Raw genomic sequence first — 72,089 nt, 5'->3', positions numbered from 1 at the left:
GACAAGCTGTTCGGTTCGTCACTGGATCCAATCCTGGTGGAGGACAAGAACAAGAGGAAGGTCTTCCCATCCACGACCAGGAGGTCAGAACACCGACCGGCCCCGTATCCCAGGAGAGCATCCTACCGCCTGCCTGACATGGACCCCCAGAATCAGAGGTACCTGGTTTCCAGGTTCCACAGGCAGGGGGACAGACAGTTCTCTAGGGACAGATTCAGAGGTCAGCAGCAGGGCAAGCGGCCCTTTCGAGGAGGGGGCGGCCGTCCTTTCCGCAGGTCCAAGTGATCCTTGCGGGGATCACCCCATTGGCGGTCGCCTCTCCTTATTTGCGGATGCCTGGGATCGCATCACCTCGGACGAGTGGGTCCTCCAGACGGTCAGGCTCGGGCTCCAACTGGAGTTCTGCTCGCAACCCCCGAATAGATTCCGCATCTTCGCCTCCTCCAGAGATTCGGCCAAGCGGGCCCTGATGGCCAAGGCCATAAAGCACCTGTTAGACATTAGGGCTATAGAGAGAGTACCAAAGGGGGAGAAGGGCTCTGGATTCTATTCGAACCTGTTCTTGGTTCCCAAGAGCTCAGGGGGATGGAGGGCCATCTTGGACCTTAAACTGCTCAACTCCAGAGTGGTCTACCGTAGGTTCAAGATGGCCTCGCTGAAGTCCATCCTAGAGGGCATCAGGCAGGGCGATTACCTGGCTTCCATCGACCTCACGGAGGCTTATTTACATATCAGAATCGCCCCTGAACATCGTAGATTCCTCAGATTCTCCCACGAGGGCAGCCACTTCCAGTATAGAGCCCTCCCCTTCGGGCTAGCCTCTGCCCCCAGGACCTTTACCAAGGTGCTGGCCATGGCCACGGGTCACCTTCGTTCCTTCCCAGTCCATCTCCATCCTCGTCCTAGCCAGGTCGCCAGCCGCGGCAAGGCAGGACCTGGGTCTCACCATCAACACGCTAAGGTCCCTGGGGTTCTCGATCAACCTCGAGAAGAGTCACCTAGCCCCTACTACCAGACTCCAACACCTAGGGTCCATCACAGATTCAGTGTCTGGAGAGGTCTTCCTCTCCCGGGAGCGTAGGGACAGCATCGTCCAGCTGGTTCAGGAGATTTGCAAGTTACGCTCTGTCCCTGTAGTTCTTCTTTCCAGGCTCCTTGGGAAATTCATTTCTTGCATAGGGATCGTGCCTTGGGCTCGTCTCCACGCCAGGGAGCTCCAGTGGTTCCTGCTCCCACACCAGAGAGCCGGGACGAGCGATGCCAGCTTCAAGGTCCGGGTGTCACCCCAAGTTCTCCTATCGCTCCGTTGGTGGTTGACCCCAGCCCTAGACAAAAGGTCACTCTTCAGAGAACCAGCAAGGAAGGTACTCACGATGGACGCGAGTCTGTTCGGCTGGGGAGCTCACCTGGAGGCCCAGATAGCCCAGGGCCGCTGGACTCCAACCGACCTACACAACAACATCAACTGGTTGGAGCTGAGGGCCATCCATCTGGCCCTACGCCACTTCAGGGCTACGGTGACCGACCACCATGTCCTGGTCCTGACAGACAACGTGGCAGCCAAGGCCCACGTGAACAGACAGGGAGGCACCCACTCCAAAGCTCTACGCGACGAGGCCCTCCGATTGGGGAACTGGTCAGAGAGGAACCTCCGATCCATCAGAGCAGAACACATCTCGGGGACAGAGAATCAGCAGGTGGACTGGCTCAGCAGGGAGACAGTCAACAACGGAGAGTGGCAGCTCCACCCCGACACCTTCCTGCAGATCTGTGAGAGGTTCGGACGCCCGATGGTGGATCTCTTTGCAACTCCAGCGAATGCCCAGCTACCGACCTTCGTGTCGAGGTTCCCGTCCAGAGGCGCCATGGACACGGATGCTCTTCGTTGCAGATGGCCGTCCGGCCTCCTCTACGCTTTCCCTCCCCTTCCCCTCATTCCCGGGGTCCTGAGGAAGTTAGTGACAGAGAGAGCAGAAATGGTTCTAGTGGCCCCCTTCTGGCCACGCCGCCCCTGGCTAGCAGACCTGGTGGAGCTATCTTCAGCCCCCCACTGGAGGCTCCCACTAGGGGAGGTGTCCCTTCACCAGGGGTCCCTGGAACATCCAGACCCGGAGTGGCTCCAGCTGACCGCCTGGCGATTGAGCGGGAACAACTGAGAGGGGCACACTTCTCCGCGGAGGTCATTAAGACCGTCGAGGCGTCCAGGAGGCAGTCCACCACTCGCATTTACAACGCCTCCTGGGCCGCCTTTGCGGACTGGTGCCAAGCAAGGGGTCTTGTCCCGACTTCGGCCTCTGTGCCCCAGGTGTTGGACTTCCTACAGGAAGGCCTAGAGAAAGGTCTGGCACCCAGCACCCTCAGGAGGCAGGTCTCTGCCCTCTCCACCATCCTGGGGGGGGTGGACTCCCCGCCTTTGTCCCAACATCCGGTCCTTAGGCATTTCCTTAAGGGAGCGGCGAATCTGAAGCCCCCCGTAGTCCATCGCCTCCCTACCTGGGACCTTCCCACAGTCCTCCAGGCTTTAACGGAGGCACCCTTCGAACCCTTGAGGGAGGTCTCCCTCCAATTCCTGACCCTTAAGGTCGTCTTCCTGGTTGCCATCACCTCAGCCAGGAGAGTTTCTGAGCTCAACGCTCTATCCAGCAGGGCAGACCTCTGTTCCTTCCTGGAGAACCGGGTCGTCCTCAGACTGGACCCCACGTTCATGCCCAAGATCAACTCCCCATTCCACAGAGGACTAGAGATAGTCCTGCCGGATTTCTGTCCTCAGCCGTCCAGGGATAGAGAAAGATCCTGGCACCGGCTGGATGTTAGACGAGCCCTGCGCATCTACCTGAAGCGCACGGCACCCTTCAGGCGTTCAGAGGCCCTCTTCGTCTCCTTTCAGCATTCCACCCGAAGAGCCAAGGTCTCTCCGGCCACCATTAGCAGGTGGATCAGAGCAGCCATTTCCAAAGCCTACGAGGCACGAGGTCTTCAGGTTCCAGAGGGCATCACCGCACACTCCACCAGGAGTGCGGCCACCTCAGCGGCCTGGGCCACTCAGGCTCCCCTCGAGGAGATCTGCAGGGCTGCCACTTGGTCTTCTCCATTGCCTTTCATCAGGCATTACTGGCTAGACGCGTATGCCTCTGTGGATGTGGCCTTCGGGAGGAGGGTTCTGCAGGGAGTCTTAGACTCTCGTGGGGCTCAGTCCCAGTGATCCCTCCCAAGGACATCTAGCTTTGGTATGTCCCATATGTGACTCCTCCCACGCCTCACTTCAGAGACTGTCAGTTGGTCTTACCTGCACTGCATGTCTCGAAGGTGGCATGGGAGCAGTCACTTCTCCCCCGTTAGGGCGCCCCGCGCCAAGGGCCTGAGTTAGCTCAGCAGTCAGTCAGGGACCAGGCAGGAAGGATGTGTTTGTGTTTTACCTGTCCCTTCCTCGTTCAGGTTCTTTGCTACGACCATTGGTTAATCTGGGAGGTCAGAGGAGGTACGGAGGTGTGGCCTCAAGATTTACCTCAGCCTCCAGGGCAAAAGGGCTGTGTTAATACCCATATGTGACTGCTCCCACGCCACCTTCGAGACATGCAGTTCAGGTAAGACCAACTGACAATTTATGGAGAAATACTAGTAAGTCTAAAGATAAATTCCTCAAACTGTTTGATAAAGGAGTTACTTGTAGATATGTTGAAATAGGAGAGAAAATAAACCTTATGGAAGATTAAAGCCTGGCTCTAAATGTTAAGAAAACAAAAGGAACAAGTAAAAGATTGGGCAGTAGGAGGCTGTAAATCAAGCCCTAATGAAATAAGATAGATGCTAAGGACTAATATGAAGGCTCTAATATATGGACTTTGGCCAGGAGCATTTGAAATCAAGGATCTAGACCAGTGATGGTTAACCTTTTTGGCACTGAGTCCCAAAACTGGTGTGTGTGCTGGAGCACAGGAACCCAGAAGAGAGCAGCTGTCTGTTGTGCATGTCTGTAATGGAACCCAGAAGAGCAACTGGCAATGGTGTGTGTGCATAGGTTCGCCATCACGGATCTAGACTGTCAGATCTGATAGAAGGTCTGTCTCATATTTGGACAGGTGATCTAGTTGCATCAGAAACCAAAGGTAAGGCAGTTTCCTTGTCCCTGAAGTAATGAAGGAAATTCTCATATTGTTTGGAGAATTGTGATTATAAGTAGAATCAGTGACACACACATATAAGAACTTCTGGCCAGGCTCAAAGAAAAAAGTTTTCCATAGAGGCAGGGTGGTTTGTTGAAGGCCATAGTGCCATTCTCTGAGGTTACTTGTATCACTTTATCTTGAGTACCAAATTAAAAATATAGTAGTTCTTTGGAAAGATGATATATTTTAAGTAGTTAATATGATAATGATCCTCTGCAACCATTTCAGAGCTCAAATAGTAAAAATGAGCTCCCGGGGCTTTCATTAGGACATTTCTGTAACAGTCTTCATGGGAGGTTAATAGAAGGTACAGTATATCTTCAACAAAGCTTTTTTTTAAAAAAATTCTGCCTAATGAAGGTAGTCTTGTACTATAATTGGGGATATAATGACATAGTCTGGTCCTAGCCCACAGGCCAGATGCATCACATGCTGGCCATGCCTGGTTTAGTGAAGGGGAAAAAAATGTCCCGATATGTCACGTGACAACACCATGACATGAGTTTGACATTCCTGATCTATTTCATATAGGATCAAAACTAGCATTGAAAAAATGTTTCGGGTTATCATTTAGCTATGGCTAAGAATTGTGACTATGATAGCTGCCATGTGGCTAAGAAGCTGATCTATCATGCGGGTGCCAGAGTTCCAAGTAACACCCCCCAATAATAGAAGACTCCGAGGCTTGAAGTTCCTCAAAGTTCCATTTTATTAGAGATGTCATATTGGCACATCTGGGAAAACCCGAATGTGAGAGTTCCGGGTTTTCCCCACCCAAAAGAAAGACAAAGATCCATCCCCTGCATCCACAAGTCCATCACATGGTCCAATCAATTCACTGTCCCAACTGGAGACAACCTGCCATCCAGGTGCAAGCCGAATGCCCTTGACTCCCAGAGAAAGGAATAATGCTATGGCTAATCTGCCACTGACTCTTTATAATCCCCCCTCCCATTTTCCCAGGCACCAAATTTATATTTATGTTAAGATTACTATTCATTGGTCATGCCAACCAGAAAAAATACTTTTGTACATTCACCATAGTCCCCCACAAATATCTCAAGTTGTCTATCAGTCTGACAAGTCTTCCCCTTGGTCCACCAGGACAGAAGAATTCTAAGTTCTATACCTTGCCAACAGATGAGCTAGGAAATTCTGGGAGTTGAAATCCGGACATCTTCAAGTTGCCAAGGTTGAGAAATACTGCTCTACAGTCTATAAAATTAACGAAAACTGAAGGAATTACTGATTACCGCAAAGTAGAGAAACATTGTATATCAGGATTACATTGTCAAGTGAAAATAAATCCTTAAAGTCTGTAAACAGAAGTTAAGTTCCCTAATGGTGTTTTCAAATATGCACAGAGTACAATATACTGGAGTTCAGGGCAGAACAAACTTGCAAGTAGTGGACTTACAGGATGTTGATTTCCATCAGGCGTCTTGAACTCCACAGGTGCACTCAGTACTTACCAAAGGAAAATAGATTGCTTTGACAGCAGGAGGAGGAGGGGGAGGAGGAGGAGGAGGAGGAGGAGGAGGAGGAGGAGGAAGAGGAGGAGGAGGAGGGGGAGGAGGAAACAATAACTACCTATTTGACGACATTGTTCCTCTCTGAGCAGTTCCTCTCAATATTTCTTAAAATTGATATACCAGAACGTGATGCAATACCGGTGAATACAGAATATCTTCTGTATACCAAGTAATACAGAATTATTACTTCCTGTGATTTTGAAACTATATTTCTATTGTTGGAGCACATTTACCTTTTTACATCATTCTCTTATTTACAATACAATACCATACAATAGCAGAGTTGGAAGGGACCTTGGAGGTCTTCTAGTCCAACCCCCTGCCTAGGCAGGAAACCCTATACCACTTCAGACAAATGGCTATCCAACATCTTCTTAAAGACTTCAAGTGTTGGGGCATTCTCAATTTCTGGAGGCAAGCTGTTCCACTGATTAATTGTTCTAACTGTCAGGAAATTTCTCCTCAGTTTTAAGTTGCTTCTTTCCTTAATTAGTTTCCACACATTGCTTCTTGTACTTCCTTCAGGTGCAATGGAGATTAGGTTGACTCCATCTTCTTTGGAGTAACCACTTAGTTATTGGAACACTGCTAGCATGTCACCCCCCCTCCTTCTTTTCATTAAACTAGACATACCCAGTTCCTACAGCTGTTCTTCATATGTTTTAGTCTCCAGTCCCCTAATCATCTTTGTTGCTCTTCTCTGCACTCTTTCTAGAGTCTCCACATCTTTTTTAGTTTGCAATGAACTTCTGTTTCACAGTAATTGCAAACTGGTTTTCATTGAAACTGTCACCAAGCCAAACATCTCTCATCCTATAATTAGCAACCCATTTCTCTAAACTACCATGATTGCTTTGAAGTTTATTTCTGACTTCTTAAGGTATTAATTATCCTACCTGCATTTTTGATGAGCATTTCCTCGACCTTCTTATCCAATAATAAAAATGCTGAAAGCTTCTGATCTAGGGATGCATGTTTTGGTATTGAGGTTTTTAGATTGGGTAATGGGTAGGCACACACAGGCTTAACGGTAACAACAGCTCTTTATTAAGTACAAGTGAGAACAATCCAGCGAAGGTTGAGTCTGACAGCAGCCCTTTTATAGGAAGCTGTCAGACCCTTCCACCAATAGGATTAAACCTCTGTTCCCGCCGGAACAGAGGACCTTGGTGGAAACCACTGTAGTTAGAGCAAGTATCTAACAGAGGTCATTGCTGTACTTCCACTTTAGTTTAATTAGAGCCACTCATACGAGATGTTTGAGTTTAGCTTTCCAGTCAATCCATATAGCTGCTTAATTATTGTATAATCTAGACTATGCATCACAGTAGGAATTTAAGATCAAATGCATTTTAATAATAATAATCTCTAGATGTTCACATATAACTTCTGAAACTTCTATTGATAGTTTTATATTTATATTTCCATTACATTGATGAAATTACAAATGCACATTCTGCTTTAAGTTCTACTGGAACAAAAAGACTGACTTGCCCTAGCCAAATTGAATGAATCACTTTCAGAAGCAGATGTAAACCCTAAAATGTGCATTCAAGGATGAGATCAAATACCAAAATTCAAATTCTTATTGAATAAACTGGAGATCCTGGCTCAGTCTTATTATTGTGACTAAAACAGAATTGTTTCACCTAGTATTTAACTTGAGAATTATCAGCCTTCCCAGGTAAACCAGACAAAAATACAACCAGACACAACCTTTATTGTAAAACTACATTAATAGCATCTTTCAAATCTGAAAATATAAATCTTCCACTGTGGCTTTAACTGCCTGGCCCATTATGATTGGTCTTTCCTTTCTGACCATTATGAAATGGTGAGCACCCTCCTCTCTAACCTGATTTTTTCCCAGACAACATCGCTTCCCCTCTCCTGAAGGTCATTTTCATAAAACATTACAATAGTTTAGCTGTTTTGACACTAATACACTTTTGAGGTTCTGCTTTTGCCAAAGGAAGTGACATAATTTGTTAGATATTAACATATATCGGAGGAAGTCTCCTCTCTGGTCCGCTGCTACAGCGGGAAACAGGTATCGCTCTGATTGGTCGAGAGGCGTACCCGAGTACTATAAAAGGGGAACCCTCCGGCCACAGAGCAAGCTGGATCACTACTACTACTAATAAAGAGCTGTTAAGTCACTTCGTGTCCGCAGTCTGTTCTCTCGTTGCCCAGATCTAACATTGGCGACGAGGATGGGATCGAGAGACAGATAGGACGAAGAACGCTACCTCCAGAATCTCCGGATTTGATCCAGCCTAGGAATTCGGCAGAAATTCCGGCAGCCATCTCAGGTCACCACAGCGTGGCAAATTCAAGCGAGAGAAGATGGCGATGCACACTCCCCCCGCTCCATTCGACCCAGAGAACGACGAATGGGAAGCATTCATGATTCGTTTCGAGTGTTTTCTCGAAGCGAACGAATACACGGGGATCACCGACGCCCGGAAGAAAAACATCTTCCTCGACTACTGCGGGAAAGAAGTCTTCAACACGGCCAGAGACCTCACCGCGCCTACTCCGATACAGGCAGTATCATGGACGGCGTTGCAACAGACGCTACAGACTCATTACACGCCAAAACCTTCCCGCCATGTGTGCCGTAAGGAATTCAACACGCGGAACCAGAAAGCGGGAGAATCAATAAATCAATATGTTGCAGCCCTGCGTAAAGCAGCAACTCACTGCAAGTTCAGGGATCTGGACGAGCATATCTTAGCGCAGCTAATCTGTGGTTTAAGAGACATTTCACTACAAAAGAAGCTGTTGGCAAACCCGAATTTAACCCTGCAGATAGCTCTAAACGAAGCAAGAGCGTCAGAATCAGCGGAGAAGTCATCGGTAACCATACAACGCGGTTTCAGCGAAAACCAGCCAGTACCAAGGCAAACCAGAGTTCACTACGAGGACGCAAGCCCCGACTACGAGGATCCCGAGTTTGAGGACAGTCACCTGATGCGGAGCAGTCACTTGAGGCCTGGGGGGAGATCCGGATTCCGTTTGCCGCCCTGCGCAAGCTGCGGAGGGAATCACCCCAGGTCTACCTGTAGGTTCAGGAACGTTGTTTGTTCGCACTGCAACAAACTTGGGCACATCGCACGAGTGTGCCGGAGCGAAGTCCCTGCCTCACGGCAGCCACCAATGTACCGCCAACAGAAGCCCAACCCAGGGGCTTGGCGAAATAAAAAAGGGCGCCCAGAGAGAAATCCACAAGTGTTTACCCAGAGAGAAAATTCCCAAAGAGCTGAGCGAGCGTATCCCCAGAGAGATTACACACCACGAGCTGAGAAAGCGTTCTATCAAGACGCTCAACGAGAGTATTTTCAGGATACAGATGCTGAGATAGAGTTGACCCAGAGAGAGCAATTGCGAACGTATCTCACAACAATAAGCCAGGTCCGCACCAAGCGGCCTAAAAAGCTGAAAGTCACAGTCCTCTTGGAGGGTTCACCTTGCGAGCTGGAAGTCGACACAGGATCATCCCTGACGATCATTTCATGGGCATCCATGAAACAGGCTATCCCTAGCCTCAAAAAGAGCCAACTACGCGTTCCAGACATCCTGCTACGAGACTACCAGGGGAACCGAGTCCCCATCGTAGGCCAAGGCACGTTCCAGATCCGTTTCAAGGACATCGTAGCCCAGCTGTCCGTGACCATCACCAGCGCACCATTACAAAACCTCCTAGGACTGGATTGGTTTGAATCCTTGGGGCTAGAAGTCACCGGAATCAACGCCGTGGAAAACAGCAGCGCTGAGCAGATTTTTAAGGAGTTCGAGGATGTGTTCAGCCCCGGTCTTGGTAAGTATGTGGGTAAACCGATTTCATTCAATTTAGACCCCAAAGTGGCGCCAATCCGACTTAAACCAAGACGAGTGCCTTTTGCACTCCGCCCAAAAATAGATAAGGAAATAGATAAGTTAGTGGAGCAAGAAATCCTTGAGCCGGTGGATCACGCGCGCTGGGAAACGCCCATCGTGACCCCAGTCAAACCAGATGGATCAGTCCGCATCTGCGCGGACTATAAATGCACAATTAATGTCACGCTACAACAAAGCGCATATCCTGTGCCTGTAGTACAGCACTTATTGCACTCGCTGGGACCAGGAAAGGTATTTGCAAAATTAGACATGGCACAAGCTTACCAGCAGCTGCCCGTTGATAGCGCCACAGCGGAGGCCCAAACTATAGTGACGCATAGAGGAGCATTCAAATGCAACCGGCTACAATTCGGTGTGAGTATTGCTCCAGGATTGTTCCAGAGCGTCATGGAACGACTTTTGCAAGGGATACCGGGAGTCGTCCCCTATTTTGACGACATCTTGGTGTCCGCTGCAAACGAGGAGCAATTAAATAAAAGAGTCAGAACTGTTTTGGCCAGAATCAGAGAAAAGGGTCTCAGCCTCAAAAAGGAAAAATGCCAAATTAACGTGCCTAGCGTAGAATTCCTGGGTTATAGAATCGATGGTCAGGGAATACACCCCACTTCAAAGAAAATTAAGGCGATCCAGGACGCCCCCACACCACGAAATCAGACCGAGTTGCAGGCCTTCCTCGGACTACTTAACTTCTACAGCATTTTTCTGAGACAAAAGGCGACCGTTGCTGAGCCACTACACTGTCTACTCCAGAGGAACACACCATGGAAATGGGGACGATCCGAAGCAGCAGCTTTTGCCGGAGTAAAGCGCCTGCTCACCACTGACTCACTGTTAGTACAATACAGCCAGACACTACCGCTGGTATTGACCTGCGACGCATCACCTTTTGGAGTCGGCGCAGTCCTCAGCCACCGGATGCCCGACGGAAAAGAAGCACCCATCGCCTTCTACTCCAGGACTCTTTCATCGGCCGAGAGGAATTACAGCCAGATGGACAGGGAAGCGCTAGCTGCTGTAGCTGGAGTAAAACGTTTCCACGAATACCTCTACGGCCGCGATTTTGAACTGATTACAGATCACAAACCGCTGTTGGGACTTTTGGCGGGAAACCGCCCCACTCCAGTCTCCCTTTCTCCACGCATGACCAGGTGGACTGTTTTCCTGGCTGCGTACTCATACAAATTAATTCATCGACCGGGTTCCACTCTAGGACACGCAGACGCACTCAGCCGTTGCCCACTACCGGACCTTTTGCCAGACCCCACTCCCGAAGTACCGGTGCTGCTCATTGATTGTTTGGACTCAGGACCGGTTTCTTCCTACGATGTTGCAAGGTCTTCTTCTAAAGACATGTTAATAAAGCAAGTCCAAACTTGGGTTTGGAGGGGGTGGCCGAAGGGAAACGTGGGCCCGGAATTCAAAGTGTTTTGGTCAAAATGAGATGAACTCTCGGTGTTACAAGGTTGCTTATTGTGGGGGGATCGAGTTGTTATTCTGTATGCTTTACGTAGGAATGTGTTAGATGCTTTACATGTGGGTCATCCGGGGATTGTTAGGATGAAGGCGTTAGCAAGAAGTTACGTTTGGTGGCCAAACATGGACAAAGAAATAGAGGAATGGGTGGCCACTTGCGACCCATGCCAGGAATCGAGACCAGCACCCCCGGAAGCGCCCGCCACAGAATGGGAGAAGCCTAAAGCACCCTGGTCGCGAATACACATCGACTTCGCAGGGCCATTCCAAGGTCAGAATTTCCTTATAGTTGTGGATGCATACTCGAAATGGCTAGAAGTAGTCCTAATGACTTCAACCACGGCAGAGGCAGTCATTAAGGTTCTACGGCGACTTTTCGCCACTCATGGCCTGCCCGACCTCCTGGTCTCGATAACGGGCCCCAGTTCACGGCCATGCAATTTGAGACATATCTAGCAGGTCAGGGAATTCGGCACACCCTCGTCGCGCCATTCCATCCGGCGTCAAATGGACAGGCGGAGAGGATGGTGCGATTCGCAAAAGAGGCCCTCGCTAGGATGGGTCCAGGTGATTGGCAAAAACGCATTGACCATTACCTCCTAATTCAGCATATTACCCCAAGCGCAACGACGGGTAGGAGCCCCGCTGAACTACTCATGGGCCGCCGTCTACGGTCTCACCTGGACCGTCTTCACCCAAATTACTCTGCCACAGCTCCCCCAGACTCCACAAGCAAAATTCGGACCTTTAGCATAGGGGATTCAGTATACGCCCACAACTATGCAGGGGGAACATTGTGGATGCCGGCAAAGGTCATTGGCATCACGGGTCCATGATCGTATCTGTTGGAACTGGAAGATGGGCGGAACTGGAAAAGGCACATCGATCAACTTCGAGGTCGCCTAGCACACTCAGACCTTCGAACCGAGGATGAGAGCTACCTACCAACGCAAAGTCAGCCACTCAAGAGCCCCAACACAGAGAACTACGACACCTGCGAGCCCAGGTCTGAACAAGAGATCGAGCACGAAGCAGAGCAACCCCCAAGCAACGTAACCGAGCAGACTCCGGAACGCCCTAGCAACGAAGGCACGAAACCCCCCGAACGAGAAACAGAAAAAGCATCCGATCCTGCAACCACTTCTAACCAACCCGAACTGCGACGCTCCTCCCGAGTAAGGCAAACTCCAACATACCTAAAAGACTATGTTACTAACCGCAACGTTCCGTCTAGGAGGGGAGGGGTGTTAGATATTAACATATATCGGAGGAAGTCTCCTCTCTGGTCCGCTGCTACAGCGGGAAACAGGTATCGCTCTGATTGGTCGAGAGGCGTACCCGAGTACTATAAAAGGGGAACCCTCCGGCCACAGAGCAAGCTGGATCACTACTACTACTAATAAAGAGCTGTTAAGTCACTTCGTGTCCGCAGTCTGTTCTCTCGTTGCCCAGATCTAACATAATTACTTATAACTACTTGAGTTTCAGTTCTTTAATTGTCAACAATTATTTCACCCAACAACAATCTTCAAACATATTAGTGCCACCCAGCAAGTCAGTACATTATGTAAGAAAGAGGAAGACAAATTCATTCTCTTCATGTTCTTGTTTCTTAACTATGCTTCTTTGTTCTCTATGTTCTGGGATTGGTAATTTTACAAAACATATGCCTTTGCCATTGGATTTGTTCCTCCTTTGAGCAATTTGTCAATTGTTTCATACTAGCAAGATGAATGAAAACATTGACATTCTACTTCTACTCTCTCCGTTTCTCTCTGTGTGTTCCTGCCATCTGTTTTTTCTCTTGACTGATAATCCTTATTTCCCCAGAGCTTGTGGAACAGGTGTTCAACTTGCTTCAAACTGTCTTTACTTAGAAGTTTTTAGAAAAAACATGGAAATTGAACATGGGTACACAGGTAAGTGTATTCTTTTTTAAAATTCTTATTTGTCAAGTATTTTATTTACATATTATGTTTAAGGTAGTCCTTATTATGTGTCCAGTTCCTTTAACACAATTTTTGGCTCTCTATCTCCCACTCTCACCTCTTCTGCTATATGTGATTAACAAAACATTCACTGTAACTAGACAGTGAATAAAATATTTGCATTTGCTTTACAAAAGAAATGAATATACAAATGTTCAAAACAAAAAACTAAATAGACATGTAAAAGTTCAGTTTCTTGGAAGAAACAAAAGATTTTAGAATAAAACCCTGTTTTAAAATTTAAAGATGATTATGTGTAAGGCTCTACTTTTAATATTATATGCACATATTAGATACCCTATTTCAGTAATATATGTGTATATATGTGTGTGCAGACGCATACATAAAAAGTAGGTGCACCAAAAAAATCACTTTAGCAGCAATGGGACTCAGCCTGTTTTAACATGTTGCACATTAATGTAGTTTCAGTCTTATGATCATGGCTACCATCTCGAGTTTTTTGACCTCCCTCTGTGCCTGCAAAAAAATATACTTGTACTCCAATCTGTTAGCATTAAAAATGCTTGGAATGGCAATTGTCATGTTTGGTTCACTTTACCTACTAGCAAAGGCAAAAGCAGTAATTATTAAATAAGCAAGTGCCTGAATCCAGTCTAAGACTATGAATAATATTCTCTTGAGTTATGCAGTACATTTAAATTCGGCTTCATTTGAAACTTACTGGTATATCCCAAATTCCTAGGTCTGTCTTTGATTGATTAAAGGAGAAATGTCCTGCAATATTCTCTTTAACTCCCAGATCTTCAGGGTGCTGAATTCAGCATTTAGTCGTTCATTTTCTGATTTCATGACTGATTTTTGAATGGAACCTAGTTACCACAAAAGAATAAATAGCCTATTGTATCCTGACGTAGTGTTTGTTGTTTGGACTACGACTTGCTTCTGCTTCAGAAGTAGAAGTAGCAGTTCACTAACTCCTGGATTCTGTTTAATACCACAGGTTTTCCAGTAAAGTGGACCAGTTATGATTTTTGCATAGCAAAACAGGCACTTTCCCCAGATCTGGTAAAGTAGATATGCAGAAAAAGGTGGCAAATAGTCCCAATTATAGGAATAACTATATGCTCTCAAATATTCTGACCCACTTCTAGATATTACTAGTAGCCTAAAATTGATTTTATGAGTAAATGAGGTAGTTCTCGTTTAGCAACCACAATTGCTTATCATAAAATGATCACTAAATGACATGATTGCTATGTTCATGCAAGAGAAAGAGAGGAAGAGAGAGAAAGAGAGACAACCTATAAACCAGTGTTGGTTGCTGCTGTCTTATATAGACAAAATTCTCATTCTAGTATGCATTGTATCAGGCATAGAAATATGAGCATAAATGCATGCATGGACTAGAATTTTTTTTTTACTGTGATTTACTACTGTTTATTACTGTCATATTTGCAAATATTTGTTAAGGAGTCAGTTGTAAAATTAAAAGCGCCTAGTTGCTAAATGCTTTTTTCTTTAGCTATTTGTGATTGGCCAAAACTGCATTAGAAAGTTCTCAGAAGGAAAATAAAAGAACCACAATTTAAATCTCCCGATATTTACAGAAATTTTAGTTGTTTATTGAGGACATGATTCAACTTACTATAACTGATGTATATAAACTCATGGAAAAAAATGTTAGTGGCTGGCCTAATTCTGAGTGGTTAGTTTTTAGTGTGATTTTCCCTTCCCAAAACTTAAATGGCATAGTCCAAAGAATTCTGCAATGCCCCACCAATAAAATCACACTTATTTTTGCAGATAAAATAAGTATTCTTGCCTTGGTTACTTTTCTATGACAGTGTTTTCCTCCTTGAAGATTAGTTGAAAAGAAGCTTGAGCAATTTGAATTTGTTGACTTAAATTTAAAAGGAGGGCAATTATATATTTTAATCCAAATATCCTTTAGTAATTGGACAATTTGAGCCTTGGAATTTATTTACACCCTCAATGCCTATGGTGACTTAAATTTAAAATAGAAACAAAGCAAAACAAACAAACAAAAATCATGGATTTCTTTACTATAATTGCATATTTTAACATTACTAATTTAGTGATTTCAGCAGGTTCCATATGGTATGTAATAATAAAAAATAATAATGAAAGGAAGCAGTCATATCTGCACTGTGACAATAAAGGTGGTACCATGAAATATGAAAAAGCAGAGAAAACATGAGGAAAATGTGAGTAAGTGCAGGTGCACATATATTGATTTTCCATAGTATTAATAATGACTGCAGAAAGTAAGGGCAAAAGGAGAATTGAAGAATTATGTTATTGAAATGAATGACATCTGTAAGAAAGGATCAAAACCACAAAAGGCAACAAGAGAGAAAGTTTGTAATTGGAAACAAATGACCCTTCCTCCTCCCAAATTGGAAGCACAAATGTGCTGATTCTTGCAAGACAAGAGGACAAAAGGTGCCCTAAAATAAGACTTTTCAAATCCGCAGTTGTGGAACCTGTTAGTTAAACAACCATACAGCCTGGAACTCCAGATGAACAAGAATACAAATGACAGAAAATTGGCAAACCAAAAAGTAAGCTCTTTATTTTTATATGCAAAATTAACATTTCAAGTACAACAAAAAAATAGACCTTGATTTTTGGGAAGTTAATGTTTTAACATTTTAACCAAATTAATCAGCTCTCAACAGCTTGGGTATGTTGTGGTCCAGCAGCGGCCGGCTGAGTTGTTGGTGGACTCTGACAGCTCAGACCATTATGGGACTGCTCTGGAGGATGAGGAAGACTCTGGAGGGTGTTTGGAGTCAGAGCAGGAACTAGAGAGGCCTGTTGGCCACCAGGTGGCCTCTGAGTCAGGGAGCAGTGAGGAGGAATAGTGGGAAAGTTGTCCCTGATGTGCGTAGATAGGAGACAGGAACAGCTGTGGAGAAGACGTCATAGAAGGAAGTAGGTGTGGCCCCTCCCAAAGAGTTTATAAGTGGAGCAAAGGGAGGGGAATCTTTGCAGGAGACAACAGTCCATATTCGAGCCATTGTGAAAGCCTTCTGTAAGTGTTATCTTGTGTTTGTGAAGATAATTTTCTAGGTTCCCAGCCAAGGGGTGGCTTTATCTATGTAATTAGTCGTGGCAGACAGCCAAGCCTGGGTCTGCATATGTATTGGAATCACGGGACAGAACAGGGTAAGACTGTTTTTCCTTATGTAAAAGTTCAATGTGGTGCAATTAATGTTACTTCTAGTATATTTAGCCTATTTCAACACTTGTCTTGATTGCAGCAGCAGTGGATTTAGTTTTCCATTTTTTGTACTATCTGCAATTGTACCAGTTTGTAAGGCAGTCATCTACAGGTAGTCCTTGACTTACAACCACAATTGAGCCCAAATTTTCTGTTCCTAAGTGAGACATTTACCTGAATTTTGTCCCATGGCCTTTCTTGACAGATTTGAATCACTGCAGTTGTTAACTTGGTAACATAGTTGTTAAGTAAATCCAGCTTCCCCATTGATTTTGCTTGTCATAAGATCACAAAAGATGACCACACGACACCAGGACACCGCAACCATCATAAGTATGAACCAAATTGCCAAATGTCTGAATTTTGATCATATGACCATTGGGGTGCCACAATAATTGTGTGAAAAATGGTCATGTCACTTTTTTCAGTGGTGTTGTAACTTTAAATGGTCACTAAATGAACTGTTGAAAGTTGAAGACTAACTGTATGTCTAGAAAAATGTTCACATTATATAAAGCTATTAAGCTTTTTAAAAATGTAATATGCATATATTCGGTGTCTATCTGAGGGCATGGATACTACTAAAGTCACTTAAGTATCCATATTTCTTCTGCCTGCTTGAAACATGATTCTCATGGATGTTTACTCAAAAGAAAGTCTACCTCCAAAGAGATTTCAGGCATGTGCAGTGCAGCCAAAAGAGAACAACTTTTTCAACAGCTCAACGGAGCTTATTCCTAAGTAGGTGTGCATAGGATGCTATCCTGATTATGAAGCAGCCTTGTTGGGGACAGCATACACATTTTGTGTGCAATATGGTAAGTGAATACAGAGAGAGGTACTCACAATTGCTCTTGCAGTTAGAAATATAGGTAGCCCTTGGATTACCACAACTGGGACCAGAATTTCCATTGTTAAAGCAGTTGTTAAGTGAGTCACACCCAATTTTATGACCTTTTTTGCTCCAATTGTGAAATGAATCACTACAGTTGTTAAATGAATCATGCTATCATTAAGCAAATCCTGCTTCCTTTGTTTTGCTTGTTAGAAGTTGGCTGTGAAGGTTACAAAAGGCAATCTCAAAGCCCCAGAATGCTGCAATTGTCATAAATACATGACTGTTGCCAATATGCTGAGATGGTCTAAATGCAAGGACTGGTTATAAGACACTGTTTCAGTGTTGCAACTTGAAATAGTTGTAAGTGAATGGCCATAAGTCAAGGAATAGCTGCATTCATCTGAGTTGAAGGACAGGTAGAGTTGGGTTTTGTGTGTCCATATGTATGTGGCAAGGGAAAGCCAGGCACTCACCTTCCGCATGGAGCACTTGCAAACAATGGTCATGTACAGTCAGCAAGAGAGATAAAGCAGAGTCAAGGCAGGGAGGAACGTTAAGTGTGTTCAGGGTTTTTCCTATAAGCCTACATAGAACTCATTCAGCTCCCTGTGGAATTCTTGGGTTCTGCATAACCAGTTTACAAAATCCTGAATGCAGAATGCTCTATTGCTGTGATGGCGAACCTATGGTATGCATGCCAGAGATGGCACGCAGCACCCTCTTTGGGGGCACGCAGGCCATCACCCCAGTTCAGCTCCACCAAACACGTGCATGCATGTTCTGCTGGCTAGCTGGTCTTCGGATCTCTGCGGTGCATGCGTGGGAGGGGGGGCATCCTGGGGAGTGGAGTGTGTATGCGTAGGAGGCAGGGCGCATGCACAGGGGGCATGTGGGGGGCATACAAACACGCAGGGAGATGGGGTGTGTGCAGGGGTGTGCGCACATTCCCAGGGGGCATGTGTGGGGGCCTCACACACATTACATTTTTGGGGGGTCAGGCGTGCACGCCTGCTTTGGTCTAGAAAAGGTTAGCCTTCGCTGCTCTATTGGACTCTGTGAATCACATATATAGGTTATGCACCCGCATAGCTCCCACTGCCAGAATATTAACATTTTGTCCTTGAGCTCCGATCACCCTTAAATATGTTTACCTTCTCTCAATGCTTTTTAAGAAAAAAATTACTGTACATCTCCTCCCCCCCCAAATGTTCTTTGAACTTCAATTTTTTGGGTCAATTTAATGGCCTCTTTTTGAGAAAAGTGCTTTGGGAGAAAAATTCTCTACTTCAGTTGCTACAAACTTGTCTTGTTGTCTTGAAGGTCACACAAAGTGACAAGAATTTGCTTAATATGCTTATTGCAACCATTTGTGAGTCATACTTTGGAAGCTAGCTCTGAGAGTGGCAGACTTTGAAGCTATTATAACTTCTTCCTTCAAAGCTTCCATTTCATACTTGACTCATCTCCAAATGTGCCACTCCTGCAAAGAATCCTGCTTCACTACACTAATATTGGCATCAAGGAAACGGTACGGCCATTCCATTCCTCTGGGTTCAGATGAGGCAGATTTTCCTAGATGATTTTACATGATCTCAAAAGAAGTGTACACTTCATATCTTCAACCACCCATAGCCATGTCCTAATGTGACGTTCACCTCGGAAACTTTCTCCAACTGCTTTAGAGACATTATATGATAATTAATATTCCTGGTCAATATGACTCTTAAGAAAAGCAGAAGGGCAGAGCACCTTGCTTGAAAGAGGTCAAGGAATCAATCAGATAGAATGGGAATAAAACTTGAAATGTATGAAATTTGGAATATGATTTATATTTATTTCTTACATTTGCAGGCTGCAGCACTCATCTGGATAAGTTGCTATGCTAAGGAGACATGTGGTTGAGACATTGATCTTCATCCAACATTATCAGTTGGATATTTGATTCCAAAGGGAAGTAATTTTTAGCAGGGCATCTTCTCTTCAGTCACTTTAGGATATGTCGAGGCTCCTATAAATAAGAACTATGCTGCTCATGGAGGCCGTTGGAAGAGATATAAATTGCTTAATCTATTGTGGAATCCCTGATGCTCTCTGAGCTTGATTGTTTGCTTGCAGATCTTTCATTACCTTACTAGGTAACATCTTCAGTGCTAGAAGCAATGGGGCTTGCTCCGTTTATCTACAGCGGCTTGTCCTGTCTGTTGGTGGGAGTGTTGAACTCTAAGCTACATATATTCTATTCTATTGATAATTTTATTTCTCTGAGTTGTCACTTGTGAATTCATACCACGCACACTCCTGTCCAGTTAGGTGCCTTCAGATCAACTGCATCCATGTTAACCACAAGGGTTGAATAGGAGCTTTGCTTAGTTGCCTGGAGCATATGGAAGGGGGTACTTCTGCGAAATGATTCTGTAAGCTCTAGAAGGCTACAAACACACCTTTGGATCAGTGAACAACCAATAATTCTTCACAGATAAAGAACTACAGTTAAAGGTAAGTAACCAATTTGGATCCACCATAATAGAAAGATGGCCACTCTTCCAAAGACTTATGTTTACAACTGTTTTGTTACTATTTTGATCATTTATAAGCCATTTTAACAACTTACTTAGCTTCTCAGCCCCCACGTGTTACATGGGCTATCAGTTTTAAAAGTACTGGTAAGTTTTAATTTTAGAAACTTCCTTCATCCACTTTCTTTCATTTTTCTAAAAATGGATCGTGGTAAAAAAGGTAAAGGAGAGCATTTTTCAAGAAAAGTTGTAGGTTCAAAACACATCAATTTTCTTAAAAATAACTGTTAATCCTTACAGTTCTTTTTAAAAATTTTGTTACAGTATAATGCAACTCCTTTGATTGGCAGCAGAATAAGATATTAATTGTATCAAAGGCAGTTACTTAAAAATAATAGGTATCTGAAATGAAATTTTATAAAAAAAAATGTGTTTAGTCATTTGTTTGCAGTTACGCACTTAACTGGTGTTGAAACAATCATTTCAGAATAGGAATTTTACTCTCAAGGAAAAGATAACCAATCTATTGAAATTTGGAGGCTTTTCATTGTGCTAAATTTCACGTAAAGTCACTTACCAAAACTAACCTAATTCTGATTCTGGAGCATTTTATCCTATTTCCATTTTTAATAATTCATTTTAAGCATTTTATGAAATACTCTGGGGTACCTTTGAGCTAAGAGTATAAAAAAGGGAAGAAAGAGCAATATTGAGTTTATTCATTTATAACCTAAGCAGATGCTACAATTGTGATGTGCTACCTTGTAGTAAGGATATTTATTTCATTTAAATTTATTGACTGTCTACATCCAGTAACTCTGGACTGCAGACAAAACTTAAAAGACTTAAAATCAGCTACAAATATTAAATAAACAGATAGTTTGAACTATCACGTTTTCATGACTAAATCCATAATTGACTGACCAACTTAGCAGACTTTACATAGGATGATCTGGGATAAAAATGAAGGTAGTTTGAGTTATGACCACTCATTCAGTGACTGTACAAATTTATGACACTCAATGAGTGGTACCTATGACCCAGTGGTGGGTTCCAGATCCCGGTGCAATCGGTATGGTGCAATGGGACCGGGCATCCACCACATGCATGCGTGCAGAGCGCATGTGTACTTACCGCCCGCGGCACTCCAGCTGCTTGACAGTGTCGAGCAGGCGCAGTACACTCTGTGTGCGTGCGCAGAAGCCCCGATCGGCTCAAATACAGGTAAGGAGGGCAGGTGGGTGGGTGGACCTGCCGGAGCACCGTACTGAAATGGTACCTGGTGCTCCCAGCAGGCACCAGTACACCCGTACTGGGGCATACTGGTCGTATCCCACCACTGCTATGACTGGTCCTTGAAGTTCTAGCTATTGCAGCACCCTGCAGTCACGATTGCAATTTGGGTACTTGATAACTGGTTCACATTTATGACAGTTGCAGTTACATGATTGCCATTTGCAACCTTCCCTGCTAGCTTCCCACAAGTGAATCGGAAAGCTGGCAGAGAGGGTGGGTTTCCCCCCCCCCCAAGGAGTCCCAATATGGAGAACAAGATTCCATGGATGTCATACTCCATACTTTAAAAAAAAATTGAAGGGTTTTGCATACTTTTAAATGTATGTTTATGAAATGGGAATATTATTGTAGTCTAACTATAATGTACTACAATTCCAAACAGACCTCTTATATTATTAATAGGAGTCAGATGACTGAACCCATTTACCTTCATTCTTTTAAAAAGCTGTACTATCACAAACCTACAGTTTCAACCCATTGTGTTCAAACACCGCATCAATTGTCCATCAATCTGCATACTAAGGTTAAATTTTCACTCAAATCTATTGAAGTAAATTAATAATTCATGTAGACTTTTTCTGGACCTATGAAGTAAATAGCACAAAACCAGTCCTTTGATGACAAACAAAACCAGGTAGAGTGGAAGGCGATTTAATACTACATTTTAAATACAGATTATACTGAAGTGCAAGAAAAGGGTTATAGCTTTGAAAATGTATTAAAATTGCAGTTTTTTAAAAAAGAACTGCAGTGAACACTAATTTATTTCACAATTTGAATTATTCATCTGTAACGTATTAAAATAGAAAATACCTACTAAATTTTACATAGAAAATATGACTACAAGTTATAAAACACTGAAAATATTTAAGCACCAGAATATCAATATTTGACATTTTTATGGATATATCAAGAAAATATTCAATAAAGTGCAATTAATTTCATTCCAACGTATGGTAAGCATTTTCTAAAAATATTTTTAACGTTTAAGACTAGAATGATCCTCTATTTTATAATTAGTTATCTTACTGAAGAACCTTTATGGCAGAAGTTTATTGAAAGCACTCAGATTTGAGATGAGAAACAAATGATTCAAACAGTTTGGCTTCCTTGTGGAAATAAAGGGGTATATATATATTTAATAGAGAAGATAACCTGAGTGAATCCCAGAAAACTGTGTAGCTTGTGATCAACAGCTAAACATGACAAATCAGTATAGAATAGATCCAGGAACACAAAAGGTAACCCCAGAAATATATTTCATTATTACACAAGTAATTGTTACACAATTAATTGTTCTGGATTGAAATTGCCCTGCCAATTATTATGCCTTTTGATAAAATTCTTAGTGTGTTTCAGTATTTCTTTGTCTCTATGAGTAAAAATAAGTTGACTCAATGACAGCAGGGCAGTATTTTTTAAAATGGGGTCCTCTAAATTAGTCTTCTGTTACCAGCAGAATGAAAAAATCATAATTATACGCATTAAAGCTGCACCTCCAATATAGTTAAGTGCATAAGCCTTTGAGACCTTATAAACTTGCAGGAATGCATTAAAAGTGTCCTAATTACAATGGCAATGACTAACCGAGAAAAAACAGTGTAAGTAGTACTATCAAATTGTACATTTGTAACAGCAGTTGCATTTAATAACGAAAATTTGTTCTGCCCTGAATGCTAGTTTTTGCTACCGGTATTATCTAATACTTTCTCTACACATGGGAGAATTTTGGGTAAACTTGAGATTTTTAAAATAATGAATAATCTGACAATATAACAAAAATTTCTGTGCACAATGTTTACTTCGTTTGCATAATGGCAAATGAGAAATTCTTAAATATGATATGCTCTAGATTAATGTTTTGCAGGGGTAGGGGCCATTTTCCCCACCTCTGTTTTACAGTATTTTGCAGTGTGACAAAACCATTCAGAACTTATTTTAAGGCTTGCTTTGAACCATATATCTACATTTTGTCTCAGCTTGACAAGAACAAAAAAAAGATTCCACATTAATAAATGTGGGTACCTGATATATATTTATCAGCTTTAATTTTAATGAAATGTTGAGCCTAATTAAATGCAAGGAATATTTGAGAGATATTTATTCATATTTTAAAATATTTCAAAATTATGCTTTTCATGAATTTTCATATATATCTTTCATTCTAAACTGTAGGAATCATTAATTTATAATATTCTACCAGTTATCCCAAGATTATTCCAAAATGTATTCAGTAATAATGCATTAGTGACACATTTTCACTAAAAAGAATACTGAAATCATAGTACTGTATACAGCACCTTTCTATATGAAACAAGTTACAAGAGTCTCATAAGAATGTCTTTGGAACTATGGCAGCCACCTCTGGGTAATAGAGCTATATTGACTGCAAATAGTTGGGTGTAAAATAGTTGCAATATTTCTGGAAGATATGAATAAGAATTAGGAATGAGTTCTTCGGTTTTAAACTGTACATTCATGGGCCATGGTGGTACTTGGACACCAGGACATTGTGGTAAGTGAAATTCTAGTCTGCTATTCCCCAATTACATTTCAAAGGAAATGTTATATTTCATGCACAAAATTAAGCAATTTATCTGCATGACAGAAATAAGTTACTATGGTGTCCAGTGGAAAGACTCTCTTATTACCTTATTTTTTTTAACATTATAATAAATTAACAAAATCATATGTGCTGATTAAAGGCGAAGATCATATTAGTCCTTTTTTATTTTTTAAGAAAACCTATATAGATCTCACTTTTGGCCAATAAGGAGGGCCCATAGAGTAATACTGGTTCCTGCCTTTTTACAGCACAATTGCATAGATGTGACATTATATTGAGCTTCCTGGAGAATACAACAGAAAGAAGAAAACAATAGTGACTAGGATAAAGACTAGGAAAAGTGTAACTTGTTGGAACCAGACACAACGGTCAATCTGTTCTTGAAGTCTTCTATTAGCTTGTAGTAGTTGCCTTAACTAGAAAAATAGAAGATGTTATCAACAAAGAAGTATTTTTCTCAGTTAATTTTGTCTACAATTTACCAGCATACAATATAGTGGGGATATAAATAGAAACAATTGTAAATCTTGTTTACACAGCAACTAGTTTGGAAGTATTGAACTACTGATTTTGATTTTGCATATCAGATTTATTCATTTTAAAAGAAAAAAAAATCCACTAAATCAAATGCAACAGAAAAGACCAGTTTTAAGGGTTCCTCATGTAAACTTGACTAAGATATAAACTTTTTAAAGTATAGTTCTTCTAAGTTTCTGTTGCATTATCTAAGAAGTGATGTTACATGATTTAGTTAGTACAAAGAAAGAAAGAAGCCTACAGAAAAGTCTTGAATTTCATAATAAAAACAGTGTATGTGTGAATGAAAATGAAAAAGCATGTTTTGAACATTCAATTGTCTTAGAAAGAATCTGTTACTTTCAGGAGGAAATCAATTTCAAGGTGAATAGGTGAGGCAATTTTTATGTTTTAATATAAATGTATGTTTAAGAATGAAATTTTATAGAAATGTATCTAATATCAATTATGTAAATTAGTTAAGAATGGAAGCTGAGAATCTAAAAGTTGTGTGTGCATGTAATGTATAGTACTGGAAAGCAGCTGATTTTCTATTATGTCAGCAGTTTGGAAATGTCAACAGCTTTTTGGAGCCTGCCTTTTCAAGAGATTTGGGTGGGTGGGGAATAGACTAAAAAAAAATCCCAATTTTTTATTTTCCTTGCTATGGCATACTTAAGGAATGGTATAGCACAATTGAAAGAAAAGTAATAATAATAGTCATACATGTTACCTGAAGGTGTAAATCTTCATTGGTTTTTGAAGGACTGTTAAAGGCATTTTCATTTATGGTTAAAGAAGAAGGCTTGCTACTTTCTACAACATGGCATCTTAACCTGAAACAGAAAGCAATTATTTTGAGTTCAGTTCTGCAGAATTATAGTTGTTTGTTCCTTGGGTTTCCATTTTTTATCTTAATGTTTTTTTACATTTTATGTTTTTATATGATTCCCTTTATACTCTGGCATTAAAATAAAAGAGAAGAACATCCAGAAAATCACTGCATGAACAAAATGACATTGAACCAGTATACCAAGCAGAACATGGGAATTGGGCAAGACACTGCACAAAATAGAAATATTCCTTTTATAAAGGAATGTATTTAAAGAATACAAAATCAAGTATAAAACACATGTACATACATAAAGCGTGAGCAAGACAAACTGATGAGGTGAAAATAATTAACTGGCTTTTCCTTTCTACAGTGTAGACATTGAAATGCACTAAGAACAGACAAGACAAAAAGGAAACTGCAGAATGTTTATTGACAGGATATATTTGTACATAGAAATACCTCCCTTCCCAAAAGTTTAGCTGAACCAAGAAAAAGACCACCTTTTTCTAGTTGAACTGTTTAGTTTTGGCCACAGTTTTGTCTTTTGTTTAGCAATTTACACATTTGGTTTTATGCAAAACTAGCTTTGCAATATTTAGCCAACTTTGACTGGTCTCAGAAGGTAAGTTAAGATCCAACCTTGTTAATAACAAACCACCAGGAAATTTTAAGTTCGACTGAGAAGAAAACATTCTGGAAGAAGGCATTTAATGATGTCAATTTGATAATCAATATAAAATGTTTACCTATGCTCCATCACTTTAGTTCTAGGAATTTCTTTCCAAAATTGAGATAGTTCCTGTGCTCCTATTCCAGAACACTGTTCCATTTCTGCTGCCATAACTAGAAAACGGTCTTGCAAAGAAGCCGCACAACCTAATCAACCAAGAGAGCTTAATTTCATTTAGATATAATCAACAGCCCATAGGGGAAAACATTACATTTCGATAGATGTGTACATACTATGTTCACAGTTATTTTACATAGTTAATTTACTACAACAAATGTAGCACAGCAAATACTGAACACAAATGTGCAACTCCCAAATTTCACAAAACTCTTGAGAAGAATAGAAGATGAAATGAAAAAATTATGGAGACTTTATGGACTCTAAACTTGACAATGTATTTAGCCAAGTGCAAAACTTCAGAAAGAATAGTCTGAGTGGATGATCTTACAAGAATGATGGACAGTAAGATAACTTATATTCAAAAATTTAAAATTAACTGAAATATAAATATTTTCAATGTAGAAATTGACTTAGAACAAATATAACTGGGTTAAACTGGATTATTTTATTTATTTTTCTATTATAATGTCCTAAATAATTTTTAATCACTAAGATATACATGTTTTATATTTTAAATTTATCCATGAGAAAATCATGTGAAATACTTTCAACTAAAAGCAAGTTGCTATAAATTTTAAAAATGAGTAGGGCATATTTGCACACAAATATTTTATATTTTTATATAGTATCTGGCAATGAAGGATATTCAAAAATATTAATCAGCATTAGCATAATTTTGTAGGGTAAAACAAAATTTATTTTTCTAAACTTAATGTTTTTCAAATTTAAAATTGTTTTAAAAAGCTCATAACTTGAAAATGCATGAAAAATTAAGTTTATTTTTATGAAATCAGAAAAACTTCAGATATATTTTAAGAAAGGTATTAGAAGACAGTAATGCATAAGTAATGAGACTGAGAATTCAGATTTTACCATTTTGTGGCTACTTTATTTCAAGATTAGGAGCAGTTTTGATTCTCTCTTCTCCCGTCCAAACAAACATAATATGGGGATAATTGAACTAAGTTATTTTAATTAAGGCAGAATTTAAGAGCTGCCATTTAAGTTTAAATAGATGATCTGATTTCAACTGTACCTTCTTTCCAGAACTTGTACCAAAATTATCAATCTTCTCAAGGCAAAGTATATTAGACAATGATTGAATTCTATGTGTAAATAGTAATGCAGTTTGTAACTTACCCCCATGAAGAGATACAACAATATCTACTGAAGTACCAGGTTCACAACTGCTGTTACTTGGTTTTACTCTGTACTTGTCAGGAGCAGTTGTTCTCACCTATATGAAGGACATTTGCATTAACAACAGTTCTCCCATAAACCATTTTATATCTGAAACCTTTTTCTATTTTTAAGGAAGCTGTGCAATTCAGTTTTGACTTTTTAATGTCTTTATAAGGAATGAAGCAAATATTTTAGGAATACTGTTAAAACATGCATTTTGTAGTTTAATATTCAGTTAATTGTAATGTAACCTATTTAGTTCTGTGTTTTATAAGCTCCACATTGTCTTAAGACTGACAAAACTCAGTGCAAGAAAATCAACCATCTCTTTTCAGAGCACTCATTTGGATTTTCCTTGAAAATCATGACAAAAAGATGATTGCTCCCTTCAGCCCAAAGGTTTCTTCCAACTAGGGAATATTACTCAGGTAACCTGAATCTTTACTGATGAATATAGAAACACCTAGAGAACTACAGAGAAAAATCAGATTTCTGAACTCCATGACAAGATATTTTTTAAAAGCAAACATGCAAATATAAATATATTTATATGCTGCCTATCTACCATCTAAATAAAACATAAAAACTATTATTTACCTTAAATGCCACTGCATTTTTAGTAACATTTGTCAGAACTATCAAACATTTTTTCTCTGCAGTTTCTTTGGACCCAAAATGCAATTCCTCTGCCGGACTATTGAAAAACATAACATTTTCTACAATAACTATTTGAAAAGACTACAGACATAATTTTCTTTAAAATAGTTAAGCAATTTATTTAAAACAATTATATGTGATTTATTAGGCACAAAAATACTTCAAAAACTTTAAATTTTAAGGAGCATTTTAAAGGCTTTTAACAATACTTCAGGTAATTTTTTACAATACATAGTATAATGTGCAATGGAGATGAAATTCTCCTTTACATTACAAAACATGAAACATTGTTAAAATAATGCAACATTTGAAAACATGCATTATTTGAAAAAATACAATCAGACTCCAAGAATCGAGGACAAAGCAATCGCAATATTTAGAACAAGTAATAAAAAGTCTTCTCAAGTTTGTTTTGTTTTTTTGAGTCTCCTGCCTTGTGCTTCACAGTATGGTCAATATCTTGTTGAACAAGCATGATGGATGTTATGCTTTGATATATCAGTGTGCCCTATTAGAAAAGGCTAGCCCATTAGCTTTAGTATAGCAGCAGCTCGTCAATGTCTTTCCCTGTCCCATAAAATACATTTTAGAAAAAGTAGAAAAGAACTTGAATTGAAGATGTGCAAATTGATCTTCAACATCTGAAGTTAAATGACCCTTTTCATATCTTCTACCAGTCTATAGCGGAAATATTGGTAATTTGCACACTGAACCTATTGGCTTTCAAAATATACCTTATATGGGACCAAGGAATTGGCAATAATAAAATTTAATGTATTTAATTTAAATGTAACTATCCATGCCATCTTAGAAATGGCTTCCCAAACTTGTTATATTTAAAAAAAGAACTCTCATTCAGTAAACACAAACCCATACTTTGTAACACATACTGTTATTAGAATAGATAATTTTTCACATTAGTTTCTATAAAGGACTACAAAAAGCTTATAGAAAGTGAGGCATAATTACATTTATTTTGTTCCAAACTGGGAAAAGGAAAATGCTTTGTAATCCAGCCGTCAGAAGGTGTCCTGTCCAAAACAACCTACTTCTTCAATTGAGGCCGTGCTGCTATTAAAACCATGTAAAAGTCTACAACGTGACGGTGATTATTCTGTCATTTACCTGATATGCAATAAAGATCCTTTAAAAGTGGTAAGTGCTTTCTTGGCATTTTTTGTTTTAGAATCTAATTTGTCACACTCTTCTGATTTTGGAGTCTGTTCTGAAGTATTCCCCTAAGCAAGCAAACAAAAACAGCAACTATGTATATTCAGGGTTAATTATTTTGTACAATAGAATAGAATGATACAACTACATTTTCAGCTATTGAATAAGAACACCAAATGTAAGTAGGGTCATATAATAGAGAAGGGGGAAGGGGGAGAAAAATGAAAGCTATATAGTCTATCCTACTACCGTGTTTCCCTGAAATTACATGTCCTGATAATAAAGCCATGCCACATTTTTCTGGTGGGCAAAAATATAAGCCCTCCCCTGCAAATAAGACCCCTGGACAGCCCCCCACTGGCCAGGGCAGCATGCTGCTCACCAAACTAGCGGTACCCTGGAGGTGCCAAGCCGCAAGAACCGGGGGGGGGAGGCAAAGTTGATTGTGTTGCTTGGCGCCTTCGGGATACCGCTAGGTTGGTGAGCGGCTCTGTGCCCAGCTGAAGAGGGGGGTTGCCGGGTAGCTGCTCTCTTGCGAGCAGGCTCCCAAAGAGCTGGGCCCAGCCTCATGGGCAAATGGCTGTGTTGCGCTGTCGCAGCACAACACAGCAGTTATGAAGCGACCACGCTTACGAGCAGCCACCCGCCAAACCCCCTTCCCAGCCAGGCACAGCGCCATTCACTGACCTAGCGGTATCACCAAGCCACGTGAGCACCTGTTCACCGCCGCCCAGCTTCCGCGGCTTAGCTGTTCCGCTCTTGCTCAAGCGCCTCCAAACCTCACAATGCCCTGGCCCAGCTCTCCCCGCAGAGCCAGGGCACCTCTGCTGCCGCCGTATGGCTTTTTCTGCGGCTTCCAAACCGAGTCTTCCGGCAGTGGCCGCTCTGGGAGTACGCTCTATGGTTGTGGGCCAGCTGCCGGCAAAGCACATAACCTGTTCACGGCGGCGAACAGGCGCTCATGTGGCTTGGCGATACCTCTAGGTCAGTGAATGGCTCTGTGCCCGGCTGGAAAGGGGGTTTGCTGGGTGGCTGCTCGTGAGCGTGGTTGCTTCATGGCTCCATTCACCCATGAGGCTGTGCCCGGCTCTTTGGGAGCCCACTCGGAAGAGAGTAGCTGCCCGGCAACCCCAAAACAATAAACCCTCCCCTCATAATAAGGCCCAAGCCATATTTTGTGGGTAAAAAGAAAATAAGAACCTGTCTTATTTTTGGGGAAGTACGGTATGTACTGACGTATGTTTCAAACACTGCAAAGTTTTATAGAAATAATTATCTTTTTCACAATCTTGAAAAAATGTGGTTGTGCTTGGTATTGTAAGCAATGTATTATATATCCTAAACCTTCAAAACAAAGATGATATTCCGATAAACACTGGGAATTCTTTAGAAAAATGGTTACAAAAATGGTTATAAAAATGGTTACAATTAGCATTTATAAATAATTTTTACTCTCACTTCCTTTTCAAAAAGAAGTTGATCATTTATATTATGAGTGTCATGATGGTTTTACATAACTCTTGTACAGCTACACATGCCTGAAAAATAGAGCCACACAGCCAATCAATCCACTAACTGAAACAATGCCAGCACTCCATACACCCCCACCAAGATTTATAGAAAGACGGCAGCTCCAACCACGCTTTAAGCCAAAAACATATATGTATGTATGTATGTATGTATGTATGTATGTATGTATGAACCTTTGATGGAGGTTACAAATTTGAGGGGAGGGATAAGAAGATTGAGGTACAATAAGGCCACTGATACCTATTAGTTATGCATGACTGCTTTTTTTCTGAAAATCTGACAAGCAACAAGAGCAGAAGATAATATATACAACTTTTTATGTCTTGTGCTTTGTTAATTTTATACATAGCTATTGTAGGACACAAACTTTAGTCTAATATAGCTCTTTTTATGATAAATTACTGCTACTATTGCTATATTTTTCTTTATTTTAACGGAATACCTAGAACAATAGAATATGTTAGTTTAGTCTCACAATCCTTGCTTTGAATTACTAGCAATGGCAGGTAGTTTTTGATGTTAAGAAGACATAAGCAAAAAATGACTGCAGTTTTGTACATTTAAATGAAACTAGTGAAAATGTAAAAGTTAAAATTTTGGCAGATAGTAAAGTGACAGTAAAGTGGCAAAATGGTCCGTACATGTTTCATGGGTCTTGGGGGAGCTAAAGATTTCATATGCTGCTCCAAGGCTTTCAAATTCAGTGTCATACTTCCAACATACTACTACACTTTATTAATTAATGAACATATATGAATATATATAGAAGGAAATTTAAAGTATTGCACTAGAATATTTCCTATAGTGGTTAGTATACTTTGACTTATGAACTAATGAAAGCCAGAAAGAATAGTTATGTCTCCATGACCATAAGTGAAAATCATGTTAAAGTGTGATGAAATATATTTGTAAGCCGAATGCCCAAACTATACATTAATGGGTGGAAAGCCTGGTTTGCCAAAGAGAAAACACACACAGCAGCAGAATTAATCCTCCATAATAGCCCATGCATTGCATGGTAAGAAATACAGGTAGTCCTTGACTTATAACCATTCATTTAGCAGCCATTTAAATTACAACACTGAAAAAAGTGGCATGACCATTTTTCATACTTAGAACTGTTGCAGAATCCCCATGGTCACATGATCTAAATTTGGGTTTTTGGAATGTATTTATGATGGTTGCACTGCCCTAGAGTCATGTGAGCTATTGTAACCTTCTCAGCTAGCTTCCAACAAGAGTAGTCAATAGGGGAGCTGGATTCACTTAATGACTGCATGATTCACTTAACAGCTGCAATAATTTGCTTAACAATTATGGCAAAAAGACATAAAATGGGGCAAAACACAACAACTGCCTCGCTGAACAACTGAAATTTTGGGTCAATTGTGGTCATAAATTGTGTAAAGTACATTTACAGTAGATGAAATAAATGGAGACAAAGAGATGGCAAAGATTTTCAGCACATACTTTTGTATTAATGTGTGGCATACACACATACACACCAGTTTAGGTTCTAAATGTAGAAATTGGATGTCACTTCTACCGTACAAAAGCATTTTTTGTGTATGTGAATACTTTGGAGGACAGGACTGCAGCTTAAGTTCCAGTCAGTATTGGTAGAAATATAGGGCATTTTAGCTAAAACATTCTGATGATGCTAGATTGTCTTTCCTTAGGTTAAATAGAAATATGACTCTTGGAATAGCTCCAGTATCAGTACTTCTTTGTTTTAATCTATATTTTACATATGGGCATCAATTTTGAAATACAGGTTGTCTTTGGGTTACGACTAGGACCAAAATTTTAACTGTTCATGGGCATAAAACACAGTGTCACATGACTGCCTCACTTAGCAACAGCAGTCCTGGCAGTTGCAGTTGTCATTGTAACTGGAAAACTGCATGAGTTATTAAGTGAGTACTTCACACAACTTCCTATAACAGACAAAAGAATCAAAGTTATGTATCAGAAAGTGAAACACAAAAATTGCAATTCCACATCAGAACAAAAATGTATTCCTCAGATGAAATTTGGCAATATTAACCAGGAATTAAAATTGGCTGTCTGCAATGAGCATATCAGTTTTTTATAATATGGACTTTAGATTCTGACAGCAATATATGATGGTCAAATACTTCTTAGGCATTTTTATTAGGTATTGCAAATTAACAGTAACATGGGAAATATAGACATGTAACAGTGAGATATGTCATTCTCTTATGTACCCTTCAGTTGAGGGATACCTTTTTTGAATTGAGTGCTTGTTCTTCAGTAGTATCTGTGCTGTCTTTTTTATCGGTTTCTACTTCTTTGCATTCAGTTTCATCTTCACTAGTAATAGGTCCATTTTCACATAATGGAGTTTGGAAATCATCATCAACTAATGGAGGATAACTGTATTTGAAAGTATCCTATAACAAAAAGAAACAAATACTGTATTTTTCAGAGTATGATGCACCAAGGTTTTGAAGAGGCAAAAAAAAAAAAGGAGGTAAGTAGATAGAGGGATGGAGAAGGAGAGAGAGAGAAATACAGTAGGTAGATAGGGAGGGAGAGACTAGATAGGTAGGTAGGTAGGTAGATAGAGGGATAGAGAGAAATACAGTAGGTAGGTAGGGAGAGAGAGAGTAGGTAAGTAGGTAGGTAGATGTTTCCAGGTGTATTTATCCATGTGCTGGAGAAGGAAATCACTGACAACCTGCAGCACCTAAGACTTGTTCTGCTGGCACAGCACTTGATCAATGTAATTCTCATTAATCATTCTAACTAAAGAGCTTTCTGAAAGGGGGGAAAAAGTTTTTGCACTCTGCAAACCTCCCAAAAACGGCCTGTTTTTTGCGAAAACAGGCCCGTTTTTTCCCAAATAAAAAGCATGAATAGCCTTGGGGGGGGGGGGGGGCTTGCAGATTGCTCCGGGAGGAGATTGGGAGCCCAAAACAAGCAAAAAACGGCCCGGTTTTCGTCAAAAAAATTGCATGCCTAGCCGTATGGAGGCTTATAGAGTGCTGCTGAGGGCTGGGGGGGGAAGGCCCCTTTTTTGCTCATTTCTGCCCTCCCCAGCGCCCAGGAGCTCTCTGAAAGCCTCCATAAGGGTATGCACAGCCATTTTGTGAAGGGGCGGGGCTTCAGGAGGCAAAAATATGCTGTATTCAATTTATAAGATGCACCCAGATTTTCAGCCTATTTTTTTGAGGGAAAAGTCCGAAAAATACAGTACATTATTTGTGGCTATGAAAGACAAGACTTGTGGGTGGACAGGATATGAAATTTTATAGAAAAGAAACTGGATTCAATTAGATACAATCCCAAAAGTGATGTGGGCGGAACAGTCAACTTTATTTGCTCTTTAAGTGGCTCTATTTTACTGGAAGAGTTACCGGAAACTGAAATTGTTTGCTTGTTCTGATTTTCATAAATCTAGGATCTACAAGATTCTGAGGATTTGGTGGACTACCAAGTGGCAGAAAGACCTCTCTTTGCTGCTAACACTGGAAAGGAAGTGCTAGGTTCTTTAGAACCCTGACTCTGTTTAAAGGAATGTATACCTTCCACCAACTGCACTTTGCAGGAGAAAACAGCAAATTTCTTAGTAAGCTGTCCTGAGAAATTGGCGAGCTTGAGACTGGGTTGAACTGTGGGCTGCAGTTTCCATCAGATAAAATATTTGATCCTAAGAAATACACTGCGATTGTCAGTACTACTTCCTGGTGACAACTACAGATTTAAACTGCAATGAAATGCCACATCTAAATATTTTTTCCCCGTTTGGAGAATCATACTTTCAGATTCCTTCCAAAGCAGACATTCCTAGTGCTGAATCTGGAAAGAATAAAGGATATGGATATGCAGATTTTGGAGGGATTTGCACATCGCTAACACATAATGACCGAATATTTCTCCAAGGCACCCGAGGGTAGAACAAGAAGTAATGGATGGAAACTAATCAAGGAGAGAAGCAACTTAGAACTGAGGAGAAATTTGCTGACAGTTAGAACAATTAATCAGTGGAACAGCTTGCCTCCAGAAGTTGTGAATGCCCCAACACTGGAAGTCTTTAAGAAGATGTTGGATAGCCATTTGTCTGGAACGGTATAGGGTTTCCTGCCTAGGCAGGGGGTTGGACTAGAAGACCTCCAAGGTCCCTTCCAACTCTGCTATTGTACTGTATTTCAACCATCATTAGTCTTCTATCTTTTCTTATGCAAATATGAAATTCTGTAATAATCACAAATGGTATTTGAAAAATATCCATATGCGGCTTACAAAACATGACCTTGGAGTTGGCTAATTTAACTAATTCATTATTGTTAGCACTGCAGCTAGCTAATTAGGGTTTTTTTTTAAAAAAAAAATCGTAAATCAGAGAAAGCATTAATAGACATAAAACAAAACAGAAATTTATAAAGATTGAACAAAATGTTTGTTTTCCCATGAATGACTAATTCAATATCAAATATATTGAGTGAATATACTAATTACTAATAATTCCTTTAATAGTTATTAATAGACATCTCCTAGACATTATCACAATTCCACAATGGCATACTTACAGTCCCACCCATATAAGGTGGTAGGTATTCAGTAGTTATGTACTCCTGGATTTCATTCTTATTGGTCAACTTCAACAAGGTAGCTGCTTCTGGACCCAGCCAATTTTTTACAATTTTAAAAGCAGCTAGATAAGAAGGGAGGAATAATCATGATAGTAAAAGCTTTTTCCAACCTATTTTTATTAATATGACATATAATGCAAATTCACCTCAGATTAGTGCCATTACTTAAAATTGGAATCATATAAAATAACTTAAGAGTCCCATGTTTGGGAAAAAACATGTTCAGAATCGACTGGAACATTTGTAAATTTATTTAAATAATTTTAAAGTGATGCCGCAGATAAAATAAACTTAGAAATCTAAAACACATTCATGCTTTTAATTCAACTGTTAATCATAAGAATACCCCTCCCACTAATGAAATAAAAAAATATTTGAAGAAATATTAACTTCTACAGTTTTTTAAGATACTCTCTAAAGATAATTTAAAATTGTAACTCACCATTCATTACCCAAGGCAATTCAAAAATCACAATTTTTGCTGCAAGAACAAAAACAAGTTTTTATTTATCTATTATTTATTCAGAAAATGTATTTGCTGCCAATCTTGTATCCAACAACTCTGGGAGGCTTTTGTTTCCATGAGCTCATAACAGAGAGTGTGCTTTGATAATTTTTAACTGCTACATTTTTAAAAAAATTCTCTCTCTTCAGAGGTATTATTTTAATAATTCCTTTTTTTAAAAAAAAGATTAGTTTTTAAAAATGTATTTCTTGGAACTATGGAGTGGTATAAACAGTGCCTTTGGCTAAAATTAGCTTTTTTTTCCTGGTGGGTCTTGCTCCTGAATCTTAAGGATGAAATTAAATCAATCTTGTTAAAAAAAGTTAAACTGCAATCCAAGGTGCTCTTACTGAAAATGAAAATGTCACAAGTTTTCTTCAGCAGTATATCTATAACACTATTCTTCAACTCAACCATCTTGCAGCATATGGAATCTTCCAAATTGATATAATATGTCCTAGGTTCTTAGCTCTCTTCCCTCACAGGCCAGAACTTTTTCTGGTTATTCTAACTAGGCCAGATCCACTGCCTTCTGTCATGCTGTTAGAGCATTGCAAAAATATTCCTATACGTCAGCATATATGTCCTTGGAGGACAGCTCATGCTTCTCTTTGCTCTTTATACAGGTTATCATAGATAACATTTATCCATCCTATCCTAAAACAAATTATCTGACAAAGAGGATGACTTCTATCTGTCACTTCTCCCTCTGACCATTGTTTGACTCTAACATCCTGGGTTGCCCAATTTGATTGTATGTCTCTGCTTGTGACTGAAAACTTCTTTTTGGCTTCATTTTTTTCTATTTTAGCTTTATTTCAGCCATCTCATTGGTGGCTTTAAGCCCTTCAGTAAGATTTGATTTGATATGGATGGCTTCATACTTACTGAGAAAATTAGGATAATATACTTTAAAACAGCTAATAATATACCGGACAAAGTCGAAATCCTAAAATAAAAACAGATTATTTTTATTATTAATAAAGAGTCAGCAGATATTTTGCTTAGAAATCACCCTTAAGAGAGTTTTAGAAGTGAGTTAAGAGTTTCAAGCATTTTTATGTAGCACATAATATATAAAATTGTATTTCCTTACTCGAAAAAATATTCAAAGATTAAATCTTAAGTAAGTTTGTTAAGTTTATACATACTGAAGCAATCTATTCAAATTGCCTATAATGTTAACTGGGTGTGCAGTTTTAATAAAACCCTCTCAGAGTTTGTAGTAGTTGCAATGAGAACAAAAACCAATCCATATTGCATCTTGCATGCACTCTCATGAGGTTCTTTGCTGACTTGTCAGAAGAAAACATTTAACTGCTTCATCAGAAGGCTGATACAAATGCGTTTTTCCCAATAGCTATATAATGCTGAGTTGCTGTTAGGCCTTAAATAGATTTCCATGGGACTTTGCAAACCAGCATACATTATTACATAATTTTCTCCAATTAAGTAAATAGAATTCTTATGCTAGCTTATTAAAGAGCTAAGTTTGTGATTCATGAGCCAGTCAATCCAGAATACTTAAGATGTATGCCAAAGAGCAAATAATTAATTTAAATTCCAGTACTCTACCTAGAGGATTATCTAAGGCTGTTCCGTATAAATTCAATTTTGAAGCCACAATAATATGAAATAATTTTAAAAATGCTTACGATATTACTCAGTCCAGTGTCAGCCATGTCGAACACCACTGTCAATGGCTTTCCATTTTCTCTTTTTGCATAGCGCTCTAACCAAAAGGCTACTAGTTTCTTTTTTTCAAATTGCGTTTTAGAATCTTTTGTATGTAATTTCACTCGGAACCAAACTAATGTGGGGAGGGGAAAATACATATAAATGTGTCAAAAAGGTAAGAACAACTTTTAGGCTATCTCTAAATGAAGATACTATTTGTTTTTTAACATGTATGTTTTCTTTTTTTCATATGTCTCTGTAACTTCTTTATTCTTTTAATTTAAAATCTTAGAAGATAAAACATTACAAATCAAAACTATTTTATACAGAAATAAGGTAAAATAAATTTTTCTTTACTAATATGACATTAAAATCAGTGTTACTGAATTAAAAACAATAATTCAATATGGATGATTTGACAAATATAATGTCCAAATATAATTATCTATTTTGAGTTGCACCGTATCTGCTGTGCACCTTAAAATAGGGCCGGAAAACCTTTGAAAATTGCTATTTGATTATGTACCACTACTTCAGAAAAATTCTGTATGTTTGATCCTTTTAACAACAATATTTTATCACATACTATCATATCACTTTCCAGAAAGTATTTTGGTTCACATTTCAATCGAAGTGAGATAATTTCTGCACTTTTTAGATATTCCAATTACTATAAAGATGATGCATTCTAAATTAAAAATATACACGTAACATTTTGCAACGTCTAAAAAATCTAAAATGCCTAAAATTGTGCTCCTCTAGCATCTTATAAAAGTATAGATTTCAGAGTCAACCATGCTGGGCTCCATAAATGATCAGAAGCTCAAATTAATTGAGTTTGTCCAGAATACAGTCTACCCTTTTTATATTCATCAAATAAAACTTGTAACATTGCAGTGACAATATGACCCTAATGCCTATTAAATTTAATGAGCGTAATTATTTACTTTTACTGAATTGGATTATACCAACCAGATCTGAAGTCCTATATATAGTTATGATGGAAACGTCAGTAGGAAGACTGAAAACAGACAGAACAAGGATCTTTGTATATGAGCCTCAAAAACAGCATTATGCATGGAAAATGTACAAACCTCTGAATCTACTTTTATGTGATGCAACAGTCACTGTCACATTTTCTATCACTTCTTGTGATAGATTTCTTGTACAAAAAACTATTTTATACACAATTTAGCCTCTTGAATTGCAAATGAACTCACAATCCTTCCAAAAAGAATACCAAATAAACATCAATTCAATCCACAATCTAGCCCAATTCATTCTGAATTATCACTCAAACACCGCTCAATTAAAAAAAAATTACTGAACATGTTCATACATGATCATCCATGGTTTATTTCATTATGGTTTATTGAATAAACCACAATTTGACATATTTTAAACCAAGACCCAAGAAACCATATTATGGCTTAGTGAACAAAAAGTTTGTTAAACCCTTAACTAGATAGAATAGGGAAAAAAAGTAGCATTTTCAAATTTAAAATGAAATCTAAAATATGTTATGTTATAGTTATATCACCTCTAAATTAAATATAGTATTAGTTAAAGCTATTTTTATACATGTTATTAAAATTAAAATGCAATTGTTATTTTAATATAGATACATAAAGATTGCATTGCTCCTCTTAAATTTGTCAGTAGTTGTAAGCAATTTTAAATGTATATCAGTACTAAAGAAATACATGGGTTTTGTTAGACATCTCCACCACCAATGTCACTGATTTCAGTGACTTTATACCAATCCCTGTATTACTTTACATTCTTCATTCTGACTCCATTTGTATTAATGAATAAGTAAATAAAATTGTAAATTTGACTTACATATTTTATTGCCCTCCTTATCGTAACCATGTAGGAAAATAGCACCAACGTCAAGCAACAATTTTGGAAAAGAAGATTCAGTCAAATCTGAAGAAAAGAGTCTTGTTTTATTATTACAATTATTATTTTAGTATATCACATACTGTAACCGCAATCTAAAATCTTACATAAAAAGGGAATATAACATTGCTATTTTTTAATCCAAATAAAAGAAAATGTTTTAATTCAAAGAAAAGTTATTTCCAATCACTATATTTTAGACCAAAGAGTATCAGTAATAGTTACAACCTAAAGAGTAATGCCAAATTTGGATACAAATTTTAAAATCTAAAATGGAGTTTTAAATATTAGTTTAAAGTTAATTATATAATTTATTCTTATGTAATAGCTGCAGAACCCCCGGCAATGAAGGAATTAGGCAACCACATTGAAAATCTGCAAGCGGAGTTCATGGTTTGATTCTTGGATACTAAACAAACAAGATTCTTGGACACTGCTGTAAATTAGATCAGCAGTCCCCAACCTTTTTGGCTTTAAGGACTGGCGGCAACAGGGGGAGGGGGAAAAGGGATGGTTCCGTGCAAGCAACGGGTGAATATGCACAGCTCCATTTGCACAAGCGGCAGACATGCATGCACGCTGCTCGCACAAATGGAGCTTTGCTTGCGCAGGCGCTTGCCCACTGCTTTTGCAGCCTGCTACCAGACAATGGCTCAGAGGTTGGGGAACCCCTGAATTAGATTATATATATATAGTTAATTTATTTAACTCTTCCATTATGTCACTAAAATTTCTATGTTATTAAAGTAAGCACACTTATTATATGAAAATAAGGTATTATATGTACAGATGGTTGTCAGGTTATCACAGCAATTGACCCACAATGATGTGATCATAAAGCATAATATTATGTAACTACATCACTTAACAATTCTTAGCACAAGCAGTCCTGGTTGCTGTTGTTAAATGAGGGCCATGCAGATTGTTCAGCAAAGACCTCACATGATTATGAATTCAAACTTCCTGCCAGTCTCCCCATTGAATTTACATGCAGAAATCTGGAAGGGAACGTAAGAAATCACAATCACATGACTGCTGGGATGCTGAGATGGTTGGAATCACAAAGACCTATCATAAGTACCATTTAGTCAGTACCGTGTAACTTTGAATAGAACTTTGAACCTGAGACTACCCATATAAACATAACATTTAATAAACATATTTATTAAATTTGTATGCCATTCATCTGATTATAGTTAGTTTCTTATTTTTTTTTATCAAATGCATATCAAAACATTTTTCAAACTGGTAAGAGACATCTTACCATGAACTGCATACTCTTTCCTCCACTGAAAGCTTTCATCAATCATCTTCAGTGTATCATCCACAATATCATCTCGCCATATTAAGAAATTATCAACCCAGGTATCATCCTGATGCAATCTTTCTATATCCCTGGAGTCATATTTATCTTTTTTTGCTGATCAATATGAATAGAAGATAGTTATTTAATATATGTTCTCGTAAAAAAACTGGATCATAAAGAATATATTTAAAAGAAGTATTTGTAGCAAGCTAGTACTTAATTTATAAAATAATTAAACAAAATATATATCCTTTTTCTTTGACATGGATGTAAACCCTCCCTCCCCCAATTGCAAATGTTTTCAAGTCCTTGAATGTTTCAAACCTAAATGCCTGCAGAAGAAATACTTTTTCAAAATCATATTTGAGCTAGCAGTAAAAATGCAGCCTAGCCTTTCTGCTATTGAGAGGGCTGCACAACTGAACTGGAAAATCATATTTTTTATTAACCATAGAACTTTATAAGTTTGGCTATCCATATGATTCTCTGTTTTCTTTATCAAAGAACTCATTCTGTGAAAACCTAGGCAAGAGCACAAATTCAGTATGAGAAGGTTAAATCTACAATAGGGTAATGTTAAGCGTTGCTTGTAACCACAATGTGTATATTATTTATTATAATTGTATAGTATGGACAGGTCAGAAATCCTTCTTTACTCTGCATCTGGTTTTTATCTTTAGATTACAGATAAGTAGTAACATAAGGATGAAAGTAAATGAAGGTGACTCAAGGAGCACCATGATATAATGGGCAGATTATTGCAATAAACAAATTACATTGGAAGTGTATGAAGAGGTAAGTGGAACCAAATGTTTACCTCTTAATAATCTTTTTAATCATGAGGATTTTCAAATTTAAAACTGCAGTCATTTACACAATCTTTAGTAGTCACAGAATACAAATATAAAGATATCCAAAAAGGAAAACTCAACCTTTTTAAAGCGATGTACCTTTGACAATAATCAGTATTTTTTTCTTTCCTATCTGTAACGTTATAAATGTACAGAATAAACTATAGTATAAACAAGATATTTATATTACCAACCTGATAAATATTCTGCCTCAAAACGTTGTCTGATTTCACTTATTAAAGGGCCCCTGTTGCCCTGCTGAGAAAGACCACAAACTCATCAACACATTAAACATTTCTATTTTTAGGTTGAGCAAACTTCACGCTTTTTCAGTCTACTGTACTTTGGTTTTCTACTGTACTTCAAGTTCAAGTAATAAGTGCTAAGTAAGCAGTTTCTAAGTACCCGCAGAGCTCAGGAAGTGTTCTGTTATTATAAACATTTCGTGTAAAGCGTGGATTGCTTCATTTGAGAGTCATTCTACTATTGTTACTACCAGAATTACAAGTTCTAGAGGACAGGACTATTACAACTCATTCTGTAAACTGGGTTCTGCAAGGAGGCCCAAATACAGACCTTTTAGAAATAAGTTTGAATCTCTGCTTAAAAGTCAATTTTAAGCCAAAGTTTCTTTGGATGACGTCCTCAAAAAGGAATACCTGGGGCCCACTGTTCTTTGCAAGAATGAGGTAACTCTTTAAGCACATCTGGGAAAGGAAGGGGGGACGCTCTGCACCAGTTTCACAGGATCAGATAGTCCAGCTGTCCCTATGAAGGAGCCTCTCTCTATACCTGTGTACAATTGAGCATTTCTGATCAGTATGGTTACAGGTTGTGGGAAGAAGGGCTAAATTATCTTCTCTGAGGATCTGCCGTACTAGACTCTAAAAAGAGGATGCTGTCTTCTTATCTCAGCCATCTGGCAGTAGAAACATACTCAACTATATTTGAATTTTCTTTTATTTGTATCCTGCCTTTCTGTTTTACCCATCTCCACAAATGATTTCATCGCATCCCCCTTTCTCTAGGAGGGGAAGATACGAAGAGTATTTTTTTTCCACCTCTTGTGTTCTGTCTTCCAGACTGTCTATCCTCAAGGGCACGCAGCTACTCACATCCGCCATGGTCCTGCTCACACCAGATTAGGAGCCGCAGCAAGGCGAGCGAGAAAAAGGGAAGAAACACACGAACCAAATCAAAGGGCGCGTGACCCGGGCTGAAGTAAGAATTGACACCAGCCGGCGCTGGGCACCTTCGGCTATAAGCGCCGCACGACAGGCGTTGCCGCCAGCCAATCCCCGTCGTTTCCTTCGGCAGCAGCACCACCTCCTCTAAAAAAAAAAGCGAAGAAAGTTCCCACCCTCTACTTCCGCATCCTTTCAAAGCCCGTCCAGCCCTTTCCCTGCGCAATTCCGCTGCCTGCTAATTGGTTGCGTTGGCGTCTCCTCGGGGAATTGGCGTCTGACGCTCTGCATTTTGCGAAACAGGAGCCAGTCCTTTCAATACGCCCCTAGCGTGGCGGGCTCTTTGATGGATGGCAGAGCGGTTTCGGGTTTCGAGAAGGTCGGCGCAAAGCCTTGCTACGTTGTCTATGAAGGGGATGAACGCACGCTGGTGTAAAAGTAATTGCGTGGTATGTTTTGATACATTGTACTGCCATGCCCTGCTTCATTCTGCTGCACGTCCAAGTCTTCGATTGGGAAGATGGGATCCAGATCCTAAGCACAGGAGGTGGGTGGGTAAAACCATTTTGTAGCCTGGGTTATCAAGAGGAAGGTGTCCCTGACCCTTTATGGGTCTCAGCCCATAAAGAAAAAACAAGTTGAAACACATACTTGTTAATTAAAAATGGGGTCTGTGACTCCTACTGAGTCTTGATCCAATCAGAACAGAGCTGGAAGGGATCTTGGAGGTCTTCTAGTCCAATCCCCAGCTCAAGCAGGAGACTCTATACCAGAGATGGCGAACCTTTTAGAGACCGAGTGCCCAAATAGCAACCCAAAACCCACTTATTTATCGCAAGGTGCCAACATGGAAATTTAACCTGAATAATGAGGTTTTACTACCTTAAATAATGATAAACAACGCAGAGTTCAGCTAATTGTTATAAGAAAAACGTGATAAATGCACTTTTATACCCCTTCATTTTTCCCTGTTTTTGAAATATTACATTTAGCAACAATAAAAAAGAAAAACTTTTTAATATCATTTCTCTCTTTTCCCCCTCTCTTTCTCTCTTTTCCTTCCTCTCTCTCCGCTTCTCTTTCCCTCCCTCTCTCTTTCTCTATTCCTCCCCTCTCTGTCTTTCTCTTTCTCTCCCTCTTTCTCTTGCTCTTCCTCCCTCCCCCCTCTCTTTTCTTCCTTCCCTCTCTCTGTTTCTCTCTCTCACTCTCACTCACTCCCACCTGGGGGAGAGGGGAAGAAACCCCTGAACTTAATAAAAATTGAACATTAATGGTTACAGTTAAATGTGTCCTGATTGGAGCAGAAATAAAAGCACCCAAGTTCAAATCTGCAGCACCAAACATTTTAAAGCTCTATGCAGCAAAATTAGATGTGCCAAGTTCACCCTCTGGGTACCATTCTCCTAAACTTATCCGGATTGAGCGTAATTCCTCAGCATGAAATCTCACTTCTCCTCAGCTCAAAGGAAATTTATAATTTCTCCTCCCTCATATTTGGTCAAAAAACCTCAGATTTGAGTGTGTAATTTTTTAAAATCCCCTGGCTAACTAGTAGAGTACTTGAAATTCAGATTCAAGTTGTTACTTTCTGCATTTCTTTAATTTCTTAGTGGTCTGTTTAAAGAAATATCTGGTGTTCCTCCCCCAGCTCCACCAGGATAAAGCCCAACCACATTTCCCACATTTTTCCCTTTCTCACATTTGTATCTTTCAGTCAGGATTCTGCCCAACAGCAGCGAGATACTGAATTCCCAGTAGCTGTATTACTCATTGTTTGTCTTTGTATTGTTATGGCATTCTTCCAATCATTCTTCCAATGCTGCAAAGGCAGCCTTCATACATATGCACACATACACACACAAAACATCAGCTCCCAAACACCTTGATCAGCAGAGCAAATCCCTATTTTAATATTTCTGCGGCTTCACCATCCAGTGCTGCAGCATTTCCTCATTTCAGCCTGCTCACAACGTTTATTACTATTTCTCTCTACATACACACAACACCTCCTTATTGTAAGTCTCCCTTCCCCCCCCCCTGAACTGGTGCTGGGTGGTGGGAATCTGATGTCTGGAGACCAAGGAGCCCAGGAGCAGCGTGCCGAAACTCAGCTGGCTGGCAGGGAGGTGGGGCATCCCAACACTAGCATTTCTCCAGGAAAAGATACTGACTTCTGGGAGGCCAGAATGAGCTGAGACAATGCAGGGTCGCATTGCGGCTCCGTGCTAAATTTCACTTTGCTACGCAAGGTGCTGTGAGAGTAGGGGGCAGGCCATGGAAGCAGCAACAGCAAATGTATGGCGACAAAGGCGGAATGCTGTTTTGCACATTTTTTTAGTCCCTCAAACTTTTGTTTCCCTGCAAACAACAGCGAAAAATGTGACAGAAATGTGATGCAGCTGGGCTGGGGTGACGGTGCATGTGCCCACAGAGAGAACTCTGTGTGCCACCTCTGGCATGCATGTCATAGATTCATCACCACAGCCCTATACCATTTCAGACAAGTGGCAGTCCAGTCTTTTCTTAAAAACCACCAGTGATGAAGGCAAGCTGCTCCACTGGTTAATTGTCTTCATTGTTAGGAAGTTTCTTCTTAATTCCAGTTGTTCTCTCCTTAATTAGTTTCCATCCGTTATTTCTTGTCTTGCCTTCTGGTGCTTTGGAAAATAAGTTGATCCCCTCTTCTTTGTGGCAGCCACTCATATACTGGAATGCTACCTACTATCATGTCATCCCTAGATCTTCTTTTCTCTAGACTAGCCATATCCAATTCCTGCAACTCTTCTTCAAATGTTTTAGATTACACGCCTTTAATCATTTTAGTTGCTGTTCTCTGCACTTTCCCCAAAGTCTGAACATCTTTTTTGTAATGTGACCAAAACTGTATGTAGTATTTCAGGTGTGGTCCTACTAATCCACATTTTTCTTTATTTAGAACTGACAACTAAAAAATACAATCAGAAAATGGGGATTTTTCCTGGTCTCCCAGGGTTAAAATACAGGTTCTGGAGAACTGGTAGTGGAAATTTTGAGTAGTCCGGAAAACCGGCAAATACCACCTCTGGCTGGCCCCGGAGTGGGGTGGGAATGGAGATTTTGCAGTATCCTTCCCCTGCCTTGCCCACCAGGACCATGCCCACAGGACCAGTAGTAAAAAAAATGAATTTCACCACTATGGTCTAATAATTTGCAATCCCCTGAAGCTGGTAGATAATTATACACAATAATTGTCCAGGTTATTATTTATGTGGACGAGGTTACCTTGGCTTGAAAGAGTGTTACATTCTGTGGCATGATAGTGGAATGAGGAAATTCTAGTGTTGTAAGTCCTAACCTTGCCAACTTCCAGGTAGTTGGACCAACTCCCAAAATTCTTAAAAATGATCAACCACCCTGTGGAATTGTGAGAGTTGAAGTCCCAACACCTGGAAATTTCTATAATTCAGATATAGAAATTAAGATATGAATAATGCTAACATCTTTACTTAATTTTAATATACAAGTGACATGTTAAAAAGTTGATATTGGCAAGATGAATAGCAGCCGTGGCACTTTTACAATTTTTTAGCTTCATTAACAGTGGATTTTGAGCAGATTAAGCTTGTGTTTCAACAACGTGTTATGAACACGGAAGAACAGCACAATGTATTTTGGAGGAGCCAATCTTAAGTACATTCAAAGACTTCAAAATATAGAATCTATAATGTCACTCCTTTTGAAATGGGTCACCACTATTTTTGGAAAAAAAAATTCCAGACAATTTCATATGCAATGTCACTCCGTTCTCATGGTGAAGATGTTATTGATTGAATAGTTTTATACTGTATTTTTTATACTATTTCCTACAATAATATTCATGCACACTTCATAATTTGAGATTTAATTTTTCACTCTTTTCATCATTTATTAGTATTTATCCAGAAAAATTTAACTTCTTCAAATATTACAGACGTTTGTTCTGTTACTTGTTGAACTCGACCACAGCTTCTCGACCACAGCTTGCTTAACTGCCCATCTTAGTTCAATTGCTTATACTGTTTTATCATCTGTTTTACTGAGATTTTGGGGTTTACTATAATATTTATTCAGATACTCTTTTCCATAAATAAGGCTCCCATAATGTAGACACATGTGTTGTTATCTTAGGGGAACAAATACTTAACTTCGTATATTCATTGTATTTTGAAAGGCTTATAAATAACATTTGTTTATATGTAAATACTTTATTTGTTTTGCCCTACTTCAACCAAAGAATATCTGGAATTGTTTCTTATTGTAGAAGAGTATGATAATAAATCCCACTCAAGTACATCTGCAAATGATTTTACTATGAAACATCTTAATGATTTTGTTGTGAAAAAATATGCCTTAATGATTTCACTCTTTCTTACTCTAATAGAGGAGTCAAAGGTAGAATCGAATCGAACAGAACAGACCTTGGTGGTTCAGGCAGGAGATCCTATACCATTTCAGACAAAGGGTTGTCCAATCTCTTCTTAAAAACTTGCAGTGTTGGAGCATTCACAACTTCTGGAGGCAAGTTGTTCCACTGATTAATTGTTCTGTCAGGAAATTTCTTCTTAGTTCTAGTTTGCATTTCTCCTTGATTAGTTTCCATCCATTGCTTCTTGTTCTACCCTCGGGTGCTTTGGAGAATAGCTTGACTCCCTGTTCTTTGTGGCAATCAGTTCCCAGTTTTAAAAATATATTCTTTTGGACAACCATGTTTTAAGATAAAGCTGATATTTTTTTTCAGAATTTGGTACGTTTTAAAAAGTATATATTCATAATATTTTGGCTTCTTCTCAAGTACTGATTGTTATTTATTGAAGGTAAAATAATTGTTATTTATTGAAGGTAAAGTAATCAAAATCTTTTGCAGTATTAATAAAGTTCTTTACATTTTCAGATTTAAAAATGTTCTCTGGGTCAAAAATTACAGAAGAATCCTTGTAGTGGAATTTAGAGAAACACCAATCTTAACATAATGGAATCTTGTTAAGAAAAGAAAATGTCGATGCATCAGCAAGAGAAACTGTTGTCTTATAATGGGATACTGCTTCTTTTCCAGCTATCAAGAGGGAACAATTCACAGAGTGATGATATCACAATTACTACATTGCATGTGAAAAGAATGACATTTGACAATGACACTAAATTATTTAATGAGGTGTCCACTGGATCATTTTGCATATATGGTGAAGATATCGAAATTATTCACTGCAGCAATGCATCTGACTTCAGAACTGGAATTCTTCACCCTTGCATTCTTTTGAAAAAGAAGAAAAAGAAAAAAATTAAATATACGCTATTGTTGTGTCATATCCATAATAAATTTGAACTGGTTCTGCAGTTTAAATTGGACTATGCAATCAAAGAACCTGTACAATTATTAGCTGGTCCAACAATTATATGGTATTATGAAGGACATCTGCTACATATTTCTCCCCAAACTGGCACTGTTTTATGTGCCCCTATTCAGTTTTCTTCTGTCCAATGGGCTGGTCAAGTTAAGGGTGAGGGTATAGTTGTTTTAGGAACCAGAGCTGCTGGTTTTCCGGGAGACAATAAGCAAAGTGATGCTAGGTCAGACCTGGCCATCTGGGGATATGAGTGTTTTGCATATGGAGTTGACAAACAAAAAGTACTATTGAATGCTAGTTTCTTGCCTCACGCTTATGGCAGTGTAGTGCGTTGTGTATATGTTTGCAAAACTGAAATTAAAAAAGGCAAATTTAAGACGTCACTGATAGCAGTTACTTGCAAAGGCCAATTGATTTTCTTTCAAGATGGTTCGCCTAAACATCACCTGCAGCTTCCATATGAAAAACCTGTTTCAGTACAAATAGCTTCAGTGGATGGAGATCGCCAATTGGTGATTGTGATGTTTGCTTCTGGAGATGTATGTGCTGTATGGAAACATAACTTGCAGGTATTGAACTGATGTTCTAAAACAATTTTTATTAGAATTGTGGAGATTCTGTCTCATTGTTTTTGTAAAATATTACATGCCTAGTTATACCAGTCCAGATTGCTGAAAGAAATGAGGATGCATGTACTGTTATTTTACCTAAGTGTTGAACATTCAATCAAACAAAATCTGTACCTTGCTTATAGGACAGCCATTGTTTACATAGGAACTTAATGTGCATTATGTAGTTCTGACATATGAAGGTTTTCTTGGTTCTTGTAGACACAAAGCTTATTTTCTAAAATGAGTGATACAATTTTGATATAATTTAATTGATTCACTCCTTAATTTTATATCTGTTCTGTAGCTTAATTAAATCTTTATATCAAATTATATTAAATTATTTCTTTATATCAAACCTGGCTGAACATACCTATTTATTGGTAATGGGCTGCAAACTATCATTAAGTTCTACTTAATCTATCATAAGTTTGTGTTTACAAACACGCACATATATATGGAGAATAAGCCCAGGTTATTTCGGGCTTAAATGAAATTCTAACCAATTTATTAATTATTTTGATTAGATCTAAAATATAAGCCATGGGAAGGACCATAGTTTTCAAAAGAACAATTATAAATTAAATACATTCACAGTTATTGCATGGTAGATTATAAAATGTTTGTGTTCAATCTTGGATTTACAGACCATGTTCTGTGTAAATTGACATTATGACAGCAATTAAAATTATTCCTGTGCAGTGCGATCATGTAGTAGTTGTACCATGTATCTTAAACTGCCTTTTCAGTAAGTACAACTAACATCTTTTAATAAATGCAAATAATGCCTATCACTGCAAAAACTTCAGATAAAATGCTGTCTTACGTATTTTAATCATGCGCTATATGTATATAACTAATTTTTTAAAAGATCATTACAATTCTGATGTTCTAGGTGGCTTCTTGCTGGGAGAATGTGAAATCTGTTCTGGTAGATGATTTTGCTGGTATTGGAACTGAACAAATCGTAATTTTTTTTAAGAGTGACTCTATTTCAGAAACATTAAAGGCATTTCAAATAACAGATTTTGGAAATTTTAATTATGAGGTAAGATATGCTACAAATAATTGGGAAATGTTTATTTTAAAAAGAATTATGCCAATTATTAATTTAATATTTAATGTTTTTATTTATTTAATTTAAATTTAGTTTAAAATTTAATTAATAATTTAATATTTAAGTTCATATTTCAGTACAGATTGTAGCACTGCATACAGGATTTCAATGAACATTTTGATTCAAATTACTGACTTTGGTCATATCAATAACTTACAAATCAAAACTTTGACTCACTTAATTAGTTACAAAGCAGACAAAATCCTTCCTATGTAGGACTTAACATGGTTTATTTTTCCAGTACAAAGTACTTCTAAGCATTGGCCTTGTAGATTTCAGTTCACCATCTCCAGAACAACTACAAGTAGTTCTAAGCTTCCATTTATGTTTTATTTCAGGTTCTCATATTATTTCAGTAGCATAGTGAAATAAACCACATATAAACTACAGTGGAATGGATCACACATGTTAAGTTAAAACTAACAAAATACATTATGGCACCTTATGGTACAGTGTATAAACATAGCCTGTGTTTAATCTTAACTATGACTTACTGAATAGCATAAAGTCAATTCTGCAACTTATGCAGGAGACTATCATGATTTATCTCGTCTAATTCTAAAAATTAGGGTTTGAATGACATACTAAGCTTTGTTGTTTCTAAAAGACAAAGTTTGGATTTATTTGATGTAAATATATAGAGGGTAACACACAAGTCCCAAGATGCACTGTGTTTAGTTTTGCGTGATTTAGCTTTGTGATCAAACGTGGCCACTGTATATGTCTCATTTTCAAGCTTTTTAATTACTATACAGTCTTAGTGGTATGATTGGCATCTTTAGAATATTTTTTAAAATTGTGATCCCCCCCTATCTAATCGATGTTACATCAAAAATCAGACTACAACTACATGCGGCATATTTTAAACAGTTAGAAATATATATATAAGTTATATCTGGTGTGGGTTTGGGTGGGGTGGGGTTTTTTTGTGGGGGGGAGGGGTCTCCTGTAGTATACAGGGGTGAATACAAAGCAATGTCAGTCTCTTCTGCTGCCTGACCAGAAGAGGTGTGATTAGTTTCAGTTTTCTATGGAAAGATCTTAAATTTATGTTTGGATTCTTGTGAAGTTCTCCACAGAGTATTCTGTAAATCTTGGTGTTTAATTAATATGTGCATTGCTTTTTCTTAGAGTAATATAAACTATGAAAGTGACTGTTCTGCTGAAGAGATACAAGAGAATCGCCTTCGTACTATCAAAGCACTTGAAGCACGATTACAGGTTTGTGTGTAGCATCTTTTTCTAGGATATACATTTTGTTTTATTTAATGAAATTTGCATTTTGACATGTTTTCAGTCCATCTACAATGTAGGTTTCATTACAGGCAGAACATTAGCAACTATTCATAATTATAAGCATGACTAAATATATATTGTTTTACTTGAGTTTAGAAATATATTTCTGGAAGTCTAGAAGTTAAATTTCTAACCTAAGTAATTTTTAAACCACAAAAATAGATCTTTAGCATCTTTCAGGAAGAAAATCCCATGATGCTTACAAGAGTATCATCACAAAGCCTCTGTTCTCTTATGTAGGCTGGTTTTGCATCTGTTCGAGATATTCAACAACATTTACGCCTCAAAGAAAAAGTTTTGATGGAAAGCTGCCATGCATTATTAGATCTTGTTCAAGATTGGAAACAAAGAATTCCTAGGATCAAAAAGGTATTTTGCAGCAATGTTAAAAGTAGTATGTAATTTTTTCCTATTATATAGTTGTAGAACTTGCCATTTCTAGTAACAGAAGCAAAAATAATGGTCCGGTTAAACAAGTAATGTAATTATTTTTTAACAGAATACTGGTTCAAAAATTGCTGCTATAGTGCAGTGATGGCTAACCTTGTTCGGATCGCATGCCAAAAGCGGGAGGAGCGCAAGGGGGTTGTGCGTGAGCGTGCCCACATCTATAATGCTATGCATGTGACACTCCCATGCATGTGCGCGTGATCCCCCTGCATGCATGCGCGTGTGATCCCTGCCCTGCTCCCCACTTTTGGTCCACGATGGACCCATTTTTCACCCACCACTGGCTCCAGGGGCTTTCTAGGAGCCTGGGGAGGGCGAAAACAGCCTCCCCTGCCCCCCCGGAAGCCCTCCGGAGGCTTCCCTGAAGGCTCCAGAGTGAAAAACAGCCATACAGTCAACCCAGAAGTTCTGGAATGCTGACTTCCGGTTTGTCCATAGGACCTATTTTTGCCCTCCGGCGCCTTCAGGGGGCTTCCCTGAAGGCTCTGGAGCGCGAAAAACGGCCCAACACGCAAACCGGAAGTCCATTCCCGAACCTCCAGTTAGTGTGTTGGGTGGTTTTTTACCCTCCGGAGGACGAAAAATGACTGAAAAGAAGGCCGAAGTCAGCTGGCCAGTGCACACATGCGCACTCGAGCTGACAGGGCAACACTTCACATGCCCCAACAAATGGCTCTGCATGCCACTTGTGGCATATGTGCCATAGGTTCACCATCACGGCTATAGTGTTTAGAGATCACTGAAATATTCTACTTGCCAATAACATATATATTTATAATATTCAGGATAATGGTAACTTTTCAATAGTTTATATGTAATCATATCACCTGGGCACTTGCATTGTGCAATTTACTCAATTTGAAATTGAGGGGAAAAATCAGAATGGGTATGAATACTTGATAAGGATAATTTAAAATCACATACATTCTCCAGCTGATGGCGCAGGAGGGTCCAGGAGTGGGTTGTTCAATCCTTATTTGCCTAAGAGACTGAGTCAGAATTTAAGCCACACTTCCAGCTTCCTCTGCTGATATCCAATTCCCACTCAGTCTTGCCCGAAAAGAGATGTAAAAAACCTTTGCTGTTAGTGAAAATTGGTTTTCTTTCCTAGAATAGTTTGAAATTTTTTTCTTTTAATTAAATTGATGTCGCTACTGGATGGAAGGTGTCTGAACTTGGCTCACAAGTTCTTTCTTCCACCTGCTTGTGCTAGAGTAGCTCATTGTATGGGCTAGACCCTGCTGGAGGTACCAGGGTCCTCACAGGCAAGCTCCGGCTGGGCCGGCCATCAGAGTCCATTGCGGCTCCGTTTAAATTGCTTCTGATTACTGGCTCATGAGTGGGCCAGGGAGGTTACCCTGCGTTGCCGCTGGCTCTCAAGGGCTGCAGCCAGTAGACATCGAGGCTGCAAGGGCAAGGAGCGCCTGTGCGGCACGCCGGCGTTCCCACATAGCTGCAAACCAGAACAGGAGGGCGCGATTGGCACTGGCTGTTAATTGCGCAGGGCTGCATTGCCGACCGGATGATCTCGGGGCCGTTTGCTCGTCTGCACCATTGTTTTTTGTCCGGAGGCTTCTCCCTCGTGAGTATGGGGCCCTGGAGGCATCCATTTTGGGAGAGTTCCTTGGGCGGTGCCCATCTTGGGAAGGTACTCATGGCAGTGGCCATTTTGTTAGTGGCCATGAGGTGGTGGCCATTTTGTTGAACCTCCGGGGGAGTCACATGGACGGCGGCCATTTTGTTTCCTCTTTTTCTCTGCCACAAGGCTCATTGCAACTGCAGGCTCCTGTGAGGTCAGTTGCAGATCAAAAACAGGAGTTTTGTCGTTGTGTTGGTTGCTGAACTGGTCAGGTGTGGCCTTGGGCAGAGAATTTGTTACAAGACCATGGCTGATTCCCGCGGTGAAAGTAGCTCTGGGGCGACTTCTGCAGCTCCTTCAAAGAGCTCCAAGAAGAGAAAGTGTTCCCCACAGGATCCTCCTCCACTGGTGAAGCGAGCTCCCTCCAGGCAAGGGGGTGCAGAGGATGGGGAGAAGGAGATAAGGCCCCTTTGCCCTCGGTAAGGTCCACACACACCCGTCTGAAGGGCGCTCCACTTTCTCCATCTCCTTCCCCTTCAAGGATCTCTGGATCCCCAAGGGCCAGTTCGATCTCACCCCCACTCTCGGAAATAGAGGACGAGGAAGGCAAGTACCATCTGCCTAAATGCATTATGCCTGTTCCTGACCCGGGGCATAGGCACCAGTTGGCACCCAGCCCCGGGCCTAGTCATGACATTGGTGATTTTGAGGACTTACCTGATAACATTCAATATCTTATTCATCGAGCCATTGCACATGGCATAGCCCTCCAGGGTTGGCCTTCTGATCAGACGGACAAAGAGCTGATGGAGGTCAAGCGCAGACGCATCCAGGTTCTGGTTGCTTGATCAGACAGGATGCAGAGAGGGGTCTCCCCTTCGCTGAGAAGCGAGGTTTCGCTCCAGAAAGGGGAAGAGCAGAAGGAGACAGAGCTTTCTGATGATGAAGGTTTGGCACCGGATATTCCAGCCTTTGCTGGTTTGTTTCCTTCTAATGTCTTCCATTCCTTGCTATTTAAAGCCAGGAGCACCGCGGCCGATGAAATGGAGGATGGCAAACAGAAGAAGAAGGAGACCGTGGCCGAGGCTTCAACTTCCAAGGCAGCGCCTAAGAAAAAACGTTTGTTTGTGGAACCTGCGGTGCGGAAAGAGGAAATCTCTGCACCAAAACTGTGTCTGGAGGTCATTCAGAAGCAGTGGGCCAAGCCAGGTACTTTCTCTACCCCGGGTGGGAATGACAGACGGTTCTATAATATGGATCCTGATTTCTCCCAGGCATTACAGGTTCCGGAGGTGGATGCCCCTGTGGCCACCCTGGCATCCCCAACTCCCTTGGTGGCAAGTGATGTAGTCGACAATCTGAAGGCAGAAGATAAAAGGACTGAACTGGCATTGCGTAAGACTTTCCTGGCGGCAACATGGTGATCAAGGCCGCTTCGTCCGCGTCTTTCTTCAATCGTGCCATGCCTATGTGGCTTGAACAAATGCAGGAGCATGTCCAGGCGCACAATGTGAGGCTGCTTCAAGACATCAGCAAGGTCATGGCTGCGACTCAGTTTTTGGCAGATGCTACCTTGAACGCCACTAAATTTGCCTCCAGGGCTCTTTCTTCCTCTGTTTCAGCTAGGCGGATGATGTGGCTTCGAAAGTGGCAGGCGGAGGCCAAAGCGAAGTGGAAGCTGGCGGCAGGCCCGTATGTGGGGAAAAAGCTGTTTGGTGAGGTTCTGGACCCAATATTCATTGAGGATAAGAACAAACATAATGTTTTGCCTGCCACGACTAAGAAGCAGGAACACAAGTACACACCATATACACGTAGGGCACCCTATAGGGGTACTGACACAGACTATCATTATCAACCTAGGAATTTTCAGCCACGTCAGGACGGGGCAGGATAGATCGTCTTACAGGGACAGGTCACGCTTCCAACCCCAGGGTAGGCGGCCCTTTCGGGAGCGGATGCCCCTTCCGCCAGAATAAATGAGTGGGTTTGGACAGCTCCCACTGGTGGTCGGTTGGTGTTGTTTGGCGACCAATGGGAGAGTATTACTTCGGATCTCTGTGTCCTTAACACGGTGAAGTTTGGCCTGCGACTGGAATTCCTATCCGTCCCTCCGAATTGTTTTCGAACGTTTACGTCCTCCAAGTGCGCACTTAAGAGACAGCTTATGCGCCGGGCGATTGACCACCTGTGGACATCCAGGCGGTGCAGGTGGTTCCTCAAGAGGACCAGGGCAGGGGGTTTTATTCCAACTTCTTTGTAGTTCCAAAGTCCTCTGGGGGTTGGAGGGCGATCCTTGACCTTAAACGGTTGAACCGTTACTTAGTTTACAAACAGTTCAAGATGGAATCCCTTCGTTCCATCCTCGAAGGCATCAGGAAGGGCGACTACCTCACGTCCATTGACTTGACGGAGGCTTACCTTCATGTAGCTATCCTCTCTGAGCACAGGAAGTTCCTTAGGTTTTCCTACACTGGTGAACACTACCAGTATAGAGCTCTTCCCTTCCGCCTTGCCTTGGCGCCCAGGACTTTTACAAAGATCCTGGCAGCCCTGGCTAACCATCTCAGAACGGTTCCCATCAGGCTTCATTGTTATTTAGATTATATCCTCCTCCAGGCGGAGTCACTGGAGAGGTCCCTTCAAGACGTAAACCTAACAGTGGAGACTCTGCAGAGGTATGGATTCAGTAAACTTCCAGAAGAGCCACATGCAACCATCTACCAGACTGTTGCATTTGGGAGTGATCATAGATTCCTCCTCCGGTATGGTTTTCTTGTCCCAGGATCGTAAGGCTAGCCTGGTAAAGCTGGTCAACCAGGTGCAGAGAGAACGGCGTGTACCCATAGTTACCTTATCCCAGTTGTTGGGGAAGATGATTTCATGCATAGATCTTGTTCCATGCTAGAACCCTCCAGTGGTTCTTGCTCCCATACCAAAGGAGCAAGCGCAGCGCCTTGTCCTTCCAGCTTCGAGTACCCCCCCCCCCACATGAGGCTCTCCCTGAGATGGTGGACTTCGCCAGCGTTAGCCAGAGGGTGTGGGTTCAGGGAGCCGGAGAGACTTACCCTGATCACAGACACGAGCCTTTATGGCTGGGGGGCATTGTTGGGGACACAGCTGGCCCAGGGTCGGAGGTCCCCTCGGGACCTTACACATAACATAAACTGGCTGGAGCTGTGTGCGGCTCATCCGGCCCTTCGACACTTTCAGGCCCTTGTAGAGCAAAGACACATCCTACTCCTGACAGACAGAACTGTTTGAGGAGATCTGCAGGAGATTGGGACAGCCAGTGGTAGACCTCTTTGCATCTCCGAAAAATGCCCAGCTCCCCAGGTTTTTCACACGGTTCCCGACTTGGGGAGCAGAGGGGAGCAGTACCCTACGCAGCAGGTGACCCCCGCGTCTGCTTTATGTGTTCCCCCCTCTCACTGATTCCAGGGGTGTTGGGAAAGATAATGAAGGAAGGGGCGGAGGTAATCATGGTCTCCCCATACTGGCCACGCAGGCCTTGGTTCGCGGATCTGTTAGGTCTGTCCATTGCCAAACCCTGGAGAATCCCACAGGAGAAGATATCCCTACACCAGGGTGTCCTGGTCCATCCAGAGCCGCAATGGCTCCAGTTGACCACCTGGTATTTGAGAGAGATCCTGAGAGAGGCAAGGTTCTCCTCACGGGAAATACGAACCACCTTCGGCGTCCAGATGCCCGGCCACGACCAGGATTTATAATGCCACGTGGTCCACCTTTTGTACTTGGTGCCGTAAGGCATATGTGGCCCCCAAACATCCTTCGCTCCCGAATATCCTGGACTTCCTTCAGGATGGGCTTGATAGGGGGTTAGCCCATAACACACTTCGGAGACAAGTCTTGGCCCTGTCGACTGTCCTGGTCTTGGGTGGCTGGGAGAGCCTGGGCCGTCATCCGGTGGTGAAGAGGTTTCTACGGGGGGTGGGGAGGGCAAATCTTCGGGCCCTGGTAGTTCACAGGTTCCCCTCTTGGGATTTGCCCATGGTCCTCCTGGCCCTAGTGGATCCTACTTTTGAACCTCTGAGGACTGTGTCCTTGCAGTTCCTCACATTAAAGGTGGTTTTCCTGGTCGCTATCAGGTCGGCTAGGAGGATTTCAGAGTTAGGTGCCCTCTCTGTCAGGGAGGACCTTTGTATTTTACAGCCTAACACAGTGGTTCTGAGGCTTGATCCCGCCTTTATCCCAAAGATAAACTCCTACTTTCATAGGGCTCAGGAGTTAATTTTGCCAGACTTCTATCCCAACAGCATCTGCGGAGGCATCATTTGGGCGTAGGGTGCTGCCAGGAGTACATGCGCCCTCAGGTGCCACGAACCAGTGAGTTCCCGCCCTAGGGACTGCCGCTTTGGTATGTTCCACTCCTGGACCCTCCAGCGCCATCAGCTGGAGAAGGAACGTTGGTCCTACCTGAACGTTCTTCTCAGAGTGGAGCAGGATGGTCCAGGTCCCACCGTTATTGTGTTTTGGTTAGGTCCAGGTCTCCTAAGCTACTAATGCTGCGGGCAGGGCCTGTTCTTCTTTCGTTTCTCTAGTTGGAGCTGCGCCTCGTCGGAATTGGATATTAGCAGAGGAAGCTGGAGGCGTGGCTTAAATTCTGACTCAGTCTCTTGGGCAAATAAGGATTGAACAACCACTCCTGGGCCGTCCTGCGCCACGCTGAGAAGAACGTTCAGATAGGACCAACGTTCTTTTAATGTAAATGTGTACCATACTGTGGTAATTTTGGTTGATCCTCAAGTTTATATGTTAGTTAAAATGCATTTTGGGTTCCATGATTGTCTGTAACAATAACAAATTTTCATTATACAAATAGTTATTTGGCTTTATATTTAAAAATATTAATATATTACTATTTCCATCTAAGGAAAATCTTGTTTCTCTTTGGGATGACACAGAGGAAGAATTTGATAATAGTGTATTGACTCCAACTGAAGATGAAGAACAAATTGTAAAGAAGGTTTGGTATCGTGTGGTGGATGACCAGTTAATAGTTGGAGTAGAAGTCATGGAAACATTTGACTTGTGAGTAGTTTAAATTCTATACAATCACGTTGACTCATTGGCAACATTTATATGGTCAAAACCTGAAATCCAAATTGAGCATATATAATTGGCGGCATTTATATGGTGGAAGCTTGAATGCCAAAAAAAAAGTCTAGATATATAGTATTCCAAGACAAAATTTTGTATGCTACATCTTATGAGTAAAAATTGAATATATATTTAATTACATTGTATTTAATATAAAGTTGGCACAAAGTAGTTGTGAATTATAAATATCAAATACATATAGTCTTCTACTTACGACACAGCTGAGTTCAAACTTTCTGTTACTAAGCAAGACAATTATTGAATTATATGCCAGTTGCCAAGTGTCCAAATTTTGTACATGTGATCTTGGAGATGCTGCAACAATCGTAAACTCTGAAAAATAATCGTAAATTATTTTTCCAGTTCTACTTGAACTTTGAAAGTCACTAAACAAATGGTTGTAAGTTGAGAACTACCTGTACACAAGAGCATAGTATACTACAAATACCGAGGCTATAAATATATTTGTTTACATTGTGTTCTTTTGTTTTGAAGCAGGCAACTCAGTGATGCCAGTTTATCTCTGATAATTCGCCAGAAGCGCCATTTACTTTCTCCATCAAAATGCCACTGTAGAGTAGTTACAGTGACAAAAGCTTCAGAGGCTGAGCCTCTATCATGTTGGCACTTGGAACCATTGCCTAAAAAAATCAAGTTAAGTTGCCTCAATGAAGAAAGCAAGTGCAATGGAAAAGACTCAGAAGTGAAGAGGCATAAGGCAAAAGCCATTACAGCAGTTACCCATCTGTCCCCTTTCTTGGCATGGCATGAAATAACTTGTGTGGTACTGCTTCATGCGAAGAAGAGCAGTAACAGTGAAAACTGGCAGAAAAGCAAAAGGTTGACTTTGCTATGTGGAGATTTTTTACTAAGTCTGGTAGAGATTTCTACTGGAAAGCTTTCAATAAATTTGAAAGAGTGTCCAGGTAAATATATATTTACTATAAGAAATATATACAATAAAGAATAAACTTTATATTTTTCTCAAATTAAGATTTCCATTAGTGCTTTATACAGTATTGTCTGAATGTTGCAATCGTGATCAAATTGAATATATTTATTTCAAAAGAACCTTTTAAAAAATAATTAGAATAACATTTTCTATAACATAAATAAGACAACACTTTTCTCTTGATCCCTGTCCTAAGGCCATGCCTCAACCCTTCTTCACTTTCCCTTTATAGATAGTCCTTGACTTATGATCAGGATTGAGCCCAACATTTTTGTTGCTAAGTGGGAGAGTTAAGTGAGTTTTGCCCCACTTTACAACCTTTCTTGCTGCAAAATCATTATAGTTGTTAATAACTTTTTTGTTAAATGAATCTGGCTTCCCCATTGACTTTGCTTGTCAGAAGGTGGCAAAACGTGACCTTGGGACACTACAACTATCATAAATATGAGTGCATTGCCAAGCATCTGAATTTTGATTAAGTGACCATGGGGATTGTGCAATGGTCATAAATGTGAAAAATAGTCATAAGTCACTTTTTCAGTGCTGTTGCATCTTTGAATAGTCACCAAACAAATTGCTGTAAGTTGAAGACTACTTGTACCCAGTTTTTATAGGCTTTTGGAAGAAAGTTTGGAATTTCCTCATTTATTGCAAATTAACTTCATAATTCTGAAGCAACCCCCGGATGTTCTTGGTTAATTCTAGGAATTATATGGAAGATATATACAAGCAATATTATATATGGGTCTATCACAACAATGGCGAACCTTTTTTGGCTCACGTATCATAAGTGGGGGGAGCGCAGGGGGCTCGTGTGCGGGTGTGCTGCACTCATAATGCAATGCACGAACCCCCCCCCCAGTGCACATGCGCACACTACAGGCGCGACCCCCCATTTTTTGCATGCTTTTTTCGCCCTCCCCAGGCTCCAGAGGCTTTATAGGAGCCTGGGGAGGGCGAAAACAGCCTTCCCCGCTCCCCCAGAAGCCCTCCGGAGGCTTCAGGGACCTTCAGGAGGCTTCCCTGAAGCCTCCGGAGCAGTCAAAATGACCCTCCGAGCAAACCGGAAGTCCGTTGCCAAACTTCCGGTTTGCCCATAGGGCTGTTTTTTTGCGCTCCGGAGGCTTCAGGGAAGCTCATGAAGCCTCCGGAGGGGCAGGGGGGCTCTTCGCCCTCCCCATGCTCCTATAAAGCCTCTGGAGCCTGGGGAGGGCGAAAAATGGCTTTAAAAAAGGGTGAACTCAGCTAGCCAGCGAGCGCATGCACTCTGGCCAGCTGACGGCACCGCCTCGCGTGCCCTGACAAATGGCTCCACGTGCCACAGGTTCGCCATCACTGGTCTATCAGAACATATGTTTCATTAAATAATTTCTTCAGTTATGACCCCATCATTCTGAGCATCAAAAATATGACACTTTACTAAACAAAAAAAAAATGCAATAGAGTGCACTTGCTATTTTATTAGATCCTTTCATTGTAGTATGTATGAGTACATATTATATAGCCTTGTGCATTTTGTATGCCATGTCTGTCATGTCTGAAATGGTATCTAAACATAATAAAAATACATTTTAGAAACAAAATTAAGTAGATATCAGTTTTAAACATACTGCTTAGCTTAATTACATTTTTTTAATGTTGCAGGTTCTACAGAAGATCTCCTGGCACTCTGTGCAATATCATACAAATCCTCTTTCGAAATAATCTCCTCTGACTGCACATTGCTTCCAGTAAATAAGCGTCTATTGGAACAAATGGAGTGTGCACCCATCGAGAAATATCCGGATTATATGGTCTGCTGGAAATCTGGAAATCTGAATGGCACTCTTTTCAAGTGGAATCTAAAAACACCTTTTGAAGGATTTTTAACAGTATTCTGCAGGTAGCAACCATTTAAAGGCTGAAAAAGACTTTGTTAGCTTCTTAGGGAGTTTTAACAACTCTGCTGAATTATTATAAAAACCTGACGGGTTTTTATTGGGTATTTTAATTATATTTAATTATCTAGGGGTTTTTAAATACTGTATTTTAATTGTTTTATTTGTCAGCCGACCTCCTCCTTGTGTATGTCTCGGTATATGTCTCTGTTATATGTTTGTTTTGTCCACATATTTATTTCATATGTTTCGTTGTACGCCGCCCCGAGTCCTTCGGGAGAGGGTGCGGCTAAGAAATAAATATTTATTATTATTATTATTATTATTATTATTATTATTATTATTATTATTATTATTATTATTATTATTATTATTATTTTGTAGAGGTAATAATTGTATATGTTGTTGACAGAGGATCCCTAAATGACCATGTTTTAAAATCATTGTCCTGGTATCTGTAGATAAGTGTTTCATTTGTTTATTTAAAAAATTTAAATAGTTTACATAAGGTGCTATAAAACAACTGTAACTACTGGCCTAATGCAGTATCTGATACAGTTAAGAGGAATTTGAAAAAAGTACTTTATTTTTTCTCAGAATTAACATTAATAATCAACCTTTAAATTTTTTTTTATGTAATGTTTTGGAAGAGAAGTAATATTTTCAATGTCATAGCGCTGCTAAGTAAATATCAAATGAATCTTAGAGAAGTCATGAGAACGTGGTACATAATGCTGCCTCTGAATTTTGCAAGTTTTTGAATGTATAAGACAGGAGTTTTCCACATTGTTTTTATGCTTGGCATTTATTCCAAAGATTTTTTTTCCAGGCAAAGTAGAGTTATGTTTCTTTGTCATGAGAATTTTGTTTTCCATGTAAATCTTTCCATTGAATGCATAGTGACAACTGCTTTGTTTGTCTATTTCACAGACACCAACTTGCCTTGTTCCAATGCCTTCATGCCTTCATTGGATTGCTACCACCAACTTGCAAGATAAAATTACTGAAGTTAGGAAATAAGAATCTACTTGCTGAACAGCTTGGATTGACTTTAATAAAAGAAACAGAATTTTTCCAACATGTTTTATCGTCAACTCTGAGACAAACTGAAAATAACTTTTCTCTGAAAAATGAAGGAAACAAAGAAAATAATAGTGCCTCCATAGTTGAACATTTCAAGGAAGCATTTATAAAGGAACAAAAGCAGAGTATGCTGAGTATGAATAGAACAGTGAGTGGTTCCTTATTCAGAAAGTATATTTTGAATTTGTTTGATCTGCAGATGAATTCTGATACGATGTCATGGTTATGCTCTTCATTCTGACTTTATTTTGCAATATTTATTAACTGGAACTATAATTCATTTATAATATAATATATTTAATTAGTTTAATTAGTCTGTAAGATTAAAAAAACCAAACCTGCTTGTGCTTTAGTTGTATTTCTAGTAAGTTTCTATAACAAGAAAATTATTTTGCAAAAATTTCAAGGACTATGGACAATTATTACCTGGCTAAGCAGACATACATTTGCCAATATATATGCACTTCTCACAATTCTGCATTCACATATTGCTTTATTCTAGAACAGCAGTTAGGAGTCTTTACAGGAGAGGAGGAGGAGAGAGTGAAATACTTGATTTTATACCATTTATAGATAAAGGATAGTATAGCAGTATGCCCTGATATTTGCTATAATCAGCATTGAGTTTTCTAAGATATGTTATCTAGGAAAAAATCCTGCAGCGGATAGCTGTATTAGAATGATTGATTTGATAGGTACCTTGTTGCAATGAGATACTAAGAGCAGCTATCAATTGTTCACTTATTTTTGTATAGGTAATATTTGTCACGGCAGGAATGATGTATGAGTGCTTTAGATTCAGCATTCAGGATAATTCTTTCCAGTTAATATTCAATATGGAGTTTATATGGAATGCTGTGAGTGGCGACTGATAATTATAATAAGGATGTTCTTGAATACTGTTGAACAAATCTGAGAACCTGCAGAGTTCTGCAGGAGAACCTGCTGCATGAATAAATTAATTTATTATCTCATGAGTGTGTTCCGTGTGTGTATGTTGTATTCACTACAAATATAACATATTTTATCATCATGTTCTGTTTAAGATAATATGTTTAATGTCAGCATACGTATATTTAGGTTCATACTATGCATACTAACAGCAATCAGCATTCACAATTGATCATATCGCTAGAATAATCTTTAAAATCTTTGGCTGTTTCTGCAGCTTAGTAATATAATATAGTATGGAAATTGGCAATGTGCTTTTTTGTAATCCTGTGCATAGAATAATAAGGCATGTTGTTCTGGCAATTATAGAACTTGATAATTAAAATTGTCACTTTTTCTTGATCACTCTTAGATTGATGTGGGCAAAGTGCTAGTCAGACCTGGCTTCAGATAATTACTATTTGTTAAAATACATTTAAAACATATTCGGCACTACAAAAGAAATAAAATGCAAATATATGGTCTATAGCAGGGGTGTCAAACTCACGTTGCCATAGTGTGACGTATTGGGACTTTTTTCCACTTTGCTAAACTGGGCGTGGGCGTGGCCAGCGCCTGACAGACCCGCCCGCGGGCTGGGAGCTAGACAGCCCTGGTTATAGCTTAAAGCATATTTATCAGAACCTTGATTTTAAAAATCTTTTTCAAAAGAAGTGGATTGAAGAAAGCAAGTTATTGCTGTGATGAGGGAAAACAAGCATTTCAAAAGCATGTAGCTGCAGGTTCCAGGATGTCTTTGGGAAAATTAACTGGAAATGTTAAACTTTCCAACTGTTCCTATAGCTTCCTTACTTTTTTGCTGTCTTCTGTTTCATGGTCAAAGAATATCTTTCTACTTCTATTAATTCTCAAGCATTGGCCTCTGATTTTAAAGATCTGTTGGCAACTGATAAATTTCATATTCATAAAATAATTTCACGTTTTCTGTGATTTCAGTCTGCAAACTTATATCTTTTAATATTTCTCTTAGGTTAGTTATACTAAGGATTTTCACTTCAGCAACTGTTGTCCATTTATTAGATATGATTAAAACTAATATAGCCATCCTTACATAATATTAATGAATACATTATTTAACTAGATGTTTTTGTAACTAAAGTAGCATAATACACATATAAGAAAGAGGAGGTAAATTTCTTGGAATACTTAATACTTTGCAGAAGTTTTCCCTAAAAATACAAAAATGCTAAGGATAGTATATACATAAATTATATGTAGAACAGCCCAGTGCACAGAGTGAGAAGTTCCCTGATGGGCTCTAGCATGAGTCTGAAAGCTTGGAAGAATAAAACTTTGTTCCTGGTGTCTGGCTCAGATTGAATCCTGCAGCATTATCCTGACACATCTATATTTACCTTCATTCATAACACTGAAATAGTTTAATAAGAACCAGATGTACACATGATATAGCTTGCAGTATGAGAAAGAAAATAAAGCATCTGGATAGTATTGCTTAGATGTATTTATGGGTGAAAATACTTGAGCTTTGAAATAGTGATTCTGTGAAACTAATTACATTTACTGTAATTTATCTGGAGACTTCATTATTTTCTAAATTAACACATCAATAAATCCAGCAGTTTAGAACTGTGCTTGTAATGGACTACTTGGGTTATTGTTTCCCACTTTGGTGCAATATGTGAGATAAACTCCCGGATAAGAATTATTTAGACGTATAATATCCTTAGAGTACTTTCCCATTCCTCAAAGTAATTTAAATATAGAACTTACATTATTAAGCAATATGGGACAAAGGATAGGATCTTAAGACATTAGATTTTGGAAAATTGAAAAGTTACTAAATATTTGATACAATACAAGTTAAGTCTCACTGTCTCAAGTCTTTGTCAGTTGCAGTAGAGCCAATTTTGCTTTTTATTAATCTATGAAGTAAAATTCACCCCAGCACATTAATTATAATAAGCCAGCAACAACTTGTCTACTACAAAGAACATTGTATATATTTTGTGTAAGTTGGGTTTCAATTATATTTTTAGTTTTTTAAAATAAAAGTTTTATTTTGTTTATCCTGTGTGAGACTGATTCATAGCTAAAAGGAAACATGAAGGGCTGAAACACTTCTAGACATATGCAGTCATGTGAAAAAGCAAGTATATCACATGTAAAGTTTTCTTTTTTAATATATGTGGACATCAATATTTTATATTCATTTAAACCAGAGTTTCCCAGCCCCTGGGATGTGACCTGTTTGGAATCGGACCACATGAGCGGTGTGCCAGCATCTGCATGTGCACCCACCTAGACTTGTGCAAGGAACGGACTGGTTCCCCCCTCCCCCCACCAAGCTGCCAAGTCATAAAGGTTGGGGGATGCTGATTTAAACAATATATAAAGATAATAGTGATATACCTAAACAAAAAAAATGTATGAAAAGATGAGTTTGCAATAACTTATTCAACATACAATTGTAGACATGGCATTTCCTTCTGTGGGAAAATGTAAGTACATCCTTGGCTCTAGTACCTAGTATTGTCCCTTTTGGCAGGAACAACCTTACATAGGCATTTCTTATCATTGTCTACCAGACACTCACATCAACTGGGAAGATTTATTTTCCTGCTTCTCCATGCAGAATTCTTTCATCTGTGCAATGTCTGAGGGGTTACATACACAGCCCATTTCAATTCACCCCACAGTATCCCATGACTTTGAAAGGAGATTTAGATATGGGCTTTGGTTTCGCCATTCCAGAACCCTTCGTTTCTTTGTCCTGGTCCGTCCCCCCACCACCACCACCACCATTCCCTGATACATTTAATGGAATGTTTAGAGTCATTTGTGAGGCAAGGTTCACTTTTAGTTGAGTTTCAATTTTCTGATAATGGTCACAGTTTATCTTTAAGCACCCACAGATACAATGAAGAATTCATAGTGGATTCTATGATGGTGAGCTGCCCAGGTTCTGTAGCAAAGCTCCCAAACCATAACATTTCCACCATCATGTTTTGGTATCAGATTTTCCCTAGTGAAATGCTGTCTTTGGTTTTGCCATATACATCTTCTGATACTATGGCTAAATAACTCTTATCTTGCATCATCTATCTAGAACACAGACGTCTATGTGTCCATAAACAAACTTTTGTTACCTGACATGCCTATGTTCTGTTCTGCATAGGCTTCCTCCTGGCCCACTTCCCATGTAGATTTAATTTATGCAACCCTTTTTAATGGTATACTTGCATACTTCTTCATCAAGAGCAACAAGAGCTACGTATAGGTCACATAATGAAATTCTAGAGATTTTAGAGACACTCCTTTCAGCATCTTTTATTCTGTTCTCAGGCTAAACTTGCTGGGACTGCCTGGCCTGAACAAAGGCATGGTGATACCAAACACTTCAATATAAGAAAATACATCAAACTAAATATCTGAGTTTTAAAGAAGGCATGGTCCTTCCAGATTCTTTCTAACAGTGTTCTGATCATTTGCATCTGATCGAGTGCACTTAATTCTAAACATTTGAAATAGAGATAAATATGGGGCTGCACTTACCTTTTTCTACGTGGAACATTTATACTGAGATATACTATTTAAATTACACAATGGACTACAAAATGTAAATAGTTCATGATATTTGTAATATTTCACTTATTTATCAATACTGTTGAAATGATCAAATATCTATATTTTGAAATATAATTAAATATCTCAATGGGGTAGTTTTTCATACTACTGCAGGGGTGTCCAAACTTGGGAACTTTAAGACTTGTGGACTTCAACTCCCAGAATTCCCCAGCCAGCCATGCTGGCTGGGGAATTCTGGGAGTTGAAGTCCACAAGTCTTAAAGTTCCCAAGTTTGGACACTCCTGTACTACTGTATTTCTATGCTATGAGACTGATATAAAAATCCTCCCACCTTTCTTTTTACCTTTTGTATGCCAGGACAGAGAGTAAAGAGGATTATCTTGACAGATAAGAGGATTATCTTGAAAGAACAGTGAGATCTGTTACAAAAACAAGGCAACCTGTAAGATTCTATTACTAGAACCAATTGTAAGGGCAATTTAATCCTCTGGTGGAGTTGATTTCTAGGTCTCATCTACACTATTTACATCAATCTTCCATGTCTGACTGTGAATGACTCCACTCTTATAATCCTGGGAATAAGAGAGGTTTCTGTCGGAAATGTTTTTTTCTTCTTTGTGCATGATTGGGTCTTAATCAATTAATATTTTTCGCCTTGTTTGTTAATGGAACTTGCTTATCTCTGCTCTCTACAGACAGTACAGATTGTGGATGCGTATCTCACAGACTTGGTGTGAAGGATGCCAGGTGAGTGGTGGTAGCAGTAAATACCAAACACATCTACCAGGGCAGAAAGCAAGATAAGATGTGTAGTCCTGAGTGAACAATTTTGAAACTTCCAGTCTCACTTTATGGGATCAGCTGTGCCACTGTAAAATTAAGATAATTATAATGCATTTGTTTCTATCTATCCACACATATTTACAATTTAGCAACCTATTGTATATGATCAAGAAAAGAAAATCATTTATTATCTGGGAAGCCAAAGTCGTGCCACATAACTCCTGTTTCTAGGAGGCTGGATATATGAACAGCAGTATAAGAGACTTAAACTAAATTTGTTCTCATCTAGATTTTCTTTGTTTTAAAATTAGAACTTCATTCCTTTACAATAAAGTGTCTTTTCATTGACCAACATGAAAGCATCAATTCTCCTAAGGTTGAGGCTTGCTTTTTTTCAGCTTTAGTACATGTGAAAATAAATCTGTTATGCCCTGCTTGGCATTGAGGACTCCTGTTCCTTTTCATTTACATAAGCTTTTGCTTCAGTGTGATTGCTGAGTTTCCAACTAGAAGTGATCTAACTCTAGCATGCCAATTCAGTAAAGTTCTACTTTGCCAGTAAAAAAAGTAATTACTATGATTGCAAATGGGTTTGAGAGGTATAGATACTCCTTGATTTATGACCATAATTGGGATTGGGAAATTAGTTGTTAAGTACAGATAATCCTCGACTTACAAATGTTCATTTAGTGACCATTCAAGTTACAACAACACTGACTTATGACCGCTTTTCACACTTATGACCATTGCAGCATCCCCATGGTCATCTAATCAAAATTCCAATGCTTGGCAACTGGTTCATATTTATGATGGCTGCAGTGTCCTGAGGTCATGTGATCAGCTTTTGCAACTTTCTGACAAGCAAAGTCAATGGGGAAGCCAGATTCACTCAACAGCCATGTTACTAACAGAACAAATGCAATGATTCACTTAATAACTGTGGCAAGAAAAGTTGTAAAATGGGACAAACTCACTTAAAAATATTTCATTTAGCAACATACATTTTGGATTCAATTGTGGTCATAGGTTGAGGACTACCTGTAGTGTGGTTGTTAAGTGAGTCATCACATGACTGCTGGGGAAGCGGAGCTGCAGCTGGTGCAGCTGGAGCGTGTTTGCCGTAGTGCCTCCCGGTTTTATTTTATTTTATCAATTTTTAGTACTCCCATTGGATCCTTTTTTATTTAATTAACATTTTTGGTGGAAATAACAGCATAGACCATAACACAAACAAAAGTTTTTGTTGCTGTTGAGGATTAAAAAGACATGGGGGGGAAAAAAAAAGAAACACCATGGCACCAGCCCGGGATCTCTCCCTCCAGTGAAAGCAGCAAAACAACCAAGAATTGAGGAGCACTTTGTTGGCAAGAGATCTGTAAGTAAAACTAATCTCTCCCCCATTCCCAACAAACTGGAGAGATTAGAACAGGACCTGCAAAAAGATGTGGCAAAACAGCAGTTACTAGACTTTCCCGATCTGGTGTGAGGGGAGTGGGGGGACAAAATGAAAGCCAGCTCTTCTCACAAACAACCAGTCCAATTACTTCCTATATAGAGTCTGAGTTAAAGGCTGAAAAGGCAAACAACAACCAGATAATTCAGAGTAATTAAACAGTTGGAGATTTTGCTCTTTAATGTCTATATTCCTCCACTTAATAAGAATAATGTGATCAACAAGATTTCGGACAGCATAGAAGATTTTATTCTTGGCTGCTCAGACAAATACCCCAAAGCAGCAATAATTATAAACACTAGAATGGGACCAAATGATCAAGCATTACTTAATCAATGTAAGATCCACAATGATGAAAATGTAACAGGAGAATCCCGGCATTCCAGAGAATTTAAAGACCCTAAAGCAAATCGGGTAGATTTGTGTGTAAGACAGATGACTGTACATTTGGATCTTTGTATCCTTAATGGGTCCACATGGGGCGACTATCCAGCAGAATATACTTATCGGGGAGCAGGAAGAAAATCCACAGTTGATTACTGGATAATATCATATGACCTCCTGAAGTTCTTACAGAAGATGGAGGTAGACTCACGACTGGAAAGCAGTCATAATGCAATGCTCCTTACTCTCACATTACACCAAAAATCTCTAAGGGTAGGCACAGCCTATCTACCCAGGTTAGAGAGTCAAAACACACAGGTAAAAATTAAATGGAATGAGAAAAATGCTAAGGAAGTTACCAAATGGATGTTAGCTCCAGAAACCATAGAACTACTGTATGTACATCTCTACTAAGGAATAAGTTTGGAGGTCTTACTTAGAGGGGTTTGAAACTTTAATTTTAAGTTTGAATTTGGTTCTCATTAACAGAACACTAGCTCACTCCAAAAGGCCGGTTTCAAAGAATAAAAAATGGTTCGATAGAGATTGTGTGCAACTAAAAAGGATATATAATATGGAGTACAAGAAAAGTAAAAATGCCCCTTTTAAGGATCACGCTCACTACTTAAAGCAGCTGAAAGCACAATATAAGAACCTTCTAAAAGAAAAGAAAAGTGCAGCTCTGAAGGAGTCTTGGCATAGACTATGTTAGATACTAGCTTCAGTTATAATGGTTTCCACCAACGTCCTTTGTTCCCGGGGGGGGGGGGAACAGAGGTTTAATCTCAGTGGTCGAAGGGTCTGACAGCTCCCTATAAAAGGGCTGCTGTCAGACTCAACCTTCGCTGGATTGTTCATACTTGTTCTGTTATAATAAAGAGCTGTTGATACCGTAGCCCAGGGGTGTCCAAACTTGGGAACTTTAAGACGTGGACTTCAACTCCCAGAATTCCCCAGCCAGCATAGCTGGCTGGGGAATTCTGGGAGTTGAAGTCCACAAGTCTTAAAGTTCCCAAGTTTGGACACCCCTGCCGTAGCCTGTGTGTGCCTGTCCACTACCCGATCTAACAGACTAATTACAGCAGTCAGGACAAAAAATACATCCCTCTTTTGGTACGTCACCAGAGGATTGGGGAAACCTCCCCTACCCCCAACTAATCAGGTTTTGATTCATGCCGGGGAAGAATATTTTAGGGAGCTTTATACAGACCCTGATTATGTAACCAAGGAGAGCCAAACTAGTTTGGACCAAACTCCTTACTGGCCCCCTGTTACACCAGAAGCGATATCCCGGTTGATCAGAGCCCTAAAGACTAATAAGACACCTGGTGCTGATAATGTCCCGCCAGAAATAATAAAAAAGAACGCCAGTTGGTGGGCTCCACTTTTAGCATCTCTGTTTACATTTATAGATAAAACAGGCCATATGCCAAGAGATTGCGGAGTAGCAATTATCATACCAATTTATAAAAAAGGCAATAGAAATGACCCACGCAATTATAGACCCATTAGTCTTCTAAGCGTTATTAGTAAACTGTATGCCAAACACCTAAACTATAAAATTCAGGATTGGCTCATTTCAGGTGGGATAATCAAAGACGAACAAGCCAGTTTTAGAGAAGGAAGCTCTACAGTGGATCATATCTTGGTACTCCACCATTTAGTACAAAAATACACACATTTAAAAAATCCTCTTTTTTTGTCGCCTTCCTTGATTTTAAGCAGGCCTTTGATTCAATATCCAGGATCACTCTGGAAGAAATTAAAATGCACCACTATCGATAAACGCCTCCTCTTTCTCATACAAAAAAATGTATGCCAATTCCACCTTGAAAGTGAGGTGCAATTCCCAAGGGAGTTTAACCGGCCCAGTAAGGGTACAAAAAGGGGTACAGCAGGGTTGTACCCTGTCCCCCTCCCTCTTTAACTTCTATATTAATCCCCTGATTCATCTCTTACGGAACCCTGATTTCCATCCTCTTAACCTAGTACAACGCAAAGTTCCAATTCTCTTATATGCTGATGATGCCGCTATTATTTCACAAACCCCTGTATGACTGAAGAGAGTAATTAGGGCAACACTCGGCTATTGCAGGCAAAACAAGCTGGTAAGCAAGTAGTAATTAATAGAATGAAGGACATGGAGTTCCAAGAAGAACTAAATAGGTTGCCTCTCCATAATAGGGACGGAATCAAATGGGGTGTGTGGGAATCAGCAAGATATCTAAATGACCTGATCTTCCCAAAACAAAGAATAGCTTTCTTCAGAGCCAGATTTAATATTCTTCCTTCAGCACTCCTCCAGGGCAGGCAGTGACGTGCAGTCAGGTGAGGCAAGTGAGGCACAGCCTAACCTCTCATTATCAGGGCAGCGAGTCATTTGATGGGAAACTTGCCTTTTGGGAGGAATGACCCAGCTTGGCTCCCGCTTTCAACCTGCCGCCCAACGACCGAACGGAGAAGAGACAAAGCAGGAGCCAAGCCGAGTCATTCCTTCCAAGAGTTTCCTATCGAATGACTCGCTGTCCTAGACTCGAGGCTCTAGTCCAGCCTGCGGTGCTTGCAGCCCCCGCCAGCTCCTCCAGGGACTCCCAAGCTCGGCACCAGAGAGCCACCGCGAGAGAGGCTGGCCAGATTGCCCGGGCGGCGGCAGAGGTTCCCTTTGTTCTTTCGGGTGCGGGAAGCGGGGGGGGGGAAAGAGGCTTCCTCCGCTCCGTCCGCTCCCCATCTGCGCTGCCCTCACCCGACAAGCGCGCCCCGGATTCCGCGCAGCTCTGGCAGGCGGTGCCGTGGCCGAATCCCAGGGCGGAGGGCGGCAGGTCGCAACTGAGCATGCCTGACTGTGGAATTCTGGGAGTTGAAGTCCACAAGTCTAAAAAAATTGCTGCCTCACTAGCTATAAACCTCACCGCACGTCACTGAGGGCAGGTATAAGAGAACACCAATAGCAGAACGGGTTTGTGTATGTTGTAAAGGAGAAGTTGAAGATAGCTTCTATTACACTGACCTATACAGAGTTTGTAGGTCTGCACATAATCTCCCTTTATTAGAGAGATTGCCAGGGAGGGCAGACAATTTTTATGTAGGCTTTCTTCTCCAGGACACACACCCGGCTATCACGTATGCAGTGGCAAAGTTCTGTGTTGTGCAATGTCCACAAGAAAAAAATTGATTACAGAAGTATAGTTGTCATCTTGTACCAATTATTTGGACATAACTCTGAACAATTTCTGGACCTTGTATTTACTCCCATATTTATCGGCT

At 39.9% G+C, this 72,089-nt stretch overlaps 3 protein-coding genes across 6 annotated transcripts; 2 read left to right on the top strand and 1 right to left on the bottom strand.

Annotated features, from left to right (window-relative positions):
• The first annotated feature begins 66 nt into the window (after positions 1–66).
• LOC309388560 (uncharacterized protein) lies at positions 67–2,534 on the top strand. Its single transcript, XM_081945970.1, has 2 exons — positions 67–158; positions 1,180–2,534. Exon 2 carries the CDS (start codon positions 1,374–1,376, stop codon positions 2,154–2,156), a length of 783 nt encoding a protein of 260 aa, XP_081802096.1. The 5' UTR covers positions 67–158; positions 1,180–1,373; the 3' UTR covers positions 2,157–2,534.
• Positions 2,535–22,051: 19,517 nt separating this feature from the next.
• On the bottom strand, positions 22,052–42,355 carry MOSPD2 (motile sperm domain containing 2). Of its 2 annotated transcripts, none has more exons than XM_081946031.1 (15): positions 42,193–42,355; positions 41,272–41,335; positions 40,185–40,340; positions 38,861–38,947; positions 36,997–37,151; positions 36,230–36,290; positions 35,279–35,317; positions 34,774–34,898; positions 32,467–32,634; positions 28,646–28,758; positions 27,461–27,557; positions 26,822–26,918; positions 25,578–25,707; positions 24,730–24,832; positions 22,052–23,896 (listed from the first exon to the last, which is right to left on the bottom strand). In XM_081946031.1, the coding sequence occupies exons 1-15, from the start codon at positions 42,199–42,201 to the stop codon at positions 23,750–23,752; spliced, it is 1,551 nt and encodes a 516-aa protein (XP_081802157.1). In that variant the 5' UTR covers positions 42,202–42,355; the 3' UTR covers positions 22,052–23,749. The 2 variants fall into 2 exon arrangements, with proteins under 2 accessions (XP_081802157.1, XP_081802158.1); XM_081946032.1 differs by having other exon boundaries at positions 41,272–41,332; positions 42,193–42,352.
• Positions 42,356–42,482: 127 nt separating this feature from the next.
• FANCB (FA complementation group B) lies at positions 42,483–63,329 on the top strand. 3 transcript variants are annotated; one of them, XM_081946027.1, is made up of 9 exons: positions 42,483–42,710; positions 47,171–48,193; positions 49,128–49,280; positions 50,481–50,570; positions 50,886–51,014; positions 57,569–57,726; positions 58,294–58,721; positions 60,392–60,629; positions 61,555–63,329. In XM_081946027.1, exons 2-9 carry the CDS (start codon positions 47,273–47,275, stop codon positions 61,946–61,948), a joined length of 2,511 nt encoding a protein of 836 aa, XP_081802153.1. In that variant the 5' UTR covers positions 42,483–42,710; positions 47,171–47,272; the 3' UTR covers positions 61,949–63,329. The 3 variants fall into 3 exon arrangements, with proteins under 3 accessions (XP_081802153.1, XP_081802152.1, XP_081802151.1); XM_081946026.1 differs by having other exon boundaries at positions 42,484–42,808; positions 58,291–58,721; positions 61,555–63,328; XM_081946025.1 differs by having other exon boundaries at positions 42,485–42,710; positions 58,291–58,721; positions 61,555–63,328.
• The last annotated feature ends 8,760 nt before the right edge of the window (positions 63,330–72,089 follow it).

Source organism: Natrix helvetica (assembly GCF_964273705.1).
Source record: "Natrix helvetica genome assembly, chromosome: 3".
Taxonomy (NCBI): Eukaryota; Metazoa; Chordata; class Lepidosauria; order Squamata; family Natricidae; genus Natrix; species Natrix helvetica.
This window is presented reverse-complemented; position numbering and strand designations above follow the sequence as displayed.

Coding starts and splice junctions, on each gene's coding strand:
- LOC309388560 (XM_081945970.1), top strand. CDS start 1,374: ATGGACGCGAGTCTGTTCGGCTGGGGAGCTCACCTGGAGGCCCAGATA.
- FANCB (XM_081946026.1), top strand. CDS start 47,273: ATGTCGATGCATCAGCAAGAGAAACTGTTGTCTTATAATGGGATACTG. Junction 50,571..50,885: donor CACTTGAAGCACGATTACAG/GTTTGTGTGTAG, acceptor TCTCTTATGTAG/GCTGGTTTTGCATCTGTTCG. Junction 60,630..61,554: donor TTTTTAACAGTATTCTGCAG/GTAGCAACCATT, acceptor TCTATTTCACAG/ACACCAACTTGCCTTGTTCC.
- MOSPD2 (XM_081946031.1), bottom strand. Junction 37,152..38,860: donor TAAGGAGGGCAATAAAATAT/GTAAGTCAAATT, acceptor TCCCCACATTAG/TTTGGTTCCGAGTGAAATTA. Junction 36,291..36,996: donor ACACTGGACTGAGTAATATC/GTAAGCATTTTT, acceptor TTTTTATTTTAG/GATTTCGACTTTGTCCGGTA.